The sequence below is a fragment of the Castanea sativa genome, chromosome 2, assembly GCF_040712315.1.
Source record: "Castanea sativa cultivar Marrone di Chiusa Pesio chromosome 2, ASM4071231v1".
Classification (NCBI taxonomy): domain Eukaryota; kingdom Viridiplantae; phylum Streptophyta; class Magnoliopsida; order Fagales; family Fagaceae; genus Castanea; species Castanea sativa.
Genome location: NC_134014.1, coordinates 51925000 through 51992004, shown reverse-complemented (window position 1 = coordinate 51992004; position 67005 = coordinate 51925000). Strand labels below are relative to the sequence as shown.

Genomic DNA, 67005 nt, shown 5'->3' with positions numbered 1-67005 from the left:
AGTCATGAAATTATAGACCCACAAAAACTAATTGCATTTTTTCACTACTCATTACTTGCCATATAAATGAACTATGGCAAAAATAGTAAAAATTGTTGTAGTAATAGATGTTTTGCATATATTAGAAAAGTTTTGTGTTATGTGTTAAATTACCGATTGTCCCACAAGCTTAAACTATTGGGATATAGTAAATTTAATTATTTAACTAATATTTCTAACACTCATCCTCATGTGTGGACCGAAACTACCTTTTAATAGGTGAGGCTTAACGCGTGAGAATTTAAATGGGAGGTAGAGTGGAGGAGACAATGATCGAACTCAGGATCTCATGCTTTGATACCATGTTAAATTACCGATTGTCCGAAAAGTTTAAGCTATTGGGATATGGTAAATTTAATCATTTAACCAATACTTCTAACATTATGCAACTCGAGAATATCTGTTGATGTGATATGTCCTACGGACATGGGGTCTTTGAGCAATTAGCGTCTAGCCTACACTATTGACAATCAACGCCCTAGCTTTCAAATATTCTAAAAGAATTTTTTATTAATTATTATTATTATTTTGTAATCTATTGTATTTGAACTTATTCTCTTGATTTATTTTAGACTTGTGGGGGAGGTGAGTCCAGGAGTACATATTTATATGCATATTAGGCCGGAGGCCCAATCCGAGGACATTAAGCAGTCCGAGGATGGATATACATCTTATAAAGGGTCCATGTTAGTTTATAGAGAAGCGAAGTCTGATCGTGATCATTTGAGAAGTTGGTCCAAGGAGGAATATATATTCGGATCAACTGAGTAGAGGTCGGAATGTGTTATCTGTAATCCAGAAGCAACGTCCCATGAGACTCTGTTGATAAGGATGTGCATCACACGGGTATAGAATAAAGGAAAGCCATGAAATATCTAAAGAAAAAGTTGTTGCCACTGTATTGAATACTCTGCAGCTAACTCTCTGGCCGCATTAATGAGGAAGTGATGCCTGAGTAACAGGGCTCAACTTTATAGCTATCTTCAAAAGCTTCAGGAATGGGCTGATGGGACAAGTATCTTGCCCGACAATCTGATCCATACATGGAGGGTAGAGAGATGAGAAAGGGAAGTTGTGGGGAGTAAAAGGACCCAAGTGGGCATATGGGCCTTTGGGCTGTAACATGGAGGGCCGACCTGCTCCAGGATTAAACTCTATGGGTTGGCCCATACGCCGAGAGTCCGAGGATACAGCCGAGGGAGAGTTTCACTTCGGACAGATCCAAGAGAACTCAAGATTTCATTATAAAGGTCAAGACACAACTCTGGAAAGACTAGTGGTTAAAAGGGGACATCCTGAATCTTCTAGATGCACCAGTATTAAAGAAAATATCAAGAGTAAAGGCTGCCACCTCCGCATTAAAGGCTCTGCACCTACCTCCCTGGCCGTATTAATGGGGAGGTGACCTCTGAACAGTGAGGTGGAAACTTCTAGTCGTTGTTCAAAAAGTATCAGGGAAGGAAGTATAAAAGGGGGGTAAAGGCCAAAGAAAAAGGAGGAGGGAGAACAAAAAAAGAAATTAAGAAATTGTAATCTTGAAGGAAGAAAGAGAAATAATAAAGAAGTAGTCCTCAGCTCGAGTCCGAGGAGATCCATTTGTCATTATCGTTCGTTATTTACTTGTGTTTGTTTATAAAAGCCTGTTATCAAGCTCCCAGTACTTCTAACCTAGGTTTCAAGCCCACACTCTACAAATTTTATTGTTTAAGGCTCATTGGGCCTGAGCCCGTGATTGTCTTTGGGTCCAGGTGCAATTGTGCGCTTACAATTGGCGTCGTCTGTGGGGAATCTAGTCTAGAAGGAGTAGGAATACTATGGCAGGCTTGGGTTCTCACCATGCAGAGTCACAGGGATCACAACCGGAAGATCATTTCGAACGTCTTGAACGTCGAAGGGATCGTGAGGGAAGTGTCCATACAGAATACCCAGGCGCTAGCCATACTCATGGTGGGGGTAGCACCACCCACGAGGAGGGTTCTAAGTCCATGCAGAAAGAGATCAATCGTTTGAAGAGAAAGTTACGCCGTGCTAAACGTAGGTTTTCACCGTCTTCATCTAATCCTTCCTCAGAGGAGGATAGGGGAGGTGGCTACAACTCAAGGTCGCGCTCCCCCACCAGTGCAACGTCCTCCGGTGAGGAGGACGACCAGCCAACTCGCAGACGTAAGAAGCTTCATTCTAGGGGCTTAGGCAACGACGCTATGAGCAGGGCGTTGCACCGACTCTCCAAATCTCCGTTTACACGGAGGATTGAGAAAGGAAGGTTTCCCAGGAGGTTTACCCAGCCCACTTTTACCATCTACAATGGCCGGACTGATCCGGTGGAACACGTGAGTCACTTTAACCAGAGGATGGCGGTGCACTCTCACAACGAGACCCTGATGTGTAAAGTTTTCCCCTCTAGCCTGGGGCCTGTTGCTATGAGGTGGTTCAACGGCCTTAAATCGGGGTCTATAGGTTCGTTTGAGGAGCTTACTAGAGCATTCGCTTCGCGGTTCATTACGTGTAGCAGAGTACCTCGGCCATTGGACTCGCTGTTATCCATGACCATGAGGGAAGGGGAGACGTTGAAAGCATACTCCAACCGTTACTGGGAGACATTTAATGAAATAGATGGTGACTTTGATGAGGTGGCGCTTAATACCTTTAAGGTAGGCCTTCCTACTGACCACGACCTGAGAAAGTCTTTGACTAAAAAGCCCGTCCGTAGTGTACGTCTCCTCATGGACCGTATTGACGAGTACAAGAGAGTGGAGGAAGACCAACAGCAAGGAAATGGTAAGGAGAAGGTTATCCCGCAGGAGAGAAGGGATTTCAAGTCGGACAGATATCACAATAACAGGCCGAGGAGAGATTACGTTGGGCAGTCCGGCTCGGCAGCACCTCAGGTCGTGAACACTGTGTTCCGAGAACCAGTACATCAGCTGCTGGAGAAAGTTCGTAAGGAACCCTTCTTCAAATGGCCTGGTAAGATGGCAGGAGACCCTGCGAAGAGGAATCAGAACCTTTTCTGCCAATACCATCAGGATGTGGGCCACACTACCGAGAATTGTCGGACCCTTTGGAGCCACTTGGAGCAGCTTGTCAGTGAAGGAAAACTGAAGCAACACTTGTGCCAGCCTAGCGGGCTGGGCAGTCAATCTGGCTCAAACAATCAGAGGAATAATTCATCTCGGCCGGCTTTAGGAACAATTAATGTTATATTTGCTGCACTTGGCAGGACCGGTTCGACTCCCACCAGGGTGATGGCAGTTTCCCATTCTCAGGCCGAGGAGGCAGGCTGCAGGCCAAAGAGGTTGAAGGCCATTTCGCCCATCTTGAGATTCTTCGAGGAGGATAAGGTTGGTACCATTCAACCTCATGATGATGCTCTTGTGGTCACTCTTAGGATAGGGAATTATGATGTGAAGAGGGTGATGATAGATCAGGGCAGCGGCGCAGATATCATGTACCCTGATCTATTTACAGGGTTAAGATTGAAGCTGGAGGATCTTACTCCCTATAACTCGCCATTTATAAGCTTCGAGGGGAGAGCTGTTGTGCCGAGGGGACAGATCCGTTTGCTTTCCCACCCTGAAGACGAGTTCTTTTGACCCCCAGAGCAACGACGGACTCCTGGAGAAAGATCTTGACTTACTTGAAGAACGACGAGAGGCAGCCATGGTTCAGATGGCTTATTATCAACAAAAACTTAAACGGGGATATGATGCCCACGTGAAGCTAAGGCCACTAGCGCCTGGGGATCTCATATTAAGAAAGGTTGTGGGCACTTCAAGGAACCCAGCTTGGGGTAAGCTCGGACCAAACTGGGAAGGCCCCTATCGAATTGTTTCAGTAGCAGGTATAGGGTCATACCGGCTAGCTGATCTAGATGAAAGAATTGTACCACGCCCATGGAATGTAAATAACCTGCGAAAGTATTATTATTAATAAAGTGTGTTTTTGTTTGTAATCAGTTCAAAGTTGTAAATACCGCAGGAGTTTCCAACTATTATCCATAAGAATCAAACAGAAACTTGGTTAAGTGTAGTCCTCGGACCACAAACCTTGTGGAAATTGATATCTTTTCATTTGTTAAACAGAACCTTAGTTATGCCAGGTCCTTGGACCTCCTACTTTGGGAAAATTAACATTTGAAGTTACTACTCTTAAGAATCAAACAGAAACTTGGTTAAGAGTAGTCCTCGGACCACAAACCTTGTGGAAATTGATATCTTTTCATTTGTTAAACAGAACCTTAGTTATGCCGGGTCCTCGGACCTCCTACTTTGGGAAAATTAACATTTGAAGTTACTACTCTTAAGAATCAAACAGAAACTTGGTTAAGTGTAGTCCTCGGACCACAAACCTTGTGAAAATTGATATCTTTTCATTTGTTAAACAGAACCTTAGTTATGCCGGGTCCTCGGACCTCCTACTTTGGGAAAATTAACATTTGAAGTTACTACTCTTAAGAATCAAACAGAAACTTGGTTAAGTGCAGTCCTCGGACCACAAACCTTGTGGAAATTGATGTCTTGTCATTTGTTAAACAGAACCTTAGTTATGCCGGGTCCTCGGACCTCCTACTTTGGGGAAATTAACATTTGAAGCTACTGTTCTTAAGAATCAAACAGAAACTTGGTTAAGTGCAGTCCTCGGACCACAAACCTTGTGGAAATTGATGTCTTGTCATTTGTTAAGCAGAACCTTAGTTATGCCGGGTCCTCAGACCTTCTACTTTGGGGAAATTAATACTTGAAGTTACTATTCTTAAAAATCAAATAGAAACTTGGTTAAGTATAGTCCTCGGACCAAACCTTGTCACTATTCTTAATATTTTCTCACTGTTCTTATTCTTATCACCCTTTTTATGGAGATCATTATCTCATCATTTATTAATTTGGATCTCAAGTTCTTCATTTTTAAGTGTTAAGCAAAATTTTTGCAAGGAATGGTCTTCGGACCTTACATCCTGCTGAAAGCAATATATCAGATTACAAAGGTTTAACTGTCATATGAGTTGTCTAACTTTGGTATTATTTGGTGTCTAAATTAAGTTATGCGGCAGTTTTGAAGTCATAGTTAATTGCATGGTGGAGTTGTACTTATTTATTCTGCTTCCCCTTTAACTGTTCGTTATTAAAAGCTCTCATGGCAAGCACAAAAAGAATAAAGTAAAACAAAGACAATGTGAACAAAAATTGAATAAAAATCTTCTTCATTAATTATATACAAAGAAGGGGAGTACAGAAAATTCCTATACTAGGCCCTAAACTAGGGAAGGGGGGTCTTGGTGGGAGCTGCTGCCAGCCTCAGTACTCTTCAAATCCAGCTCAAAGGTGGACAAGACTTGTTTCCCTTTGTCTGTTGAAGGAATGAGGGGCTCCACGCTCTGGATCTGCTCCTTCTCGGCACCACTGCACTCGTCCTTCTCTTTATGGGAACCTTCAGGTTCTGTAGCAGCAGGAACGAGCTCTTCCACCACAGGAGGAAGGGCAGGAGAGACAGCAACAGGAGGATCTTCAATTTCCTGTATGTCTAAGGGAAGCCAGATGTTCTCGGGCTTCCTCAGCTCGGAAGCTTGAGGAACCCCTACCGCATTCATGGCCTCTCCCCAGACCTGCTGACAGTACTCTTGGCACAAGGCCGCGAAAGCCTCTGTCAACTCTTCTTGCGTTCTGGTCACCCCCTCCTGATAACTGGCCTTCTTAGCAGCCTCCAGTGCGTGCTGATGGGCGCGAGCCTCCTCCTTAGCCCGCGTAAGCTCCTTTTCCAAGTCAGAGCGTGCCTGTTGGACTTGGGCGAGCTCGTCATCCTTCTGACGAAGGAGCTTACGTTGCCCCTCCACTTGGGTTGTCATCATCTTCAAGCTGGCCTTGTCACCATCTCTTTCTCTTTTCAAGTCGGCCAGCTGGGACGTGATTTTCCCATTCTCTGCTAGGGCCTGGCTTAGAGATCTTTCTGCCTCTTGCCTTAGCTCCTGCTCCATCCCAACACGCTTCCGAGAGTCGTCCACGAACTTCTCGGCAGCGAAAACCTCTTGGATGGACTGCAAAAAGGATAGGAGGTTAAACGCAGTGAAGTGTTTACAAACCAGTATAGAATGTTAGTGTAAGATGGAACTTACCAGAGCTAAACCCCTCTTCAACGAGAGGAACAGCTGCGGCTGGCCCATCTTCTCCAAGGTTTCCATGTCCTTGGGAAGCAGAAGAGGGCGCTCCAGCACCTCGGCTAGGTGGTGAGCATGGCCTTGCTGGACCGCCCTGATATTGGAATGGCAGGGAACGGGAGCGCCGTCTAGTCTCAAGTCAGGAGACCAGGTAGCAGGCGCTTGGCGCACCTCGGCCACGTCTCTGATCTCCCCGCTTTCAACTGAGCGAGTGCGCCCTTTGCCCTTGTCCAACTTCTGCTGCTGGGTTGGCGCAGGCTGTTTCATCTTTTTTTGCTTTTCACCTCCACCCCCCTCAGCCTCCGCTTTCCTTTTCTTCTTGGGATCCTCGGCTGGAGGCTTCGGGTCAGTTGGAGGAGGAGGAGGTAGTGGTAAAGCCGGGGGAGCCTGGGACCCCCTTGCTCCCTTCTTTGCCACTCGGGCGCCTCTATCGGTCATCAGGTCCTTTAACTTGTCCATCTCTTCTTCAACAGAACTGTCGTCTGGACGTGCTATCACTAGACCCGCGATCCCAGAGGCCTCGGCTTCTTCTTCTTCCTCGTCGGAAAGGATGACAAACGAGTTTTCGCGAGGTCGTGGGGAGTTCTCGGGCCGAAACTAGTCTATCTCCTCGTCCAAAGCGTTTGAAGAAGACACTTGCTCCTCTGGGACAACAGCTGCCTGGGAGTGTGTAGCTAGAGGGACCGCAGCAATCGGTTGTAAATACAGTATGGTGTTAGGGCTGTCAGGGAGGTCGTGATCGTCCAGGAAGTGAGGTCTGGCTACGTTGATCTTCCTACGCCGCCGGTCACCTGCAATAATGGCGTTCTCTATTGCCTGGAAGTCCGAGGATACGGGATCGTACCCTAGAATCAAGTGAGCAGCCCTGAGTTGTAGGTCCTCGCTGGCAAACACCTCAGAGCGCAGTACTCGGTTTAGATCTGCAACGTTGCAGTGGCTCAAGCGTGGGCGCACGTGTTGCTTATCTGCAAAGAAGGACATCAAAGCAAACGAACATGGTCAGATTCACACAACATATAATAAACTTAAATAAACATGAATACATGTGAATACGCATTTTTGTGAGTGTTAGAGGAAGTTGTGCGGTGGGGGGGTTAATCCTAAGGTGTCGCACCTGGATCTCCCCACTCAACTGGGCAATAGAGGCCGTCGTGCCAGTTCCCAGAGACGATCAGGTAGTCATCCTTCATGCCTTTGTTGGATTTGGGCAAACAGGAGATTAGCCTAACGACGCTGGAGCGGGATTTAATGTAGTAACCTACATTGGTGAGTTTATGGCACTCGTACAGAAAGACGACATCGTGCCAGGTGAGGTTTAGACCCATTTGCTCGTTTAGAGCATCGACGCTACCCAAAACTCTAAAAACGTTTGAGGTGCACTGATCGGGACACAACCGGTGGTTGCGGAGGTACTCCCTAGTTACAGGCTTCATTAGGAGGGTCATCCCACCCTCTACAAAGGCTACCATTGGGATGATAACCTCTCCAATCTTTCTAGAGCCGGCCACGGCTTCCGCCGGGCAATATTTTAAACCTACATTGCCGGGAATGTGATATTTGGCTCTGAAGCCTTCCCATCCAGCGGCGGTATCAACTAGACACTTGAACTTTCCCATCAAATATGAACGAAAGGATAAATTCTAAAAGGGGGAACGATTATAAGGAGAGTCGAGGACAGGGTTCGAGGAGAAAGGGTTAAGAGAAAAAAGGAATAAGAACTTACAGACTTGAAGTTGTGCGAGTTTCCACGGATTTGTGTAGTCAAAAGGTGATTGCTGATGTTTTGATGGGATTAGTCTCTGGAGAAATAAATGAAGGCGCAGGTTCCCGAAGCGTCACGACGTGCGGGAAGCGGCCTCGAAATTGTATTTGTCCCGCCCAAATTTTCATGGAATAACAAGGACCGTTGGATGCTCATCTCACTGTTGAACGTGGGGGACAAGGTATAACTTACAGTAATAAATACGCGCGTTTTTGAAAATAAAACCGCCAAGTGTCACCCTCCGGAACGTGAAACGGTTTTCACACGTGTGGTTATTTACAGAAAGTGTGGAGGAAGGGTTCGTTGGATCAAAACCCTATTTTTCTCCTCGGATGATGAAAAATAGAGTTTTGAGGGGCTATTGTGGGGAGTAAAAGGACCTAAGTGGGCATATGGGCCTTTGGGCTGTAACATGGAGGGCCGACCTGCTCCAGGATTAAACTCTATGGGTTGGCCCATACGCCGAGAGTCCGAGGATACAGCCGAGGGAGAGTTTCACCTTGGACAGATCCAAGAGAACTCAAGATTTCATTATAAAGGTCAAGGCACAACTCTGGAAAGACTAGTGGTTAAAAGGGGACATCCTGAATCTTCTAGATGCACCAGTATTAAAGAAAATATCAAGAGTAAAGGCTGCCACTTCCGCATTAAAGGCTCTGCACCTACCTCCCTGGCCGCATTAATGGGGAGGTGACCCCTGAACAGTGAGGTGGAAACTTCTAGTCGTTGTTCAAAAAGTATCAGGGAAGGAAGTATAAAAGGGGGGTAAAGGCCAAAGAAAAAGGAGGAGGGAGAACAAAAAAAGAAATTAAGAAATTGTAATCTTGATGGAAGAAAGAGAAATAATAAAGAAGTAGTCCTCGGCTCGAGTCCGAGGAGATCCATTTGTCATTATCGTTCGTTATTTACTTGTGTTTGTTTATAAAAACCTGTTATCAAGCTCCCAGTACTTCTAACCTAGGTTTCAAGCCCACACTCTACAAATTTTATTGTTTAAGGCTCATTGGGCCTGAGCCCGTGATTGTCTTTGGGTTCAGGTGCAATTGTGCGCTTACAGAAGTATAAAAGGAAGAGGAAAACCCTAGGATAAGGAGATCGAGGGAGGAAAAAAGGAAACACTGTAGACATAAGAACAATATCTGTAATATGTCTTTGAGAAAGAGAAATATAAAATCCAGTCTCCTCGGCTTGAGTCCGAGGACAATTTTCGTTACATAAACTATCCCATCTGTGTCATATTGTGATCTAGCCCATTGACTTTGTTATCTAAACTCACTAAAATCGGAATTTCTAACCCACTCTCTACAAATTCATTGTATTGAGCTTTTTGGGTCTATTCATTTCCTGATTTTAGGCTTAGGTGCAAATTGTGTCCTTACAAGACTAAAATCTAAAATTTATTTTCTAAGTTTCAACTTTTGTCATTTTAGTCCCTTAAGTTTTAATTTTGTCATTTCAATCCTCTAATTTTCAGATTTTGTTAATTTAGTCATCTGTCGGGCTTTTGTTAACTATTGCCGTTTACTCTAACTAAAACGACGTGGTTTTGGATTTTTTTCCTAATTAAAAAAAACCGTTATTACAAATATATATATATATATATAGTTCGGATAATGAGCATCCAAAAATAGTTCGGATACAATGCCACTAATGATAAATCAAGCAATATTCACTAGAACACTCCAAAAAAAAAAAAAAAAAATTATCATTTTATGAGTGAAAATTATGAATTTAAGCAAACTATTAGACACAGTAATGAAAACAAAAGCGATACTACTGCATTCAGTCACTGCAACTAAACCACAAGTCATTTATCATTTCTGCTTTGTCATTCCAAAAAGATAGATAGTCAAAAAAGCCAATAATATATAATCCAAATGTAAAATGTTAAACTAAGAAACCGAAAGCAAAAAGTACAAACGATAAAGAAGAATCTGGGATCGATTTTAATTGACGCTCGATGTGGATGACCCATTTGCGATGATAAACCTGGACAACCCTTGCCCTTGCGACCCTTGAAGGTGCCACAGACGACCTAGACCTCATCGTCTTTTCGCACGGGCATGGATTAAACGTTGTATTTGGATCTGAGCTTAGTAGATGCAGGTGCGCTCATGACAGTGGCGGCTCTGGAAAGTTTTTTCAGGATGGTTATTAAAAACACTTAATTTCAAAAAATTTATTAATAATAAAACTTAAATATATTAACATCACGAAATAAAATCATATTTAAATACATAAAATTTTAAAATTTTCTTTCTTAAGTTTTTATATTTTAAAATTGTTGTGTGATAGTAGTACAAATTTGTTTTTCCCTCCCACAAAAAATTGTTGTGTGATATGATAAAGACTATTAATATTATCAACTACATCTTTTTCAATATGCACAACGAAGCAATTATTAAGCTACTAATCTCCTTTTCAATTACTAACATATTGCCTAAATAAGTACTAATATAAATAAAATACATTATCTTTTTGAAAATATATATCACATAAATCCAACAAATTCGGCTAAAGACTAAAGCAAATACTAATAGACTAGCTATTTGAAAAGAATGCATTTTTTATATATAAAAAAATAGCAAATTAAAATATTCCAGTTGAAACACAATTTAAAAAATCACAATTAAACCTTTGATTTGAGATTTTAGGCTAACATGTTTGTTTGAGCAATTTTTAAAAAATATTATTTCCACACCATTTGTGCTACACTTTTACAACAAAACTTAGGTTGTAAGTTTTTATTGGTTCTAATTTCAACTTATCACTGAAATTATTTTTTATTCATCGGTAACAACTTGTTATTTAGGATTTGTTACAAAAATATTGTAAAAATGTTGTGAACATATCATTTTTTGCAATTTTTTTTTCAACATTCAACGGACAAATTTTTTGGAGATGTTGAATTTTATTTTTAATGGGCTCAATTGTTATTAAGGGTGTTCAAGTGATTTTTTTAGGGTGGTCCTTTTTTTTTTCTAGATCAAAAGACCCATATTAATTTAAAACTAAATTTCTTTTAAGTTATATTAAAAAAATTGAGGGTAGTCTTGTGACCACCTTGATTAACACTTGGCGCCACCAATGTCTCATGAGGGCTCGCCTCACGCTTGATGGGGGCAGTGAAGTGAGCCTCACTTTCTTTCTTTTTTCCCTTCTTTCTTTCTCCCTCAGTCGATTGCTCAGTCCCTTAATGTTTTTCTCAGAAATTGGTAGGGGTGGGGTTTTTTGTTTTGTTTTTTATTCGTAGGGTTTTTTTTTTTTTTTGGTTGTAATAATAGTTTTTCATTTTTTTTAATTATGAAAATAAGAGCTCAAAACGGTGTAGCTTTGGTCAGAGTAAACGACGACAGTTAACGAAAGCTTAACGGAGGATTGAATTGACAAAATATGAAACTTAGAGGACTGAAATGACAAAACTAAAATTTAGAGGGTTGAAATGACGAAAATTGAAACTTAGAGGGTTAATTTTTGAATTTTAGCCTATATTTTATTAATAGAAACAGAAACCTAATATGTTTAGGTAAAAGTCATAAAATAGGACTATAATTAAAATGTGTTTTTTTTTAATAATAATTAAACTGTGTTGACTACCTTTTTTGTCAAGGCGCTAATTTTTTGATTGAGGTGAAACATGGTGGATGGAAAACTTTGGAGAGAACATAGGAAGAAAAATTTTTTTGGAGTATGTTTGGTTGGGTGGGGAGGAAGGAAAATAGATGGTGGGGCCTAGGTGTTTTTTCTCCTGACCCACCAAAAATTTTTCTTCCCAAAATGGAGAGAAACTGAATGGGGATGAATTTTTTTCTTGATTGACAAAAATGTCCATAAGCATATGCACATGAGCTTTTCAAGTTGCCCTTGTTATTATTTTTTTCTTCTCTAACATTGCCTTGTTACCCTTTTTTTTTTGGGGCAACATTGCCTCTCTTTTTTTTTTTTTTTTTTTTTTTTTTTTTTTTTTTTTTTTTTTTTTTCTGGGAAATTTTTCTTCTTTTGATTTTCTAGGCTTGGGCATCTTCTTTATATTTTTTCCTCTTCTAGGGAGTAACGTTGCTTTTTTTTTTTTTTTTTCTTTTTGATTTTCTAGGGTTTAGATGTGATTTTTTTTTGGGACATGATTTTTATTTTTTTAATATATTTGGGTGATTGGTTTTTTTTTTTTGTGGTTATTTGTCACTTTTTTTTTTTAATTGGACATTATTTTTTAACAAGGGTATATGAGTAAATTTATTCAAACTCATTTTTTCCATCCCTCTACTTTTCCACTCTCAACCGAACAAATAGGAGAGAAAATAAAATATTTTCTATCCTCCCACTTTTCCATCCTTTTACTATTTTTTATCCTCCAACTTTTCCACTCTTCTAACCAAACGGACCCTAAGAAACAAATGGCAATCGTTGTAATAAATTCTCCAACCAATCTGTGTGCTCTTTATAATATATATCTTCTTAGTCTTGATGAATATATGGTAAAAGGAACAAAATTTAATGTGAATTAATTTTAGACTTAATAAATAGTAAGTGTAGGGTCACAACTTAAGCCCAAACCTAATAGTGAGAAGGGAATAGGCCCAAAAGTCCAATACAATAAAATTTGTAGAGAATTGGCTTGAAATCTAGGTTCTAGGGATATTGGATAGCAAAAATGGCGGGCTTGACCCCAACACTATACACATGAAAAAGTTTATATGACAGAATTCGTCCTCGGACATAAGCCAAGGATGAATTTGGTCATCTCCCTCGATCTCTTCCAAAGATAGATTAAAATTATAGATTTTGAATGTATACAGTGTCTATTTTTCTCTGCCCCTTCTCCTGAAGGTCATTTCTTCCTTTTATATCATCTCTCTTCTCCTCCTTATCCTCCACGTAAGGGTTCAATTGTTTTTTTAGATATTTGTCTCATCCACCTCCCCTGAAGTCTTTGGAGGCAGATATCAGGCTAAACTCTGATGCTTATGTATCATTTCTCCATTAATGCGGCCAGAGAAGCAGTTACAAAGCATTCAATGTGGGGGCGGTGGTAACAGCTTTATCTTAGATATTTCACTGTCCTTCTTCTTATCTTCCACATTTACCTTGATTACCCTTACCTATAGAGTCTTCTTGAATATTGCATGTGGATGTTAATCAGTCCTTCTCCTACCTCGGCTTTACATAGTCGATGACATAATCTTCCTCGGACTATTCTCTTGAATACACTTGTTCAAGTATCACCTTTTTGCCTATTAGTATTGCTTTGTGAGTTGACATTTTTACATCCTCAGACCATTCAGTATCCTCGGATTGGGCCTTTAGCCCTACAAATACTCTTGGGCCAACCCCACACATATTCCTGGGCCTATTGACCCTATAGTAAGTGTATGGAACTTCTGATTTAGATATTCTGTGAATTTTGAGTCTAAATTTGATAAGGATTTGATGTAAAATCTATATTTTACACCATCCAATAAGAGATTACCACATCAATATTTTACTTAAAATTTAATACATCCTACCACACCTAATATAATCTCAATAAAATTTCAATTTGGTTAGATTTATATATGGGTATTAGAATTGATTTGGTGCGACTGTACTTGTTTTTAAATATGTGATAAGATGATGTGACATGTTGAGATTGAAGAGGTAAAACATAAGTTTTACATCACATCCTTACAGAATTTAATCTCGTGAATTTTATTTCGATACTTAAATCACATATAATGTATCTCATTGACTATTGTCTAATGTTCATACAATTTTCAGAAAGTAAAATTCTTTTACAAATTAAATGATGTCACACAAATTAAAATTTAGGGCTTAAATTCCAGCAACACAAACATTTTCTTTTGATTATTTAGGTCTGCCAACTATGCAACCAAAACTTAGCTAATAGGGTTAGAGCTTATAATTCTGTTGGGCAGTTTTGATTCTCCTTGGCCTCAATGTCCCTATTTTTGTCTCTTATATATTGTATAGGTAAAAGGAAAATTGAGAATACATAACTGTAATTTTTTTGATAGCATAGTATTTGAAATTTATGGTGTTTGTTACATCACAATTAATAATAATAATAATAATAATACTAATAATAATAATAATAATGATGATGATGATGATGATGATGACGACGATGATGATGATTTTGCATAGAATTTGATGTTACGGTAAGACACTTTATCAACCAAGTTAATTGGAATTTATATTATACATAATTGCAAATGATTATTATTACCATGTCTTTATTAATTGTTATTGTTATTGGGTGGGTCTTGTTCTTTTATTTATTTATAAAGTTTCACATTTTATGGTGTTTGCTCCTGATGATAGTTCCTTATCATCAAACTAAGATACTAATTGGTTTTGAGTGTAGGCGAGGATTGAACTCTAGATATTTTATTTAATAGATGAATTTATTAATTACAAAAGGCACACAAAAGGCTTGGACCATCTTTGGCCTGTGACAAAAGGATCCAATTAGAAAGAAAAAAGATGAAATAGGCCCAAAGGAGATGGGAATAGGCTCATGTCTGATGGGATAAAGATTTTAGTTCTTTCAAATTGGTGAAAGGTTTTATCTTCAATGGTCACTTCACAAGTGTAAGTACTGGTGGGTGGAGGGAGCAAGGGGTTGGGGTTCTTCATAAGGGAGCTTCACACACATATACACTTAAATTAGAGTAGAGTAGAATTTCTATCTTGTATATATATAAAAAATTATTATTAATTTTATTACAAAATACTTTCTGCAATATTGGATGTGGTCGATATATCTCTTAATAAATATCATAAATAAATGTCAATATTATTGTTTGGCATGGAAAATGCAAAAAATACTAAATACAAACTTTAAAAAAATGCTTACAAACTGAAGTGATAATGAATTTGATTTGATAAGTTCAATAACATTATAAATGAAGGATATGGATTGGCCCCTAACATGTTTGGAGCCTTGGGCTCCAACCACCACTAGGAAGATAACATTAGTCATTATCATGTGCAATACAAATGCGTAATATTATTCACTTGGACACGTTGGGTTAAGTGAGTCTTCCTATTAGTTGTTAGAGCCTAGGTCTCCAAAAATGTTGAATTAGCTTTTCGTGATTGTTGACACATTATATTACTTTTAACATTTAATTAATTGAGGGGCATATGTGCATGTGCACACACTCACAATATATATATAAAGAGAGAGAGAGAGAGAGAGAGAGAGAGAGAGAGAGAGAGAGAGAGAGAGAGAGAGAGAGAGAGAGAGAGAGAGAGGAAATTTTCTTTATACAATTGTGAATCCCAAACAATAACAAAAGCAGGAGTATGGCCTATATTGAAAAATGATCTAGGAAGAATGCAATAGCTATATGTGGGAGTTAAAAACAACCCAATGAAAAAGATCTAAAAGATAACCTCCTGTCTTCAGATAATTGGGTGATTGACAAACACAATTTATTTAGTAAAAATACAAGGTGAAGACTCTACAATAGGAAGCTCAAACAATTGATTTATAAAACAAGATTGCATTAACATTGAAATAAACACATTCTAGAGGAAAAACAACATTTTCCCATGGTGCTGGGTTTCAAAAGATATTATTCACTCACTTCTTACTTTTCTTTTTCTCGTTCTCCCTTTTTCTCTCAACATTTTTCGATCCTCTTACATTTGCCAATCCTCCTCTTTTTATAGGTATGTTCTCTTCCCTTATCTTCCAAGTTTTCCTATTCCCAGCTGGATTCTCTAAGATATTTCTCACATTCTTTATTGGTTTCCCCTATTTCTTATTTGGAAACAGGACTTTTAGGGAGTGTTTGTATTGTTCCGGTTGTCTCACATGCATTTAATGTGGCAGAGGGTTGGTAGAGGACCCCTCATTAATGCAGAGGTAAATATCTTTGTTATCCTTATCTGTTTGGGAGATTTCCCGAGGTTATATTTGGGCACTTGGTGGATTGTCCACGCTCATGATCTCGGATAAGGCTTTTGGAGATGGAGCATATTTTGAATCTTGCGGGAATGATCCGTAGAGATTCCCTTTGCTTCTTAAGTAGATGGGTCCGGCCCATTCCACTTAACGGGATCCTTTAGGCATTTGGGCCTTATCTTAAGAGATGGGTCTGGCCCATTTCACTCCACGGGATCCTTCAAGCACTTGGGCCTTAGTCCTGGGTGTAAATTCTTCCACCCCCATACTGTATATAAATAAATTAAATAAAAAATAAAAACACCCGCATTTTGAGTTACACATGTTAAGAATCAATACCTACCCCTAAAAAAGTGTTTCTAAACTTTATTTTCATTAGTTAAGGCCTGCCAACTCCTCTGGTCTCACCACAACCCATAATAGATGAAGGCAATTTCCCCACCTTGTCTATTCCTTCTTCAAACACCACTCCCATGCCCATGTAGAAATGAGCCTCGATATGGCAATGAAAAAGCCAAGCACCTGGGTTATCAGCCTTGAATCTAAGAGCAGTCCAACCATAGGGATGAAGAGGCACTGTATTCTTCCTGATTGGATTCACCAAATTGTATTTCTTTGGATCTTTGTTCATGTCAAACTTGCCATCTCCATAGCCCAGTACCCAAAAATCATGCCCGTGGAGATGCCATGGATGTGTCTCACTATTGTTAACAGTCATAGTGTTTGCATTTTGAAGTATAATATCAACCGTGGTATTGAAGCCTAGCCGATAAATGGCATTGCTTGTAGTAGCATTTGGGTTCTTGGACACGTTGTAAATGTCATAATTTACAGAGTCATATCCTTCGGGTGGTGAGGTTTGATTGAACACATGGTGTAACTTATTCTTTAGAGCAATAAGGTAAGGAGTGTTAGGAAGGGTGAAAGAGACATTATTTACGGACCAGTGCACATAACCATTGATGCGATTTTGTGTGTTTAAGAACACAATGGCTCTATCTGAGGTTGTAGGCGGGGTCACAATGAAATCATGGTGAGCCTTAATGGCTAGACTTTGAGCCAATCGGGGTGCTGTGTGATTCCAAATAGGACCAGTTGGTGGAACTGTTGGAGGGGATCGCCTTGGATGGTTTGGATAGTAATTGAGAAAGCCTAAGCCTTGTGTGGTATTAGGAGGCCGACCAACCACATTTGTTGTCATCCAGTAATTTCTTGAAGGGTCTTGATCTGCTTTTATAAGCACAGAGTATGTCTCTCCAGAGTATATGAACAGGTTTTTCACCACAAATGGCTCTACATAGTGTCCATCTGCTTCTACCACAGTCATATTATGACCCTGCTCAAAAAGAAAATTGGATGCACATCATCAGTAGGTTGCAAAACCATATGTATGCATGTCACACTAAAACATCACGGTGTGTAGAAAATTCTGTAGTAATTGTAAGTGATTTGAAGGTGAAGGTGTTCATAGAGGCTACCTCTATTTGAAAACTAAGAGCTGATAGAGCAGTCAAGCTAGCAACCCTTAGTCTATATGTTTTTCCGGGGATTATGGTTATTGCATAAGGAGAGCATTCTGGATTTGATGTATTACAAGTATCGGCTGTGAGGGATGCACTAGAGCAGTTGAATTTTCCCTTTCCTTGAATCAAAAGTGACTGAAAATTGATAGAAGCAATAAATATTAGACAAAGAATAATAGCAAAATATAATACTAATTCGATTTGTTACATATATTGCATGGAGTTCCTTTTATGATTTACCTGAGGCTCCCCAACCCAGACAAAAGGAATGGAGGACAATCCTGTGGCTTGTTCATAAGTGCTTTTGTGGAACCAATCAGTAAGGATGATGCTCCGATCATAATCATAGGCAAATGGTTCTGTAAAATTATCAGGAACTGATACACGGATTGATCCATATAGCCCTGATTCTCTTTGCATTCCATAGTGTGCGTGGTACAGATAAGTTCCAGCCTGCACATAAGCAAAACATACGTTATAAATTATGATACAGCTGACCAAAGTACAAACATGCAACTTATAATCTAATCTTCAATAATTTTGCAACTAAGACTTGGTTATTATTGTTGTTATAATAAGGCGGACTATTAAAAAAAAAAACACACACACACACACAAACTGGAAATAGAGACCATTGCAGAGATTTTAGCCTTTAGGCTACTAAGAAGTAACACATACCCTATCAACCTTGAACTCATATTTGAAAGTGTCCCCAGGTACTACTGGACATTGAGTAACCCCTTCTGTTCCATCACTCCATGGTGTTCCAATCTACAACAAATTAAACAGATGAATACACGTACCCAGTAATAAATAAAAACATCAAATTAGATATAAAGTTGGTTCAAGTAGGAAAATGGAAAACTATAATTCTCTACCTGTCTGATTCCATGCCAATGGATTGCAAGGTTTTCTAATAATAGTTTGTTAGTAACCTCAACAATGACTGTATCACCTTCCTGGGCCAAGATTGTGGGTCCTGGTGATTTCCCATTGATTGTAGTGACCAGCTTCTTATAACAGTCAGGGGACTTGTACTCATACTTTACCTCCCATTTGTAATGACGAATTCTGGCCTCTGCAATTGGAATATATATGAGAAATGTGAACAAACACAAAGCCAGCAGCTTCAACAACATTCTTCTTTATTGTGAAATGCTCTGCCCCCTGGGCTTAGCAAATGTCTACCAGTTAGAAGCTCAAATGGATACTGTTAAGTGTTCCAATTAGCAATTGTTTTGATGAATTTGATTGGAATGATTTATGTCTGTTAACCTGTATATAAAAATACTCCAAGTCTTGGCCAAGTTCCATTTTAACCAAAAAAAAAAATTATTGAAGAATCAGTCTTCTTCAAGTTTTGTTGGCAAAAAAGTAAAAAAAGTGCCTGGCAAGGAAATTACAGTGCACGTTAAGTCCCATTTAAAAAGTTTTGTATTTTGCAACTATCTATTTATGTAATATTGCCACATTCCTGTGTCTTTAGAATCAACTGCATTGCCACAGAAAGCTACATTACTGTGGGACATTGTTGACAATCAACTCCTACTTTTCAAATCTTCTAAAAAGATGGTTTTTTTTTTTTTTTTTTTTTTTTTTTTTATAGTTTATTTGAACTTTTTATTTTCGCTAAACAACAAACATGATTAGGTGTAATTATATTATAGTCTACGATCAAACCGCGTTGATTGCCTTTTCTGTCAGGTCGCAAGAAGGAAATAGCTTGGAAAGTTCATTTATTCAATCACATGTTTTTAAGATAATTTATAGACTAATAAACAAAATGGCAATCGCTCTCCATCCAGCCTGTGTGCTATTTATAAATTATAATATCTTAGTCTTGATGATTATATGATAAGGAACAAAATTTAATGTGAATTAATTTTAAAGTCAGTAAGTGCATAAATACAATATTTTTCACAACTCACCTATTTTTCATGATTAGCGCATAATAAAAATGATATTACTAATAAATTCATATAAAAATAATACACAACAACTCATTTCAATAACTGAAAAATATAATGCAAATTAGTATTTGGTGTGTTTAGAAGACTGAATTTTAGAGAAGATGGAAAAAAATATAGAAAAGAAAATGAGAAGAGAAAACTTTTTAGAGGATATTTGGTTGGAAGGAAGAGAGGAAAAAAAGATAGTAGGACCTATGTATTTTCTTTACGGGCTCATCAAAAAGTTTTCTTCTTAAAATAGTGAAAACTGAGAAGTAAACTGGACTAGTTATTTGAAAAAAATGTCCCCCAACGTTCTTCTCTTGTTCTTCTTACTTTTTTTTTTTTTCTATTACTGTGCAAAGTTTTTTTTTTTTTTTTTAGGAACTGTGCAACGTTCTATTCCCAACCAACTTGACTTCTGACTTTTCATTTTTTTTTCCTGTTTCCCTCAATTTTTTTAATGGTTTCTTTTTTTTTACTTCATCTGTTTTGGGTTCTTTTATATATATATATATATATATATATATATATATATACATATATATATATATATATGTATATTAATGGAATGTCCATTCATAATTCCATACACAATTTTTAATAAAAATATAGTTTATTACTTCCTTTATCTTATATGACTTATGAGTAAATTTATGTAAACTATATTTACTTTTTCATCTTTTGATCAAACACAAATAAGAGAAACTAAAATTGTTTCTCTTTTTCATCTCTTCTATCCTCCTTATTTTACATTGGCTCTCTATTCCTATCTTCCCATTTTTTCATTTCTCTTACTAAACAAACCTTAAGATGGAGAAATGAAAAAATAAGAAAAAAAAAAAAAAAAACAAATAACCATTGAACAAGGTAGTGTGCAAATCAAAGTAGTATTTAATTATTTTATTGAGCCAAATGACGTGGGGCATGTGAGCTAGCATCGTGTTCGTAAGTCCTTGACCATTTACCTTGTCCGCAAAGCTACACATGCAGTCATTGTTAATTTGTTATACAATTTCTGAAAGTCATGTTACATTACATTATTACACACAAACAAGGACTAAGAGGTTTCTTAATTATTTTGGTCAGCAAAAGATTGTCTTTTTGCATAAATCTGAGTCTTAAAACTTTTTGTCAAACAGCAGTAGGGCCTACATACGAAATGATGATAAGATTATACTAGTTTCTTTTGAAGTTTGTGGTGCACCACCACTATTCACCATTGAAGTTATTTGGAAGAGACATTGAAATTTCGAATATTCTTAATGCCAAGTTTATGTTGATTTCGAAGTTGATGCCGAAAATTTTGTTTGCATTTTTATTTGTATTGCAAAGAAACATTGCATGACAATGACATCAGGTGCGGAACTACTCATTGAGTTGTGAGAGGCCATGGCCCCTTACAAATTTTTTAAATTTAGTTAAAAGCTTAAAAATTATATGAATGGCCACTCCAAATTTTCACATAATTTCCATGTAGCACTTCAATTTTAAATTTTATATTGTTATTATTTTGTCCCTCTTGTTCTTAAAATTTTAGTTTCGCCCCTGGATGACGTAGCATCTTCGACAATCAAATAGCTGAAATTACAACCAGAAGGCACATTTACATTTTAATAGAGAAGAAAGGATGAAAATGCCATATTCTACTAATCAGCATGCAGTTTCATAGGCATATGAACACATTACTCACTAATTGCAACATCAGGAAAGCTACAAAATGCATAAAAAGAAGTTCATTCTGAAAGCTTTTGGAATTACCCCCACTAGATACAATCAAACTCAATGTAGATGCTGGTATGTTTGTGAATGCTTTAGGGGTGTTTGGGAGAGTAGTTTAAGTTATGTTGTTTAAGTGTTTTTGATATATGTGTGGGTGAAAAAGTGTATAATATTGTTTAAAATGTGTAGAAATGTGTTCAAACTATTGTGTCAAAAACCCCTTTAATTATGGAGGGGTTTATCTTGATTCTTGATAGCTTTTTCAAAGAAAGTTAATTCCAATGATCTTTTAGTGGAGAAACAGAATAGGCAGTTCGGTTAGCTAAAGCAACCACACCAGCTCGTGGATAATCTTCTAAAATACAAAAAGTACTCAATTTCGCACATTTTAATCCAAAAACCTCTCACATCGGTCTTTGTAAAAATGTCTAAATATACACAATAGTCTTGTAAATGAACAGTAACCGTGCATATATATACAATTACGGTTTACTGTTTAAATAAATTTTTTATTCTTTTTTTTTTTCTCTCTCCTCACCCTCTTTTTCTCATTTCCTTTCTCTTCTCACTCTCACAGTTACTGTTTACAGTGTTAAAAAAATAAATATTTTATTTGAATAAATGTATATAATAGATAAACGGATGTGAACATTTTATAAAAATAAGTATGTAAAATAGAAAAAATAAATTTTCTAAATGTACAAAATGAAATTTTTTTTTGCACATATTGATGTGAATGCTCGTTAAGAAATTCAAGAACACCGCAGTGAAAGGGGATGGCGAACCATGTTTTGATGTACTTAATTAATGGAGTCTTAGATGAGATGTTAAATGGTTTTAAAAACCGAACCGAGAATAAAACCGTTTTTTTCAAAATTTTCGGTTTTTGACCGGTTTTTCTCGATTTTTGACCGATTTTCCGGTTTTTGACCGGTTATTAACCGGTTTTAAGATATTTAACCAGATCGGACTGCACCGGTTTTCCCGGTTGAACTGGTCGAACCGGCCGATCCGGTCCGGTTTTTAAAACTATGGATGTTATGCTCTAGTTGACTTCTTATGTGGTGTTGTTGTTGTTGGGGGCACTGCACCATGAGTCCAGCTCACGTGTCTTTTCAAGAGCTCGTTTAACGAGCATGTCACTCTTGTCTTCCATGACTCGTGGGAAGTCTGACTTCTCGTAATGGGCTTGGGAATCGCCATGAGTGGGTAGCTTTTTTAGCATAGAAAATTGTGAACTGTTGGATTATTACGTCATTGATCTCGGTGAGATTTTTGGGTAGATTTTTGGCGACGTAATTGAGTGGGGTGAGGTTTTTGGAAAAAAGATAGATTTTTGGGAAATAGAGTTTTATTTTGGATTGATCCCGGTTTTTATTTTTTAAGAAATATATTTTATTTATTTACATTGCTACTAATTTGATGGCAAATATCTCTAATTACTTTTTTTTTAATATACAAAATAGAAATTCTATTTTAGTATAATCTAAATGTATATGTGTGTGAACTTTCCTTATGGAAACTTGAACTCCAGCCCTTACCTCTCACACTCACACACACTTCACACTCTACAAGCACTTATACTTCTAAAATGACCATTACTTATTCATTTAGGTTACTTTTTAGTATTTATTAAAGTTAATGTTGTTAGTATAACTAGTAAATTTATTTTAGATGAGTGCTTGGTCTTGTTCATTAATATTACGACTTTGACATGTATCTCTATCTATATATAAAAGGGGATTCCCCTTTTTCTTTTTTTAATTTATTTAAGATAGAATTTTTACTCTAACCTAATCTAAGTGTATACGTGTGTGAAACTCCCTCCTGTAAACTTGAACCCTGACCCTTATCCCTCACACCCTACAAGCATTTATACTTATGGAGTGACTACTGCACCAAGAGTGCGCGGTGGTAGGATTCCTTTCTTTCAATTGGACATTTATGTAGTTCAAAAATACTCTCATTAATGAAGGGTAATTTCATTTAAAATAAGGTCATAAATGTCAAATAATAAATTTATTTTGAATTAAAAAAGAAAACTCCTAAAATTTAGGATTTTTTTTCCTTCGCGTTCAAAAAAGAAATTACAGTTACTACTTATTTCTAAAGTTTATCCTTTTTATTTGTTTAAAAAAAAATTCTATATTATAATAGATGCAAATTATTAAAAATGTATATATCGTTAAAAAAAATTTCTATCCAAAAAAATATAACCTGTATTTTTTTCTAATATAATTTTTTTTATCTATAATTTTAAATTTTAAATAAAATACTAATTGTTACATGATCCTAATCTAAGTAAATTAGTTATCTTATCCATGTTTCCAAGACATGTCTTGTTAGTTTATCCAAAAAAAAAAACATAAATTGTTATCTATATTATTATTTAAAGGACTTTTCCTGTTTGGATTCCTCATTTTTTAGTTCAACAATACTCTTACACCCTATGTTTAAGTAGAAACAAAACTAAAGGACATTACGGTAAAAATGCAACTCTAACTCTCACTAAAATATTGCCTAAAAAATAAGACCACTCTCCTGTTAATTTTCAAATTATTTTATTCACTTATAAATTAGATTTTCAAAATAAAATTATATATATAAAATAAAATAAATACATTTTTTTTTTGTAAAATATAACCACTAAAAAAAAGGCTCGTTGAGGCTAGTTTCTATCAAAAAAATTTCTTCAATTTAGAGAAGCCACATGATACCATATATAGAATATAGATAAGGATAAGGGATGTGACTTGTGAGGAAGGGTGAAAGAGACATCATCTACGGACCAGTGCACATAACCATTAATGCGATTTTGTTTGTTTAGGAACACAATGACTCTATCTGAGGTTTGCGCGTATGATAAGACTAGTTTCTATCTAAAATTTCTCATGAATTTAGAGAAGCCACATGATACCATATATAGAATATAGATAAGGTAAGGGATGTGACTTGTGAGGAAGGGTGAAAGAGACATCATTTACGGACAAATGCACATAACCATTAATGCGATTTTGTGTGTTTAGGAACACAATGACTCTATCTAAGGCTTGCGCGTGTGATAAAACTAGTTTCTATCTAAAATTTTTCATGAATTTAGAGAAGCCACATGATACCATGTATAGAATATAGATAAGGTAAGGGATGTAACTTGTGAGGAAATGATTTATAGAATATAGATAAGGTAAGGGAAAGAGACATCATCTACGGACCAGTGCACATAACCATTAATGCGATTTTGTGTGTTTAGGAACACAATGACTATCTGAGGTCTGGGGTGGGGTGACAATGAAATCATGTTGAGCATTAATGGCTAGACTTTGAGCCAATCGGGGTGCTATACTGCTAGTCATTCCAAATTGGTGGAACTGTTGGAGGGGGATCGCTTGGATAGTTTGGATAGTAATTGAGAAAGGCTAAGCCTTGTGGAATAGTTGAGTTCCGGCTAACCAGATTTGTTGTCATCCAATAATTTCTTGAAGGGTTTTGATCGGATTTTACAAGCACATAGTACGTCTCTCCTAAGTAGATGAAAGATGAATAGGTTTTTCACTACAATTGGCTCTAGATAGCATCCATCTGCTCAACCACAGTCATATTATGACCCTGCTTAAAAAGAAAATTGAATGCACGATTTTATCATAAACTTATATAATATATATTTTATTTGATAAACAATAACGAAATACATAATTATGATAATAATAAATTGAATAAATTGTATTGGCATAATAACTACTATTAAATATAGATAACACCTAAATAAAAATTATTATTATTTTATTGTGTAATGTAATAATGATAATATTATAACTTCATCAATAAAGTATAGGTGAAGCATTGTTACCTGTAATTGTAATTGTCTGTTTCCTTCAATTTCAATAATATTGTCACCGTCTTCATCCTATTATTTTTTTTTAAAAAAAAAGATTTCAATTAGTGTAGCATAATACAATTAATATAACCAGCATGTAACCCATGTATCTTCTCAAAAAAAAAAAAAATGTAACTTATGTAAACGTATGGATGCATTTAAAATTAAACACAAATTTTAAAAAAAGTAAACGTAATTAGTCATATATTAAAATTCTTACCCAAATTTAATACTACTTATGATCATTTTTTTTTTCTAATTTTTAGTAAGATAGAAAGTGTGGTGATCTTTGTTGTGTGATGATTTGTATTGGCGCAAAGTTGGATTCTAATTTCAAATTCTAATTAAACTTTCTTTGAGCTTTACCTGTTAATATATATATATATATATATATGTATATATATATATATATATATATATATATATATATATATATATATAAAGAGGGGTAAGTTATAGATAAAGGCCGACTGAGGCCATGGGGTTACAAATGTGAAAACTGACTAAGGTGTTACAAATGTAAAGGGGTGCCATCTGATTATAAGTATTGGGTTGTAAAGAGGAGCCAAAGCTGAGGTATTTTGGAACTCTTCCTAAAATTATACCTTTGAGGTATTCTGGAGTAATTCCTAAAATGAAGCATGCTTCAGAATGGAGTTTTGGCTGCCTTATATAGACTGAAGGGAGCCCTGGAGTCTTTTGAAGATTGTTGGAATCACGGAAGGTGAATTGCTTTTACTGAGGTGAAAACCTTTTCCACTGAAAGCAAACAGTGGTTCTGGATGATCATGTCTGTGAACAGTAACTGTTACTGTTCATGAATAATGACTTGTCCCCTTGCTTTTCCGGAGTACTGTTCATCTGTAGTGACTGGTACTGTTGGATGAATAGTAGTCTGTCAGGGATTCTGCTTTAGTGCGGGTACTATTCATATCAGTGACTGGTGCTAATTTTGAATAGTAATCGGATTGGAATCCTTGGGAGGTAAGCACCCTTCAGAAAGCTTCTGTCTCCAAAACTCTCAGTACTATCACCACCCAAACCCTTCCATCTTATAGTACCAATCAAGCCTGAAACCTTGATTTTCTCACCATCCTAAATGATCAAGTTGAGAATCTTGATTCATTCATTCCAGCTGATGATTCTTTTAACCCCAATCGGTCCCAGTTATCATCATGCATCCATCATAGAAGCAATTGCATCTCTGCATCCATTGTTTTCAAAGATAAAAGGTTTTTAAATAATTATTTGAAAATCTCAAATGATCTAAGTCTTTCTTGGCAGGATAAAGAGAATGCAATATTTAATACCACTAATAAGTGGATCATGACTTCTTCGGCAGAGAAGAGGAACAAGGGGAAAGCACTAGCAAGGGGCTATCCTCAAAACAAAAGACTACCAGCGGGACAGTCTTTTGTAATGCATGAAGGTGTATCCTCTAAGGGAAACCAAAGAGGATCAACATCCCTTTAGGAATTTGTCCCAGCAGAAGTGGCATATTCCAGTGGTGATATGGCTATTATTTTACAGGAAGTTTTATCCAGGAAATGCACTATTCACCTAGCCACTCTCTTCCACAATGGGGACCACCTTACAACGCCTGACACACGGCTCACACGGGCTGACCAAACCAAACTAGGAAGATATCGAGACTTACAGTCATAAGGCCATATAGTGCTCAATAAACAAGTCTCAATAGTATACTTCTGCAGCAAACTTTAGGGCTAAACACAAAAATAAGAAGAAGCAAATAACTGGGATGCAAAGGTTAACCTGAACAAATAGTCACAGAATAACAAATAGATAGATTAGAAAGGAGGCTCAGCCTACCAACGGTATAGATAAAAGAAGATGACGAAATAGTAACAGATGAAGAAATAATTGAATGGGAATGGAAGAGTTATCATGAAATAAATGTAAAACAAAATATGGGGAATGAGAGATATATCCATGAAAATAATTCAAAATAATTATGATGCTCAAAATTATTGGATAACTATGGCGGTAGTGCCGACCGATTTGATTGAGTTATAAAATGTAACTTACAACTTCGACCGGGCTAACTTGGCTGTGATACCAAAAGGGGGGTAAGTTACAAATAAAGGCCGACTGAGGCCATGTGCGGAAAATAAAGATAAAGGCCGATTGAGGCCATGGGGTTACAGAGTGAAAACTGACTAAGGTGTTACAAATGTAAAGGGGTGCCATTTGATTACAAGTATTGGGTTGTAAAGAGGAGGCAAAGCTGAGGTATTTTGGAACTCTTCCTAAAATTAATCCTCTGAGGTATTCTGGAGTAATTCCTAGAATGAAGCCTGCTTCAGAATGGAGTCTTGGCTGCCTTATATAGACTAGAGGGAGCCTTGGAGTCTTCTGAAGATTACTAGAATCATGGAAGGTGAATTGCTTTTACTGAGGTGAAAACCTTTTCCACTGAAAGCAAACAGTGGTTCTGGATGATTATGTCTGTGAACAGTAACTGTCACTGTTCATGAATAATGACTTGTCCCCTTACTTTTCTGAAGTACTGTACATCTATAGTGACTGGTACTGTTGGATGAATAGTAGTCTGTCAGGGAATCTGCTTGAGTGCAGGTACTGCTCATATCAATGACTGGTGTTGATTTTGAATAGTAACCAGATTGGAATCTTATCCTGAGTAGTTATTGGTGCTAGTTAGGATGACTCAATTTCTGTCTAGTTGGTTTAATCCGTGGAGGCCGCATCAGATGGATATCCATCATAAGGAGTCCAAGGAGGACCATCACTTTGATCATGCTCATGGTGGATGGCATATTGGTTGCATAGTCCACAATATATCAATGGCTCATAGTCTGGTGCCATTGTGATGAACTGACTAGGGTTGATATAACCATTCCTTCTATGGAGATCTAGGATTGCTGTGGAGTAGGGCTTAGTAGTAAACACAGAAATTCTTCCTTTGGAAAAAGGTTTTCAAGACAGATTACCATGTTAAGACTATAGAACAAGTTTATGGTATAAGCAAGGAGTACGAGACGTGTTACTTGTTATCCTCATCCGCCATTTTACCAAAAGGGGGGTAAGTTACAGATAAAGATCGACTGAGGCCATGTGCGGAAAATAAAGATAAAAGCCGACTGAGGCCATGGGGTTACAGGTTTGAAAACCGACTAAGGTGTTACAAATGTAAAGGGGTGCCATCTAATTACAAGTATTGGGTTGTAAAGAGGAGGCAAAGCTGAGGTATTTTGGAACTCTTCCTAAAATTAAACCTCTAAGGTATTCTGGAGTAATTCCTTGAATGAAGCCTGCTTCAGAATGGAGTCTTGGCTGCCTTATATAGACTGGAGGGAGCCTTGGAGTCTTCTAAAGATTGCTGGAATCACGGAAGGTGAATTTCTTTTACTGAGGTGAAAACCTTTTCCACTGAAAGCAAACAGTGGTTCTGGATGATTATGTCTGTGAACAATAACTGTTACTGTTCATGAATAATGACTTGTCCCCTTACTTTTTCGGAGTACTGTTCATCTGTAGTGACTGGTACTGTTGGATGAATAGTAGTCTGTCAGGTAATCTGCTTGAGTGCGGGTACTGTTTATATCAATGACTGGTGCTGATTTTGAATAGTAACTGGATTGGAATCTTATCTTGAGTAGTTACTGGAGCTAGTCAGGATGACTTAATTTTTGTCTAGATGGTTTAATCTGTGGAGGCTGCATCAGATGGTTATCCATCATAAGGAGTCCTAGGAGGACCATCACTTTGATCATGCTTATGGTGGATGGCATATTGGTTGCATAATCCAAAATATTTCAATGGCTCATAGTCTGGTTCCATTATGATGAACTAACTAGGATTGATATAACCATTCCTTCTGTGGAGATCTGGGATTGTTGCGGTTTTGGGTAAAGGCTATTTGGAGGTTATCAAGGATAATTTTAATGGAGGGAGGAAAATCTATATAGTCTCCATTTTTGAATTGGTATTTCATGGATAAAACTTCTTGTAAAATAATAGCCATATCACCACTGGAATATACCACCTCTGCTGGGACAAATTCCTAAAGGGATGTTGATCCTCTTTGGTTTCCCTTAGAGGATGCACCTTTATGCATTACAAAAGACTGTCCTGCTGGTAGTCTTTTGTCTTGAGGATAGCCCCTTGCTGGTTCTTTCCCCTTGTTCCTCTTCTCTGCCGAAGAAGTATATAATCCATTTATTAGTGGTATTAAATATTGCTTTCTCTTTATCTTGCCAAGAAAGACTTAGATCATTTGAGATTTTCAAATAATTATTTAAAACCCTTTTATCTTTGAAAACAATGGATGCAAAGATGCAATTGCTTCTATGATGGATGCATGATGATAACTGGGACCAATTGGGGTCAAAAGAATCATCAGCTGGAATGAATGAATCAAGATTCTCAGCTTGATCATTTAGGATGGTGAGAAAATCAAGGTTCTGGGCTTGATTAGTACCATGAGATGGAAGGGTTTGGGTGGTGATAGTACTAAGAGTTTTGGAGACAGAAGCTTTCTGAAGGGTGCTTACCTCCCAAGGTTCAGGGCTCCTAATGAACTCAAACTTGACTGGTTGACCAAAGGGATAAGTAGTGATTCCTTCACTGTTTGTGGTGAAAGGGTATAACAAACACAAGAAAGGGTTTCTTAGGATGACCTTATATGTCATGTTTCTAATAAGGACAAATTTTGTTTTGAAAAATATGCCATCTTGGCAAACATGGGCTTGTGGGAGATTGAATTCAATTTGCATTCTTTCACCACTTGCGGATGTCAATCACTCCGCAGACTTCTTAAAGTACTTGGAGGGAATGATTCCTTCTTGAATGCAGTTAAGATTAGAATCTGAATCAATTAAGGCTATAACCTCAAATTCAAATTCTTTGCTAATGACAATCTTGACTTTGGAATGCCATTTCTGGAAGTTAATCCTACTGATGGTATCTAAGAACTTCTCACTGGATGGTTCATGGATTAGATCAGCTGTAGGGTTAACTGTTTCATCTTTATCATCATCAGAAAGGTTCTGAAATGAGGGACCTTCCTCATTGTCTAAATGATGAGCATTTTCCAATTGTTGGACTCTTCGATTAAGGAGATCATGATCAACCCTGAGAATGGTTAGTTCTTGCTTTAGGGTTCTAATTTCTGACTTGGTCTCCTTAGTATCTTTTTGAAGGTCGTTGATCGTAACTTCCTTCTTAGGCTGGGTGAACCTATCGTAGATTTTCTCCAAATCTACTTTGGGCTGTTGGAACTTTAGTTCAGGTTTACTGGTTTCCTTAACTAAGGTCCTATAGAACTCGCTAAGCCTTTGAGCTTTAATGACAGGATCCTCGATCTGTTCTATGAGATCTAAGATAAGTTCTTCTTGCTTACTGAGGACATTGATAGTTTTGTTCCTACAACAACTATCTTTGCATGGTGTGGGCTTATCTGGGCTACTAGAGGTACTCGAATGATCTCTAGAGGTTTCAAAGGATGTTTAGTATATCTAGTGAATCTCTTGGTTACTAGAATCTCTGGATGACTCATTATCTTAGTGGTCAAGTTCTAATAACTTAAAGATCTCACGTTTGCTGGTTTGGTCATTGACAAGGGTGTTGATAAGGGATTTTGCCTTGGCTCTACACTCTTTTCTGAAATGACATTTCTTTCCACAATTGAAGCATTTTCCTGATGCTTGTGGAATGGATTCCTTGGATTTTCCTTTCTTATAAAAATCATCAGTCTTATACTTCTGTTTTCTATAATACTTGGCTGTTGTCTTCTTCCTATAGGATTTCTCAGAGGGTTCTTTGCCTCTGTACTTGGATTTCCTTTTGGAAGGGTTAACTGAGGGCAAGCCATACTGTGTACAAAAATGTCCCATTTCGTACTTGGCTTTGTTCTTGTTAACTTGGCTTTGGGTATCTAAATCTCTGCACATCTTCATTCCTTCACTTCGAATGGTGCTAGAGATGTCTTCATAGGTTAGGTTATCATAATCTATGACACCTAAGAGACTGCAAAGGGTTTCTTTGACTTTCTGGCCAAAGAGTGTGGGTAATCCATCAATAAACTTCTCCTTCCAAAACGGAGAATTACAATCACTTCTATGCATGAATCAGGTAGTAAAGACATCTTCATACCACCGGTAGTCAACTAGGGTTTTACATCTAAAGTTACTTAACTGCTCGTAAATCCTAGATGTGATGTTGCTAGGTTTTCCTATGAAGTGTTTCATATATATATATATATATATATATATAGACACACTGTAAGAGAGAGTGATTTGAGGACATTTTAAGGTCCATGGATCCTGCCCGAGGATAATCAAAGGCCCATTCATGTGTCAACCCAAGTCTGACACGTGGGCGAAGATCGAGGAAGGAAGACATCAATACCACCCAAAACTGGCCTAAACTTATAAAAAGAAGTCTAAGGAAAAGAGGCTAACAGGCCCATTTTCAGAGGAGTCCAATGACCAAATGCACCTTGGGAGAACCCTACTTAGCTCCTTGCACCAGAGAGTGAAGCACTATGGAAGACACCAGAGTCGTGCAAGTAACGAAAAAGGGAAATATTTGGGAAGGTGACCATCACCTCCACATTCAATGCTCTATACCAATTGAACTAGCCACATTTATGAGGAAAAGACACATGAACAGTAACTCAATAGCTCACAACTCTCTCTACCACTTCCAAAAGGGTCCTAATGGGACATGCATTTGAATTATTCCCCTGAGATGTACAGATGAAGGGATGAGATACAATGGGAAAGGCTATATAAGGAAAGCATCACCTCTAGAAAAGGGGATGAACATTCTACTAACAGATAGAGAGAGAAAACAAAAGATCCTATTGTAAAAAAATCAGCTTTGACTATTAATAAACAACCCCTTCTCGAACCTGCTTGAGGAAGAATTTACACTAAATTTGTGTCTCTTTCGTTCATGTTAATTGCGTTAGTCCTATTATCCTCAAGCCTGTAATTCACTTAGCATTGCCTTGAACTCGGGAAACCCACTCTCTTACAAATTTATTGTATTGGGCTTAAAGTACTAGGTTCCACTATTCTAAGTGGGCTTGGGCCATCTTTCTAGCCCTTACATGTGTGTGTATGTGTGTGTGTGTGTGTGTGTGTGTGTGTGTGTTATTCGGAGTAGACCAAAATGAACTGAAGTGATTTGAATGGACTGAATTAGACAAAACGAAATAAAGTGGACCAAATAGATAGAATAGGACCGAATAGGAACAAGGTGGACTGAATAAGAATGAATGAACCAAATAAGACTGAAATGGACCAAAACGAGACCAAATTGGACCGAAGTGGATATACTAGACCGAAGCAGACCAAATAAGACTGAAGTAGACTGAATAGAACCGAAGTGGAAAAACTAGACTGAAGTGGACCGACTAGGAGAAATGTAGACTAAATAAGACCGAAGTAGATAGAATCGACCGAATAGAACCAATGTTGACAAAATAGACGAAATAAGACTAATGAGGACTGAATGGCTCAAACAGAACTGAAGTGGATCAAAGTGGACATAATTGACCGAATGGGACCAATATAGACAGAATAGGACCAAATAAAACCAAAGTAGATATAATGGACTGAATAGGACCAAAGTAGATAGCAAGGTCCAAAAAGGACTGAATAGAGCCAATGTGGAATGAATAAGACTGAATAGACCGAATTAAACTTAAGTGCATAAAATGGACTAAATAGGACCGAATTGGACCAAAGAAGACACAGTGGACCAAATAGAACCAATGTGGACCAAATAATACTTTTGAATATTTATCATTTTTATCACATTTTTAGGGCTTATATTTTTAATTTTTAATATCTATTTTAGTATTTTCTTTGTATTTTCTAAATTCAAAACTAAAGATTTTAGCACAAATATAATAAAATTTCATACTTTTTAGCCCAAAAATTAAGGAAAAAAATGAATTTTTGAGCTAAACTTGAAAAGAAAACCTACAAAAAGAATCAATTTAAGACCCAATTAATCTAAAATGGACTGAAGGGGGGCCAAAATTGACTGAGTGGACTGAATTGGACTGAGTTAGACCTAATTGGACCGAAGCTAGACATATGAAACCGAAATAAGATCTCAGGTTGACATCTTGATACACTGATTTACCATAATTGTTTAATTTTTAGAGAGAACAAATTATTTTAAAAAAAAAATTAGAGAAAAAATTAGACATTATATTACACTAAAAAATAACTATTTATTCCCACACATCGCTTGGGGTATGACTAGTTCTTAAAATAATATAAACTAACAACATAAAATGATTTGAAGGTGAAGGTATTCATAAAGGTTACCGCTATTTGAAAACTAAAGGGTGATAGAGCAGTCAAGCTAGCAACCCTAAGTTTGTATGTTTTTCTGGGGATTACGGTTATTGCATAAGGAGAGCATTCTGAATTTGATGTTACAAGTGTCGGCTGTGAGGGATGCACAAGAGCAGTGGAATTTCCCTTTTCCTTGAATCAGAAGTGACTGGAACTTGATAAAAGCAATAACTTTTAGGCAAAGAATAATAGAAAAATATAATACTAATTCGATTTGTTACATATGGTACAAGTAATGCCATTTATGATTTACCTGAGGCTCCCAAACCCAAACAAAGGGAATGTATCCAGTGTCTTGTCCATAAGTTACATTACAGATGGTGCAAGTAGTGCCATTTATGATTTACCTGAGGCTCCCCAACCCAAACAAAGGGAATGGAGGACAATCCAGTGGCTTGTTCATAAGTGCTTTTGTGGTACCAATCAGTAAGGATGATGCTCCGATCATAATCATAGGCAAATGGTTCTGTTAAATTATCAGGAACTGATACACGGATCGATCCATATAGCCTTGATTCTCTTTGCATTCCATAACGTGCATGGTACAGATAAGTTCCAGCCTGAAAATAAGCAAACAGTAAGAAAAACATACATTATTAATTTTGGGACTAATATTTGGGTTATTATTGTAGTTATAGCAAGGGGGAGACAATTGCAGAGACTTTAGCCTTAGGTTACTAAGAAGAAACACTTACCCTATCAACCTTGAACTCATATTTGAAGGTGTCCCCAAGTACTACTGGACATTGAGTCACTCCTTCTGTTCCATCACTCCAAGGTGTTCCAATCTACAACAAATTAAACAGATGAATACACGCACACAATAATAAACATTAAAAACATCAATTTAGATATAAAGTTGGTTTAAGTAGGAAAATATGGAAACTATAATTCTACCTGTCTGATTCAATGCCAATGGATTGAAAGGTTTTTTAATAATAGTCCGTTTGTAACCTCAAAAATGACTGTATCACCTTCCTGGGCCAAGATTGTGGGTCCTGGAGATTTCCCATTGATCTACACCATGCACACTATGGAATGCAAAGAGAAGCAATCAGGGGACTTGTACTCATACTTTACCTTCCATTTGTAATGCCGAATTCTGGCCTCAGCAATTGGAACATATATGAGAAATGTGAACAAACAAAGCCAGCGGCTTCAACAACATACTCCTGTATTGTCAAATGCTCCAATGGGAGCTTAGCAAAACTCTACTAGGTTGAACTTAGAAGCTCAAAAATGGGTACTGTTAAATGTTCCAATTTGCAATTGCTTTGATGAAAGGTTGGAATGATTAATTTCTATCGACCTTTATATACATATAAAATATACTCCAGGCCATCGTCAGTTTCCCTTTTTATTTATTATTATTTATTTAAGAATCTGTCTTCGTCAAATTTAGTAGGCAAAAAGACAAAAAAGTGCACTTACAATGAAATTACATCATTGAACTTTCAGTTGAATGGGTAAGACTTGGTTCAAGTGCTTAAGTCCGATTTGAAAAGTTGTGTACTATGCAACTGTTTATGTAATATGCCCTTGAGCTCTTTGAACAATGTATTGAAAAGTTTAAGGACCGTTTGTTTTTTCATCTCAAACTCATATTTTTATATTTTAAATAACATTATATATGTTTTTACATTTTTTCACTCACACGTATTTAAAAAAATTACAAAAATCTCATCTTAAATTACTCTATCAAATACCCCCTAAGAATCGCCAACTAATTCAGCTATGTCTTGAGTCTTAGTTTTTAAATCTTCTAAAAAGATGTTTTGTTTTTAGTTAACTACTTAACTTATCCACTTGATGTATTCTATTAAAAGAAACAGAAATCTTTTTTTTTTTTTTTTATATAAGATAGAATTCTACTATAATCTAATCTAGGTGTATATATGTGTGAAACTCCTTCCTGGAAACTTGAACTCCGTCCCTTGTCCCTCACACTCCACAAGCACTTGTACCTGTGGAGTGATCATCACACTAAGGGTGTCCAGTGATAAAGAAACAGAAACCTAACATGGTAATTAGGTGTTATTTTATTAATTAAACCGCATTGATTACCTTTTTTTTTTGTTAAGTTGCAAAAAGGAAATAGCTTGGAAAGTTTATTTATTTATTTAATCACACTTTTTTTTATAAAAAAAAAAAAAAAAAAAAATTCTTGACTAAGAAACAAATGGCAGTCGTTCTCCATCCAGGCTGTGTGCTCTTTATAACATATCTGAGTCTTGATGAATATATGATTAGGAACAAAATTTAATGTGAATTCATTTTAGAGCCAGTAAGTGCAAATAATATACAACAACTCATTTCAATAATTATGAAAAATACAATGCAGATTAGTCTACTGAGCCAAATCACTTGGGGCATGTGAATGTGAACTAGCACCGTGTTCGTAACGCGTAAGTCATTGGGCATGGACCTTGTCCGCAAAGCTGGCTACACGGTGAGTTGGTGTAAATTTCTGAAAAGTCTTATTACATTAACATAATTACATTACACACAGACAAGGACAAGATTCCCTCAAGAAAAAAAGAACAAAGGACAAGAGGTTTCTTAGTTATTTTGGTCGGAGCCCAGAAGTCGCAAAAGACTGTCTTTTTGGATAAATCTCAGTTTTATCATTTTTTGTCAAACACCTACGTAGAAAATTATGCTAAAATTTGTGTTGCACCATGGACCATTTAAGTTATTTGGAAGAAACCGTGGAAATTTCGATATTCTTAATTCCAAATTCATGTCGATTTCGACACTAATGCCAAATTAAAAGCCGAAATTTCAATTGCATTTTTATTTGTATTGCAAAGATACATTGCATGATGATGACATCACCGGCGGAACTATTCATTGACTTGTGGGGACCATGACCCCCTAAAACCATTCAATAACTAATAAATCATGAAAAATATATGAGCCTATTTGGTAAGGTTGTTTTAGTATCGTTGTTTGTATTTTTTAAAAACACGTGTGAGTGAAAAAGTGTATGAAAATACGTGTAATGTTATTTAAATACTGAATATTGTTGCTCAAAATATCCCACCAAACGGGCCCTATGTTTCCCCCCCCCCCCCCCCCCCCTTCTCCCAAATATTTTCACATGATTCCCATGTAGCTTTATTACGTTGGATAAATTTTATATTTGTTATTACTTTGGTCCCCCTCATTCTTAAAATTCTAGTTCCGTTCTTGGATGACATTGCATCTTTGAGAATCTTGGGGCATATTTGTTACCGTTATTTAAATAACAGTTTTTAGTGTTTAAACAACATTACATGTATTTTCATACACTTTATCACTCACAAGTATTTTCAAAAAATACAAATAATGTTACTAGAAATCTCTTATGCCTCAAATAGCTGAAATTACTACCAGAAGGCAGAAGGCACATTTAGGCACTTTGACTTACATTTTACTAGAGAAGAAAAGATGAAAATGTCATATTCTATTAATCAGCATGTAGTTTCATGGGCATATGAACACATTATTCATTAATTGCAACATCAGGAAAGCGACAAAATAATGCATACAAAGAAGTTTATTTTGAAAGCTTGGAAAATGCCCCCACTAGATACAAACAAACTAAATGTAGATGCTAATATGTAAGTGAATGCTTTAACTCTGGTAGGGTTTATCTTGACAGCTTTTTCAAAGAAGTTTAATTCCAATGATCCTTTAGTGGAGAGGAAGAATAGGCAGTGCAGTTAGCCAAGGTAGAGAAATTCAAGAACATCACAGTCGAAGGGGATGTTGAATCATGTTTTGATGTACTCAATGGAGTCCTAGATGAGATGTTATGGTCTAGCTGACTTGTTATGTGGCGTTGTTAGTCCATATGATTGTGAATACTTTTAAAAAAACAATTGCATGTCATGAATTGAAATTTTCAAATTTGACAAATGGTAGAGTGCTTAGACGCGCACGCTCATGTTGAAAAACATCACCCATAACATGTATGAAATACACATCGAAAATAAATAAAGGTTCTACTTCATATGATATACAAACACATGTTTTTCATTGATTTGAAATTAGGGGTTTTGAAAGAAAACATACATTGATGCATCTACCTTGAAAAATAAAATGATTTTTACCAGAGCTCTTGAATTTTTAGCCAAATCTATGATCCAACTGTTTTTATTTTTTATATTTTTTCTCCTATCAAGATTATGAATTCTTTCTTGAGGAATAGTGCTCCCAATACGTTATATGCAATTACCTAACATACTAAGGTATTGACCATACAATATCTCACTATGGTATACAACAAAGTAACCTACATTTGACATTTCGGTTCATATTCCTTTCAAGATTGAAAGTTAATGTGTTTAGCATTCATGAGATTGGTTGTTAAATTAACAATAGTACATAGAATAATGACTCATAGCAGCCTAGTTCAATGTATTCCAAATACACCAACATATCAATCAGAAATATCCACTTCCATGATTAAGATAAATTATCATGATTGTTACGTTGTAGTCTTATCAGATGAAATACCCAACTTCATCACCAACTACAAACTAACATTTATTAGTTTACATGGAACTTATGATTTATATATATTCTATATGTGAATTTTATTTCGATACTTAAATCACATGCAATGTATCTCAAAGAATATTATCTAATGTTCATACAATTTTCAGAAAATGGATACTTTTACAAATTATATAATGTCACACAAATTAAAATTTAGGGCTCAAATCCCAGCAATACAAACATTTTTCTTTTGATTATTTAGGTCTGCCAACTGTGCAGCCCAAAACTTGACCAATAGGGTTAGAGCTTATAATTCTGTTGGGCAGTTTTGAATCTCCTTGGCCTCAAAGGTCCCTATTTTTGTCTCTTATATATTGTCTAAGTAAAAGAAAAAGTTTCCTTCTCAAAAAAAAAAAAAAAGTAAAAGGAAAATTTAGAATACATAATTGTAATTTTTTTGATAACATAGTATTTGAAAATTATGGTCTTTGTTATATATGACAATTACTTTTTAACATCACGTTAGGACAATAATTTTTTTTGCGTAGAAATTGATGTTACTGTAAGATACTTTATCAACCAAGTAAATTGAATTGCAAATAATTTTTATCATGCCTTTATTAATTACAAAAGGCTTGCTCCATCTCTCCCTCTGACAATAGGATCCAATTAGAAAGCAAAAGGATGAGATAGGCCCAAAGGAGGTGGGAATAGGCTCATGTCTTTTTTCTTTTTTTTCTTTTTTTTTTAGAAACAAACACACACACAAACATATGTATACAGGAAAAAGGGAATGAGATAAAGGAATACACTCACACGCTAACACCAAAATTGCGTGCCGACAGTTAGTGTCGCGGAATAAGTGATAAACCCCTTCTCAATATCACACCTTACCGATATGAGACGACTCAACAACATTGAGTATCTTTTTTTGAGAAACAAACACACACATATATGTATATAGGGGAAGGGGGATGGGATAAATAAATGTATTTTTTTTTTGTTGGTATGAAAAATGCTAAAAACTTTAATATAAAAAAATGGTTACAAACTGAAATAATAATGAATTTGATTCGATAAGTTAAACAATATAATAAATGGAAGATAGGATTTGACTCTTAACATGTTTGGAGCATTGGGCTCCAATCATAAGGTGATGCATTAATCATTGTGATGTGTAATACACATGCAACGCACTCACTTGGTGGGTTGGTTAAGTGAGTCTTCTTATTGATTGTTGGATAATGCACATTCCTTCTTATTGGTTGTTGGTTAAGTGAGTCTCCAAAAATGTTGAATTAGTTTTTCATGATTGCTGACACATATGAGAGAGAGAGAGCGAAATAGAGAGAGCTGAATTTTCTTTATTGAACAAAACAATACATTTGAGAGAGAGAGAGAGAGAGAAAGCGCTGAGTTTTCTTTATTGAACAAAACAATACATTTGAGAGAGAGAGCTGAATTTTCTTTATTGAACAAAACAATACATTAGTGAATCCCAAAAAAATTAGAAAAGCAAGAGTATGGCCTATATTGACATATGAACTATAAAGAATGCAAGAGTCGTAAATAAATAAATAAAAAATTAAACATTTGCATTTTGAGTTGCACATGTTAATAATCTATACCTACCCCTTAATTTTTTTTTTTTTTTAGAGAACAAATAAAAAGTATGATGATTCAGTATTTATAATCTTTATTTTGATTAATTATGGCTTGCCAAATCCTTTGGTCTCACCACAGCCCATAATAGATGAAGGCAGTTCCCCCACCTTGTCTATTCCTTCTTCAAACACCACTCCCATGCCCATGTAGAAATGAGCCTCGATATGGCAATGGAAAAGCCAAGCACCTGGGTTATCAGCCTTGAATCTAAGAGCAGTCCAACCATAGGGATGAAGAGGCACTGTATTCTTCATGATTGGATTCACCAAATTGTATTTCTCTGGATCTTTGTTCATGTCAAACTTGCCATCTCCGTAGCCCAGTACCCAAAAATCATGCCCGTGGAGATGCCATGGATGTGTCTCACTATTGCTAACAATCATAGTGTTTGCATTTTGAAGTATAATATCAACCGTGGTTTTGAAGCCTAACCGGTAAATGGCATTGCTTGTAGTAGCATTTGGGTTCTTGGACACGTTGTAAATGTCATAATTTACAGAGTCATATCCTTCGGGTGGTGGGGTTTGATTGAACACATGGTGTAACTTATTCTTTAGAGCAATAAGGTAAGGAGTGTTAGGAAGGGTGAAAGAGACATTATTAACTGACCAGTGGCGATAACCATTAATCTCATTTTGTGTGTTTAGGAACACAATGACTCTATCTGAGGTTGTGGGCGGGGTCACAATGAAATCACGGTGAGCCTTAATGCGTAGACTTTGATTCAATCGGGGTGCTGTGTCATTCCAAATTGGACCAGTTGGTGGATCTGTGGGAGGAGATCGCCTTGGATGGTTTGGATAGTAATTGAGAAAGCCTAAGCCTTCAGAGGTATTGACCGGAGTCCGACTAACCACGTTTGTTGTCATCCAATAATTTCTTGAAGGGTCTTGATCGGCTTTTATAAGCACAGAGTATGTCTCTCCAGAGTATATGAATAGGTTTTTCACAACAAATGGCTCTACATAGTGTCCATCTGCTTCTACCACAGTCATATTATGACCCTGCTCAAAAATAAAATTGAATGCACATCATCAGTGCGTTGCAAAACCATATGTATGCATGTCACACTAAAACATCACATGGTCTGTAAGGAAAATGCAAAAATTATGGTAAATTTTACTGCAAAAGTCTTACAAATTGAAATAACAATTAATATAATTGGTGCTGCGTCAGCAGCATATTAAATAAATTTCTGAAAAATGTTAAAACTACAACCAATTTTTCTATAAAAACTTACAAAGTGACTGGACAATGAATGTGATTATTTCCATTTTCATATTATATAAAGTGAATGTTGAATTACATTTTATCGAATGATAAAAAATCAATGCGTAACATTTATGTAGTAAAATTTTTAGTATCTTAGTATCATTCAAATTTCTATATTAAAACTTTTCTGCTTTGCATTTAAAAGTTGACACATCATTTTATAAGATTTATGTGGAAAAATATGAAGTAGTTGTAAGTTGTGACATCATTTTTTTGTTTATAATTGAGGAACCTTCGTAGTATTATTATCCATATAAACTAAGAATAGCATAAAATGATTCGAAGGTGAAAGGCGTTCATAAAGGTTACCTCTATTTGAAAACTAAGGGCTGATAGAGCAGTCAAGCTAGCAACCCTTAGTCTATATGTTTTTCCTGGGATTACGGTTATTGCATAAGGAGAGCATTCTGGATTTGATGTATTACATGTGTCGGCTGTGAGGGATGAACTAGAGCAGTTGAATTTTCCTTTTCCTTGAATCAGAAGTGACTGAAAAAAGATAGAAGCAATAACTATTAGATAAAGAATAACAGCAAGATATAACACTAATTCGATTTTTTACACATGGTACAGTTAGTGCCATTTACCTGAGGCTCCCCAACCCAGACAAAGGGTTTATTGGACAATCCAGTGGCTTGTTCATAAGTGCTTTTGTGGTACCAATCAGTAAGGATGATACTCCGATCATAATCATATGCAAATGGTTCTGTAAAATTATCAGGAACTGATACACGGATTGATCCATATAGCCCTGATTCTCTTTGCATTCCATAGTGTGCATGGTACAGATAAGTTCCAGCCTACACATAAGCAATACATTATAAATTATGACCTTTCATTAATCTGTTGATGAATGACACAACTACTTTGTTATTATTGTTGTTACAACAGGGTGAACATTAAAAAAAGAACAAAATTGCAGAGATTTTAGCCTTTAGGCAACTAAGAAGTAACACATACCCTATCAACCTTGAACTGATATTTGAAGGTGTCCCCAGGTACTACTGGACATTGAGTCACCCCTTCTGTTCCATCATTCCAAGGTGTTCCAATCTACAACAAATTAATCAGATGAATACACGTACACAATAATAAATGAATACATCAGTTTAGATATGAAGTTGGTTCAAGTAGGAAAATATGGAAACTTAAAATTCTACCTGTCTGATTCCATGCCAATGGATTGCAAGGTTTTCTAATAATAGTTTGTTAGTAACCTCAACAATGACTGTATCACCTTCCTGGGCCAAGATTGTGGGTCCTGGAGATTTGCCATTGATTGTAATGACCAGCTTCTTATAACAGTCAGGGGACTTGTACTCATACTTCACCTCCCATTTGTAATGACGAATTCTGGCCTCAGCAATGGGAGCGTATATGAGAAATGCGAACAAAGACAAAGCCAGCAGCTTCAAAAACATACTTCTGTATTGTTAAATGCTCCAATTGGAGCTTAGCCAAAGTGTACGAGTTAGAAGCTCAAATTGGTAGTGTTGAATGCGCCAATTAGCAATTGCTTTGATGAATGATTTTGTTTGATTGGAATTATTAATTTCTGTCAATATATATAGACATACTATAATATTATTATATATAATACATTTTCCAAGCCGTGGGGCTACAAGTATACTTCTGCCAATTGAGACCGTAGAAATTTCAAAACAGTGAAATTACCTCGTACATTCATATGAAAATCATTGTATTAATAACTCCATTAGTAAGCAACTCCGGAACATCTGTTGATGTGATATTTTCTCGGAGATGTTGAGCAATCAGAGCCAATCTTTCAAAACTTTCCAAAGATTATTTTTTATTTTTTTATTTTGAAAAGAAATTTAAATTTTTTTTATTAGATGTGAATTTTAAAAATCTATTGGTTAGATAACACGTTTTTAGTATATCTTCTATGTTTGTAAAATTTCATGAGAACCAAAGATTAATAGCTATATCATCAATCAAATGTTTAAATTTCAAGTTTTGTGATATAAATTTATGCATAAAAAATAAATTTATTAATTGAATAAAAATTAATATCTAATTACAAAATTTAACATATGTATTAAGAACATAAAGAAAGTGTAATATAATAATTAGATTTAAAAAATTCACACCTACTTAAAAGATATAAAAGGAGTTTGTTTGAAAAGAAACTTTGTCATATATATATATATATATATATATATATATATATATATATATATATATATATATATAGTAAAGAAGTGGCGTCAATCTTTAATTAGACTATTCTAATTAAAAAAATAAAAAACAATGGACTGAGAGTGATAGTGTTGTGGGTGAACTAATTGAAAACTTTCAAGTGTAGATCACATTCCAAGTATCCCCTTTTTAAAAAAAAAAAAAATAACGAATTAAAAAACTTTTAAATCTACCTTACAAACACCTGTTATTTTTTTATTTTTTAGTTTATTTAAAGTTTTGAATTTATCCTCTTGATTTATTTAAGAGAAAAGTTAACGGATGCATTAAGAGTATTTGTTAATAGATTATTTTTAGAAACTTTTTATGTGAAAATAAAAAATAACTAACTTTATAAAAACTTTTTATATTTTTCATGAAAATAATATTAAAATTTTTCCAAAATTGTGTATTTATATTTTCTATGAAAGTGATACTAAAATTTAGCTAAAATATTTTATTAACAAATGTTCAAAACTGTCATTAAGAGGAAGATGAGACAACACGGTTTCTTAGAATTTGAAATTCTGACCAAGAAAAGCTAACTTCGTTTAATAATAGGACTATAATGATAATCAAACCGCGTTGATTACCTTTGTTTTTTGGTCAAGGCGCTAGAATGAAATAGCTTGGAAAGTTCTTTTACGTACTTTTTTATATATATATATATTTTATTAAGAAACAAATTGCAGATGTTGAAAAAGTTCTCCAACCAGGCTTTGTGTTCTTTATAATTTTTCAGTCTTGATGAATATATGATATGGAACAAAGTTTAATGTCAATTCTTTTTAGAATCAGTAAGTGTAGAGAGAGAATATAATTTTCAAAATTCACCTATGACAGTATTACTATTAGAACATAATAATAATAATAATAATAATAATAATAATAATAATAATACACAACAAATTATTTCAATAAATATGAAAAATGTAATGTAGATTACTCTTTAGAGTTATTGTAACTTGTAAGTGAAGAATGCCAAGAAAAGCTTAAGGTTCCAGAATGAAGAAAAGTATAAGCCCCTAAAATTTCTTCTTTCTTTTTCTTGACCGTTGAGCTGGTCCGCAATGCTAATGGTCAATTGGTATAAATTTCTGAAAATTACACACAAACAAGGACAAGAGGTTTCTTAATTATATTGGTCAGAAGTCGTAAAAGACTGTCTTTTTGGAGAAATCTCAGTCTTATAATTTTTTGTTAAGCACCAGTAGGGCCTATATATATATACAAATTATGCTAAAATTATAGTAGTATCTTTTAAAGTTTGTGGTGCACCATCACCATGTATCATTATTTGGAAGAAACAATGGCAATTTCGACTTCATGTTGATTTTGACAGTATTAATGCCGAAAAATTTGTTTTCATTTTTATTTGCAGAGATGCATTGCATGACGATGACATAGCATCCTCGACAATCAAATAGCTGAATTTAATACCAGAATGATGTGCATTATTCAAAGTTTGTGGTGCACCATGCACCATTTAAGTTATTTGGAACAAATAGTGGAAATTTAGACATTCTTAATCTCAAATTCATGTTGATTTTGACACTAATGTCAAATTAATGCCGAAAAATTGGTTTGCATTTTTGTTTGTTTAGCAGAGATGCATTGCTTGATGATAACATCGCATCTTCGACAATCAAATAGCTGATCACTTACTACCGAAAGGCACATTTAGGCACTTTAACTTACATTTTACTAGAGAAGAAATCATGAAAATGCCATATTCTAATGTTACAAAGAAATATAATTCCTCTTTATCTATTAATCAGCATGAAGTTTCATAGGCATATGAACACATTATTGTTATTATTATTATTATTATTATTATTATTATTGGAACATCATAAAAGCGACAAAAAGCAAACAAAGAAGTTTTTTATTTATTTATTATTCCATTAAAAAATATTTATTTTGTAAGCTTGGGAAGTACCTGTGGGGGGTAAAAGGACCCAAGTGGGCATATGGGCCTTTAGACTGTAGCATGGAGAGCCGACCTACTCCAGAATTAAACTCTACGAATTGGCCCATACGCTGAGGATCCGAGGGTACAGCCGTGAACGAGCTTTTCCATGGACAAATCCAAGAGAACTCAAAACTTCATTATGAAGGTCAAGGTATAACTCTGGAAAGACTAATGGTTAAAAGGGGATACCCTGAACCTTCTAGATGCACCAGTGTTAAAGAAAATATCAAGTGCAAAGGCTGCCACCTCCGCATTAAAGGCTCTGCACCTTCCTCCCTGGCCGCATTAATGGGGAAGTGACCCCTGAACAGTAGGGCTGAAACTTCTAGTCACCGTCCAAAAAGTATCAGGGAAGGAAGTATTTAAGGGGGGTGGAGGCCAGAGAAAAAGGGGGGGGGATCGGCAATAAAGAAAGAAACTAAGAATTGTAACTTTTAAGGAAGAAATAGCAATAATACAGAAGTGGTCCTCGGCTAACGTCCGAGGAGGCCTATTTTCAGTTATCTTTTGTTATCTACATGTGTTTGTAACTCTTAGCCAGTTATTAAGTTCTCAGCACTTCTAATCTAGGTTTCAAACCCACGCTTTACAAATTTTATTGTCTAAGGCTCATTGGGCCTGAGCCCGTAGTTGTCTTTGGGTCCAGGTGCAATTGTGCACTTACAATTGGCGCCGTCTGTGGAAAATCCAGTCTGGAAGGAGTTGGGATACTATGGCAGGCTTAGGTTCTCACCATGCAGAATCACAGGGATCACAACCGGAGGATCTTTTCGAGCGTCTTGAGCGTCGAAGGGATCGTGAGGGAAGTGTCCATACAAAATACCCCGGGGCTAGCCATACTCATGGTGGGGTAGCACCACCCATGAGGATGGTGCTAAAGCCATGCAGAAGGAGATTAATCGTTTGAAGAGAAAGTTACGCCGCGCCAGACGCAGGTCTTCACCGTCCTCATCTGATCCTTCCTCAGAGGAGGTACGGGGAGGTAGCTACAGCTCAAGGTCATGCTCACCCCCCAGTGCAATGTCCTCTGGTAAGGAGGACAACCAGCCAGCTCGCAGACGCAAGAAACTTCCTTCTAGGGGCTTAGGGAACGAGGCTATGAGTCGGGCGTTGCACCAACTCTCCAAATCTCCGTTTTCACGGAGGATTGAGAAGGGGAGGCTTCCCAAGAGGTTTACTCAACCCACCTTTACCATCTACAATGGCCGGACTGATTCGGTGGAGCACGTGAGTCACTTTAACCAGAGGATGGCGGTGCACTCTCACAACGAGACCCTGATGTGTAAAGTTTTCCCCTCTAGCTTGGGACCTGTTGCTATGAGGTGGTTCAACGGCCTTAAATCGGGGTCTATAGGTTCGTTTGGAGAGCTTACTAGAGCATTCGCTTCGCGGTTCATTACGTGTAGCAGAGTACCTCGGCCATTGGACTCGCTGTTATCCATGACCATGAGGGAAGGGGAGACGTTGAAAGCATACTCCGACCGTTACTGGGAGATGTTTAATGAAATAGATGGCGACTTTGATGAGGTGGCGCTCAATACCTTTAAGGTAGGTCTTCCTACTGATCACGACCTGAGAAAGTCTTTGACTAAAAAGCCCGTCCGCAGCGTACGTCGCCTCATGGACCGTATTGACGAGTACAAGAGGGTGGAGGAAGACCAACAGTAAGGAAAGGGTAAGGAGAAGGTTATCCCGCAGGAGAGAAGGGATTTCAGGTCGGACAGGTACTACAATAACAAGCCGAGGAGAGATTACGTTGGGCAGCCCGGCTCGGCAGCACCTCAGGCCGTGAACACTGTGTTCCGAGAACCAGTACATCAGTTGCTGGAAAAAGTTCGTAAGGAGCCCTTCTTCAAGTGGCCTAGCAAGATGGCAGGAGATCCCACAAAGAGGAATCAGAACCTTTTCTGCCAATACCATCAGGATGTGGGCCACACTACCGAGAATTGTCGGACCCTTTGGAACCACTTGGAGCAGCTTGTCAGTGAAGGAAAACTAAAGCAGCACTTGTGCCAACCTAGCGGGCAGGGCAGTCAATCTGGCTCAAACAATCAGAGGAATAATTCATCTCGGCCGGCGTTAAGAACAATTAATGTTATTTTTGCTACACCTGGCAGGACCGGCTCGGGTCCCACCAGGGTGATGGCAGTTTCACATTCTCAGGCTGAGGAGTCGGGCTGCAGGCCGAAGAGGTTGAAGCTAAATTTGCCCGTTTTGGGATTTTCCGAGGAGGATAAGGTAGGGACTATCCAACCCCATGACGATGCTCTTGTAGTTACGCTTAGGATAGGGAACTATGATGTGAGGAGGGTGATGATAGATCAGGGCAGCGGTGCAGATATCATGTACCCTGATCTATTTAAGGGGTTAAGATTGAAGCTGGAAGATCTTACTCCTTATGACTCGCCACTTATAAGCTTCGAAGGGAGAGCCGTTGTGCCGAAGGGACAGATCCGTTTGCCCGTTCAATCCGGCTCAGAAACGGTTGAGGTGGATTTCATTGTGGTTGACGCATACTCTCCATATACAGCCATCCTCGCCAGGCCATGGCTGCACGCTCTTGGAGCTGTCTCCTCTACCTTGCATGTTAAGGTTAAGTTCCCCTCGGGGGAATGTGTTGAAGAGGTCCTCGGCAGCCAATCGGTGGCCAGGCAATGCATATCGGCTGCAGTGTTGCACCAGACGGAAGCCGAGTCTTTGGCTCTGATCACCAAAGACTTATAGCAGTTAACAGCTCCTGATGCACCTGGAATGGTGACAGGAGAAGAGGCTCATTGTGAGGAGTTAGAGAAGTTTCTGATAGCCGATGATCCAAAGAGGTTCTTCCAAGTAGGCATACGTTTGCCACACCAGGCGAAGATGGAGTTGTTGGAATTTCTGAAGGACAATATTGATGTTTTTGCATGGGACCCTTATGAGGCTCCAGGCGTAGATCCGAACTTCATTTGTCATCGTTTGAATGTCAACCCTGTCATTGTGCCGAGAAGGCAGCCACCTCGACGTTCTTCCAAAGAGCATGCCGAGGCCGTAAAGGAAGAGGTGCTCAAACTCAAGAGGGCCGGGGCTATTAAAGAAATTTTCTACCCCGAATGGTTGGCGCATACGGTTGTGGTTAAAAAGAAGAATGGAACGTGGAGAGTATGTGTGGACTTCACAGATTTGAACAAGGCCTGCCCCAAGGATTCGTTCCCAATGTCGCATATTGATCAACTGGTGGATGCCACTGTCGGACATCCTCGAATGAGTTTTTTGGACGCCTTCCAGGGTTACCATCAGATTCCACTAGCATTGGAGGATCAGGAGAAAACTGCTTTCATTACTCCAACAGGGAACTACCACTATAAGGTCATGCCATTCGGGTTGAAGAATGCTGGGGCTACCTACCAGAGAATGATGACTAGAATGTTTGAACAGCAACTAGGGAAGACCATTGAGGTGTATGTAGATGATATGGTGGTGAAGAGTAAAACAATATCTTCACACGTCAAAGATCTAGCCGACAACTTCCAGGTGCTAAGAAAGTACAAACTGCGCCTTAACGCCTCAAAGTGCTCTTTTGGCGTGGGGTCCGGAAAGTTTTTGGGATACATGATTACTCACAGAGGCATAGGGGTGAACCCAGCGCAGGTCAAGGCTATTCAGGATTTGCAGCCGCCTCGGAACCCAAAAGAGATCCAGAAATTGATCGGAATGATTGCCGCATTGAATAGGTTTATCTCTCGGTCAGCTGACCGATGCCGTCCTTTCTTCCAATTGTTGAATAAATGGAAAGGGTTTCAATGGACCGAGGATTGCGTGTTAGCTTTTCAGCAGCTTAAGCAATATCTTTCTCGGCCACCCATCTTGTCTCGCCCCGAGGCGGACGAGGTCTTGTTTGCTTATCTGGCAGTGGTCGTCCACGCGGTCAACCTGGTCCTTATAAGGAATGAAAGCGGGGTGCAAAGACCAGTCTACTACGTTAGTAAGTCTTTAAATGAGGCCGAGGTGCACTATCTGTTCTTGGAGAAAGCGCTTCTGGCCATAGTTCACGCCACGCGCAAGCTTCCTCATTATTTCCAGTCTCACACCGTAGTGGTTCTGACCCAATTGCCTCTCAAGGCGGTGTTACGCAGCGCTGATTACTCTGGTAGGGTGGCAAAGTGGGGAACCATTTTAGGGGCTTTTGACGTTAAATACAAGCCTCGCACCTCGGTGAAGGGCCAGGTCCTCGCTGACTTGGTGGCAAAGTTTACTGAACCATTGCTAGAAGAAACTCTAAAAGAAGCACACATGGATGGAAAATCAGTTGGTGTGATCACGGCCGCAGTACCTTCGACTTGGAAAGTGTATGTGGATGGGGCTGCTAATCAGAGAGGGTCTGGTGTTGGACTTGTTCTAATGTCCCCTGAGGGAATTGTCTTCAAAAAATCTTTGAGATTGGCATTCTCGGCTACTAACAATGAGGCCGAGTATGAAGCAGTCTTGGTGGGCATGCAGATGGTACGTAGGATGGGTGGAAAGGAAATCCATGTGTTCTCGAACTCTCAGTTAGTAGTCGGCCAAGTCATGGGGACCATGGAGGCTAGAGACCCCAGAATGCAGGAATATTTGGCCCAGGTCAAGCGTCAGCAAGCTGAATTTGACTCCTTCGTCTTAGCTCACATCTCTAGAAGTGGAAACACCCATGCCGATTCTTTGGCTACGTTAGCAACGTCCTCGGCTCAGGGTTTGCCCAGGATTATCCTTGTGGAGGATTTGCTAGAGCCAACTCTTACCCCCGCCAAGGCGGCCCGCATCCATCTAATAAGGCCTGGACCTAGTTGGATTGACCCCGTCATATCTTTTCTTAGGAATGATATCCTTCCAGAAGACAAGTCTTAAGCAGATAAGATACGTCGAAAGGCGCCACGTTTTTGGTTGTCCGAGGACCAAAAACTGTACAAACGATCCTTCTCAAGACCGTACTTGTTGTGTGTGCACCCTGAATCAATGGAAGCACTTTTGGAGGAACTGCATGAAGGGATTTGTGGAAGCCACACTTGGGGAAGGTCCTTAGCCCATAGGGCCTTGACTTGGGGTTATTGGTGGCCCAATATGCAGAGAGAGGCTCAGGACTATGCCAGAAAATGTGATCAATGCCAGAGGTTCGCCCCTAATATTCATCAACCTGGAGGGGTTCTCAACCCTCTCTCCAGTCCTTGGCCTTTTGTGCAGTGGGGATTGGACATAGTAGGGCCATTTCCGAGAGCTGCAGGAAACAAAAGATGGCTTCTTGTGGGAACAGACTATTTCACTAAATGGGTTGAGGCCGAGCCCTTAGCAAATATCAGAGATGTTGATTCCAAGAAGTTTGTCTGGAAAAATATTGTCACTAGATTCGGTATACCACACACACTTATCTCAGACAATGGCGTTCAATTTGACAGCAAGGCCTTTAGGCAATATTGTGGTGACATGGGTATCATAAATAGATACTCCACCCCAGCTTATCCTCAGGAAAATGGGCAAGCTGAGGCCGTTAACAAGGTCATAATCAGTGGGCTCAAGAAAAGGTTGGACGATGCGAAAGGCAGATGGGTAGAAGAGCTCCCTCATGTTCTGTGGACATATCGGACCACACCGCGCAGGTCCACGGGAGAAACGCCATTCTCTATGACTTATGGAGCCGAGGCGGTGATACCTCTGGAATCTGGTTTTCCCACCCTAAAGACGAGCTCTTTTAGCCCGGAGAATAACAATGGACTCGTGGAGAAAGGTCTTGATTTACTCGAGGAACGACGCGAGGCAGTTATGGTCCAAATGGCTTATTATCAACAGAAGCTAAAACGGGAATATGATGCCCACGTGAAGCTAAGGCCACTTGCACCTGGTGATCTTGTACTAAGAAAAGTTGTAGGCACTTCTAAGAACTCAGCTTGGGGCAAGCTAGGACCCAACTGGGAAGGCCCCTATCGCATTGTTTCAGTAGCAGGCATAGGGTCATATCGGCTAGCTGACTTAGATGAAAGAATTGTACCACGCCCATGGAATGTAAATAACCTTAGAAGGTATTATTATTAATAAAATGTGCTTTTGTTAGTTAACATTTCAAAGTTATAAGTACCTCATACATTTGAAGTTACTATTCTTAAGAATCAAACAGAAACTTGGTTAAGTGTAGTCCTCGGACCGCAAACCTTGTGGAAATTGATATCTTGCCATTTGTTAAACAGAACTTTAGTTATGCCAGGTCCTCGGACCTCCTACTTTGGAGAAATTAACATTTGAAGTTACTATTCTTAAGAATCAAACAGAAACTTGGTTAAGTGTAGTCCTCGGACCACAAACCTTGTGGAAATTGATATCTTGTCATTTGTTAAACAGAACCTTAGTCATGCCGGGTCCTCGGACCTCCTACTTTGGGGAAATTAACATTTGAAGTTACTATTCTTAAGAATCAAATAGAAACTTGGTTAAGTGTAGTCCTCGGACCGCAAACCTTGTGGAAATTGATGTCTTGCCATTTGTTAAACGGAACCTTAGTTATGCCAGGTCCTCGGACCTCCTACTTTGGGGAAATTAACATTTGAAGTTACTATTCTTAAGAATCAAACAGAAACTTGGTTAAGTGTAGTCCTAGGACCACAAATCTTGTGGAAATTGATGTCTTGTCATTTGTTAAACAGAACCTTAGTCATGCCGGGTCCTCGGACCTCCTACTTTGGAGAAATTAACATTTGAAGTTACTATTCTTAAAAATCAAACAGAAACTTGGTTAAGTATAGTCCTCGGACCACAAACCTTGTCACTGTTCTTAATATCTTGTCACTGTTCTTATTCTTATCACCCGTTTAATGGAAATCATTATCTCACCATTCATTGATTTGGATCTCAAGTTCTTCATTTTTAAGTGTTAAACAAATTTTTGTAAGGAATGGTCTTCGGACCTTACATCCTACTGAAAGCAATATGTCAGGTTACAAAGGTTTAACCGTCATGTGAGTTGTCTAACTGTGACATTATTTGATGTCTAAATTAAGTTATGTGGCTGTTTTGAAGTCATAGTTGTTTGCATGGTGGAGCTATACTTATTTATTCTGTTTTCCCTTTAACTATTTGTTATTGAAAACTTTCATAGCAAGCACAAAAAGAATAAAGTAAAACAAAGACAACATGAACGAAACTTGAATAAAAATTTTCTTCATTAATTATATACAAAGAAGGGGAGTACAGAAAGTTCCTATACTAGGCCCCTAAACTAGGGAAAGGGGGTCTTGAAGGGAGCTGTTGCCAGCCTCAGTACTCTTCAATTCCAGCTCAAAGGTGGACAAGGCTTGTTTCCCTTTGTCTGTTGAAGGAATGTGGGGCTCCACGCTTTGGATCTGCTCCTTCTCGGCACCACCGCACTCGTCCTTCTCTTTATGGGAACCTTCAGGTTCTGTAGGAGCAAGAACAAGCTCTTGCACCACAGGAGGAAGGGCAGGAGAGGCAGCAACAGGAGGGTCTTCAATCTCCTGTATGTCTAGGGGAAGCCAGATGTTCTCGGGCTTCCTCAGCTCGGAAGCTTGAGGAACCCCTGCTGCATTCATGGCCTCTCCTCAGACCTGCTGACAGTACTCTCGGCACAAGGCCGCAAAAGCCTCTGTCAGCTCTTCTTGCGTTCTAGTCACCCCTTCCTGATAACTGGCTTTCTTCGCGGCCTCCAGGGTGTGCTTGTGGGCGCGGGCTTCCTCCTTCGCCCGCGTAAGCTCCTTTTCCAAGTTAGAGCGTGCCTGTTGGACTTGGGCAAGCTCGTCATCCTTTTGGCGGAGAAGCTTACGCTGCCCCTCCACTTGGCTCTCCATCGTCTTCAAGCTAGCCTTATCACCATCTCTTTCTCTTTCCAAGTCGGCCAGCTGTGACGTGAGCTTCCCGTTTTCTGCTAGGGCTTGGTCTAGGGACATTTTTGCCTCTTGTCTTAGCTCTTGCTCCATCCCAGCGCGCTTCCAAGAATCCTCCACGAACTTCTCGGCCGCGAAAACCTCTTGGATGAACTGCAAAAATGTTAGGAGGTTAAATGCAGCGAAGTGTTTACAAATAAATATAGAATATAAGTGTAAGATGGAACTTACTAGAGCTAAGCCCCTTTTTAACGAGAGGAACAGCTGCGGCTGGCCCATCTTCTCCAAGGATTCCATATCCTTGGGCAGCAGAAGAGGACGCTCCAACACCTCGGCTAAGTGGTGGGCGTGGCCTTGTTGGACTGCCCTAATGCTGGAGTGGCAGGGAATTGGGGTGCTGTACAGCCTCAAGTCAGGAGACCAGGTGGCTGGTGCTCGGCGCACCTCAGCCACGTCCCTGATCTCCCCACTTTCAACTGAGCGGGCGCGCCCTTTGCCCTTGTCCAGCTTCTGCTGCTGGGCCGGCGGTGGCTGCTGTTTCAGCTTCTTTGGCTTCTCGCCACCAGCCCCCTCTGCATCCACTTTTCTTTTCTTCTTAGAATCGTCAGTGGGAGGTTTTGGCTCGGCTGGAGAAGGGGGTGGTGGCAAGGCAGGGGGAGCTTGGGACCCTCTTACTCCCTTCTTTGCCACTCAGGCGCCTCTATCGGTCATAAGGTCCTTTAGCTTGTCCATCTCTTCTTCAATGGAACTGTCGTCTGGACGCGCTATCACTAGACTCGCGATCCCAGAGGCCTCAGCTTCTTCTTCTTCCTCGTCGGAAAGGATAACAAACGGGTTTCCGCGAGGTCGTGGGGAGTCCTCGAGCCGAAACCGGTCTATCTCCTCGTCCAATGTGTTCGAAGAAGACACTCGCTCCTCTGGGACAGCAATTGCCTGAGAGTGCACGGCGAGTGGGATGGCCACGATGGGCTGTGTGTACAATACGGTGTGAGGGGCGTCAGGAATGTCATGATCGGCCAAAAAGTGAGGTCTAGCTACGTTGATTCTCCTACGCCTTCGGTCACCCGCGATTATTGCGTTCTCGATCTCCTGGAAGTCTGAGGAGACGGGATCGTACCCCAGAATCAAGTGGGCCGCCCTAAGTTGTAAGTCTCTGCTGACGAACACCTCAGAACGTAGCACTCTATTCAAATCTGCAACGTTGCAGTGGCTCAAGCGAGGGCGTACGTTTTGCTTATCTGCAAAGAAAAACATCCAAATAAACAAACATGGTCAGAGGCGCAGAACATATAATAAAGTAAAGGTAGACGCTCAAGTAAATGCAAATGCACATTCCTAGATGATTTAGGGAGTTATAGGATGGGAAGTTAAATCCTAAGGTGTCGCACCTGGAACTCCCCACTCAACTGGGCAGTGGGGGCCGTCGTGCCAGTTGCCAGAGACGATGAGGTAGTCATCCTTCATGCCTTTATTGGACTTGGGCAAACAGGAGATCAACCTAACTACGCTGGAGCGGGATTTGATGTAGTAACCTACTCCAGTGAGTTTGTGGCATTCGTACATAAAGACGACATCATGCCAGGTGAGGTTCAGACCCATTTGCTCGTTTAGAGCGTCGACGCTACCCAAAACTTTAAAAACGTTTGGGGCGCACTGATCGGGACACAACCGGTGGTTGCGGAGGTACTCCCTGGTTACAGGCTTCATTGGGAGGGTCATCCCACCTTCTACGAAGGCTACCATTGGGATGATAACCTCTCCAGCCTTCCTAGAACCGGCCACGGCTTCCGCCGGGCAATATTCTAAACCTACGTCGCTGGGAATACGATACTTGGCTCTAAAGCCTTCCATCCCAGCGGCGGTATCAACTAGACATTTAAACTTTCCCATCAGAAAGGAACGAAAAACTAAGTTCTAAGAGGGAGAACTGTTATAAGGGGAGCCGAGGACAGGGTCCGAGGAGAAAGGGTTAAGAGAAAAGAAATGAGAACTTACAAATTTCAAGTTGTGCAAATTTCCACGAATTTCTGCAGACAAAAGGTGATTGCTGATGTTTTGATGGGATTAGCCTGTGGAGAAATAAATGAAGGCGCAGGTTCCCGAAGCGTCACGACGTGCGGGAAGCGGCCCCGAAATTGTATTTGTCCCGCCCAAATTTTCATGGAGTAACAAGAACCGTTGGATGCTCATCTCACCGTTGAACGTGGGGGACAAGGTATAACTTACGATAATAAATGCGCACGTTTTTTAAAATAAAACCGCCAAGTGGCATCCTCTGGAACGTGAAACGGTCTTCACATGCGTAGTTATTTACAGAACGTGTGGGGAAAGTTTTCGTTGGATCAAAACCCTATTTTTCTCCTCGGATGATGAAAAATAGAGTTTTGAGGGGCTATTGTGGGGGGTAAAAGGACCCAAGTAGGCATATGGGCCTTTGGACTGTAGCATGGAGGGCCGACCTACTCCAGAATTAAACTCTACGAATTGGCCCATACGCCGAGGATCCGAGGGTACAGCCGAGAACGAGCTTCTCCGCAGACAAATCCAAGAGAACTCAAAACTTCATTATGAAGGTCAAGGTATAACTCTGGAAAGACTAATGGTTAAAAGGGGATACCCTGAACCTTCTAGATGCACCAGTGTTAAAGAAAATATCAAGTGCAAAGGCTGCCACCTCCGCATTAAATGCTCTGCACCTTCCTCCCTGGCCGCATTAATGGGGAAGTGACCCCTGAACAGTAGGGCTGAAACTTCTAGTCACCGTCCAAAAAGTATCAGGGAAGGAAGTATTTAAGGGGGGTGGAGGCCAGAGAAAAAGGGGGGGATCGGCAATAAAGAAAGAAATTAAGAATTGTAACTTTTAAGGAAGAAATAGCAATAATACAGAAGTGGTCCTCGGCTAACGTCCGAGGAGGCCTATTTTCAGTTATCTTTTGTTATCTACATGTGTTTGTAACTCTTAGCCAGTTATTAAGTTCTCAGCACTTCTAATCTAGGTTTCAAACCCACGCTCTACAAATTTTATTGTCTAAGGCTCATTGGGCCTGAGCCCGTAGTTGTCTTTGGGTCCAGGTGCAATTGTGCACTTACAGTACCCACTAGATATAATCAAAATAATTGTAGTTGCTGGTATTTCAGTGAATGCTTTAATTTTAATAGTAGATGTCCGAGATGAAATAGCTAGGGTTTATTTTGACAACTTAATTTGACAAAGAAATTTAATTCCAATGATCCTTTAGTAGAGAAGCAGAATGGAATATTAGGCAATGCCATTAGTCAAGGTAGGGGAATTCAAGAACATCACAATGTTGTATTAATTTCTCTCTTGCCCCTTCTGTTTGGGAGGCTTGGTTAAGAGACTCTAGCAAAGAAATTATTAGGTTATGCTAACGAGTACCCTTAGAGTAATGGTTAATTTATTTTAGAAAAATTTTGACACCACTTTTATGAGGAAAAAAAAAAAGCAGTAAAAACATTAATTACTTTTTTTTCTTTTTTTATAATTTTTTTAAAAATAAATTGTTAACCATTACTCTAAAGGTATCCATTAACATTTCTCATAAACAAAAAGCATTCTAGTTTTCTATTTTCTAAATAAGATCAAAAAAGCATTTATGTACACATTGGAGACTAAGGCTGCAAGTTATTCCCATCATGATTAGAAATTAGAATATTAAAATAATGTGTTCTATTAATATTGATAACCAACGTTTTGACGTTTGAGTTCATATTCCTCTACAGATTGGGAGTTAATTTGTTTAGCATTCATGAGATCGATTGTTTAAGTGACAATAGTTTTTAGAACAATAAATCACAGCGGTCCAATTTAATTACCAATTAAAACCTTATATTTATGAATTTACAAGAAACTTATGATTTAGATATTATTTTATATGTGAATTTTATTTTCATACTTAAATTACATACAATACATCTTATGGACTACAAACAATGTCCAATGTTCATATAATTTTTAGAAAATAAAACACTTTTTTTAATAAAATAATGTCACACATTGAATTTTAGGGTTCAAATATCAGTCACACACAAACAATTCTCTAAAACGATAATTTTGAACAGAAATCGTGAGTTGAAGATACAATTTTAGTCTTGAAATTGTTTTTTCAACTCACAATTTCAGTTTTAAAAAAATGTGGGTAGTAGAGTATGTGTCACAAACACTACCATTTGATTAGCTAAAAAAAAAAAAAAAAAACAAACAAACACTACCACTTTGATTAACTATGGGCGCCTACCAAATCCTCTAGTCCGACCACAGCCCATAATAGATGAAGGCAAATCTCCCACCTTGTCTATTCCTTCTTCAAACACCACCCCCATTCCCGTAAACAAATGAGGCTCTATATGGCAATGAAAAGCCCAAACACCTGGGTTATCTGCCTTAAACCTTAGAGCAGTCCAACCATAGGGATGAAGAGGCACTGTATTCTTCATGATTGGATTCACCAAATTGTAATTCTTTGGGTCTTTGTACATGTCAAACTTGCCAGTTCCATAGCCTAGGACCCAAAAATCGTGCCCATGGAGATGCCATGCATGTGTCTCACTATTGTTAGGAGTCATAGTGTTTGCATTTTGTAGTATAATATCAACTGTGGTATTGAAGTCTAGCCGGTAAATGCCGTTGCTAGTAGTACCATTTTTGTTCTTAGCCACGTTGTAAATGTCATAGTTTACAAAGTCATATCCATTAGGTGGTGGGGTTTGATCAAACACATGGCCTAACTTCAGCTTTAGTGCAATAAGGAAAGGGGTATCAGGAACGGTATAAGATACATTATTCACGGACCAGTGGAAATAACCATTAATGAGATTTTGTGTGTTGAGGAACACAATGACTCTATCTGAGGTTGAAGGAGGGGCGAGGATGAAACCTTGGCGAGCCTTAATGGCTACACTTTGAGCGAATCGGGGTGCTGTGTCATTCCAAATAGGGCCATGGGGTGGAACTGTTGTAGGGGATTGCAGTGGATGGTTTGGATAGTAATTGAGAATGGCAAGACCATTTGTGGTATTTGGAGGCTGACTAACCACATTTGTTGTCATCCAATAATTTCTTGAAGGCTCTTGATCGGCTTTTATAAGCACAGAGTATGTTTCTCCAGAATATATGAATAGGTTTTTCACGACAAATGGCTCAACGTAGTGTCCATCTGCTTCAACCACAGTCATATCATGACCCTGATTATAATGAAAAGGAAAAACAATATTTATTATCAATGGGTTACAAAACTATATGCATGCATCTCATGTTAGGACATATGGTTTTGAAATCTTGACGATTCAAAGAACTAGAAAATGAAATTTTTTTAGTTTTTTAAGGTTGGACTAAGGTTCAACTGATGTCAAATTGCAATGATATTATAATTAATTAAAAAAAATAGATTAGAATTGTAAAATTAGAAGAATTGAATACAAAATGTTAAGAAATTTAAATAACATTTAAATGTATGTCACAACTTTTGTATGTAAGACAAATAAAAAATAATAAACTATAAAAAAAAGTATTTATTATTCTAATACAAAAGTATCTCACTACTTTGATATAAAAAATAAAGACATTTACAAAATATATATATATATATATATATATATATATATATAATGTATTTTTCCTTATTTGGATGGTCAAGTGTGGGACTATTTTAGATTTCGAGAATTAATTATTGAATATTCCAAGACTATTATAAATACGTACTTCCGACTTTCACACAAATTTACAGATCTCATTGTATATTTATTAGTAAGACTCACTATTATAGAGATGAGGGAATATATATTTATGGTACTCCAGAAATATTATATAATTGTTCCTTCAAAAGTTGTGAGAGAAGAGTTAAATTTAAATAAATATGATATTTTTTGGAAACTTCCACCAATCACAGTTCGCCACATAGGTGAATTGCGAGTAAAGTTGTGTAATTGAGTGTGCACCAAAATTTCTCTATTTTTTTTTAGCTTACACAAACTCCTTTGATACTCTAGTGGCTGGCATGTTAGTCTTACAAAATATTAAAGCCAGTCTTATTGGTGAACTGTGCGAACAGTTTCGAGGTTCACTAGTTGAACTTATGGTTTAAACACTCTAAGTTACATTTATATTTGATTTCTTGTGATTAAAAAACCGGCCAAAGGGTCAATTTGCCGTTTTCGTAGTTTGTCCGTCCAGTCTAATCCATGCTTAACAACCCTAGTTAGGATCATAGTTTCTGAAATAAAAAATTAATATTGTATATAATATGTACATATATTTTTTATAATAAAAGATTCTCATTTACCAGACGAAACAAAAATATTTTTATATTGAACACAAATTTTCTGTCAATATTAATAATTTGATAGTTACAATAAGGAGAGAGAGAAGATTCAAATTCTGATCCTTCTAATAAAATAAAGCAATTAGTTATGCCATTGAGATGCAAGACTCTTTGCACGTTTATTATAATTAAATGTATAAAACATGTATTGAACAATAATTCGCGTATTATACTTGGACAAATATATATATCTTGGCAACAATAATGATGAGTTTGTAAATTTCTTATATAAAATTTTTTATATATATATGACATAAGCTGGATCTTTGGGAGAAGCATCGTTTGAGTCTAGATTTAATGTAGGGGAAGAGCACCAGATCATGGATATTACACCAGTGAAAATCTTATTCCCATGAGAGAGAGAGAGAGGTTTTTTTTCACATGACTTTTTTAAAATTAAGAGCATACTTATAAATAAATAAAAATTAATCTCGCAGCCTTTTTTTAAAAGGAGGAAAAAAAAATATTTCATTAAATTTGCGAATTTAACAAATTTAGTAATAGTATGGGTACTTTTTATATTACCAATAAATTAGGAGAGATATTGTTTGGTTTTAAAGTTTTAGAGGGGGGTTTGAAATGAACCCAATAGTTAACAGAGAAAAGTGCAATTAACCATTTAAATCTTGAGCTAAATTAAATGAGTATGTATTCAGTACCTTATATATATATATATATATATATATATATATATATATATATATATATATATATATATATATATATTACTAACTATGGTTAGGATAATAGTTAAGTACTTATATTTAGCCCTTTTTTTTTTTAGAATACTAAGTATTTTTAATACACACAGGGGGAGAGGGGAGAAAGTTTTTTAAAAAAACTTATAGTGGTGTATATCCAAAAAAACCTAACTCTTGAATACACAACACAAACTTTAAACCTCTTTAACTTACACTTATTTTTCAATGTGAGATTAACCCACTATTTTTTCTTTTGAGAATCCTAAGGGGGTGTTTAGTTGGTATTTTCAAACAATCATTTTTCAATTTTTAAACAATATTTTACGCATTTTCACACACTTTTTCACCCACACGTATTTCCACAAATATTTTCAAACAACAATTTTCAATTTTTAAACACATATACCAAACAGGCCCTAAGTGTTTTTTCGCAGTATCAATATAAATGAACTTAGCATCTAAAAAAAGTATAGGTGATCTTGAATTCAAATTTTGTCTCTATTATACTTTTAGTAAGCGCTTAAACTTAAAGGATAATCGCAAAGTATTATACCCTAACGAATGCCCTTAATGCATTGATTAACAATTCATTTTAGGAAATTTTTAATACCACTTTTATGGAAAATGAAAAAAAACTATCAAAATATTAATTGTTTTATTTAATTTTTCTATAAAAAATTTCTTTAAATGAATTATTAAGGGCATTCATTAGCATTTCCCTACTATAAATAACATAAAATTATTAGAGATGATACTGTTCACCAAGGTTACCTCTATTTGAAAACTAAGGGATGACAAAGAAGTCAAGCTAGAGACCCTTAGTCGATATATTTTTCCAGGGATCACTGTTATTGAATAAGGAGAGCATTCTGGATTCGATACATTGCAAACTCCAGCTGGAGAGGGTACACTGGAGCAGTCGAATTTTCCTTTTCCTTGAATCAAAAGTGACTGAGAATTGAAAAAGAGAGAGAGAGAGAGAGGAGAAGCAAGAACTAGATTAGACAAATAACAAGTAATATAATACTAATTTGATTTGTCAAATATGGTATAAGGAGTACCTGAGGCTCCCCAACCCAAACAAAGGGAATGGAGGACAATCCAACAGCTTGTTCAGAAATGCTTTTGTGGTACCAATCATCAAGGATGATGCTCCGATCATAATCATAGGCAAATGGTTCTGAAACTCCATCAGGAAGTGATACTTGGATTGATCCATATAGCCCTGCATCTCTTTGCATTCCATAGTGCGCATGATACAGATAAGTTCCAGCCTAGTACATAAGCAAAACATGGATTATGATCAAATTGAAGAACAAATTAACTACCAAACTTGAAAATAAATCACTATTACTCCTTTGTGTGTGTGTGTGTGTGTCTTAATTAGAGTCAATTGCAGAGAGGTTTCAGACTGCTACTAACAAGTAACACATACCCTCTCCACCTTAAACTCGTATTTGAAGGTGTCCCCAGGCACTATTGGACATTGAGTCACCCCTCCTCTTCCATCACTCCAAGGTGTACCAAACTGCAACAAATTAAACAGCCGAATACACATTAAAACAAATCATAATAAACAAACAAATAGATAAATAAATACATCAATATATATATATATATATATATATATATATATATATATATATATATATATATATATATATATATATATATATATATATATAATTCAACCTGTTGGATTCCATGCCAATGGATTGTAACGCCATCTGTAAATAGTTTGTTTGTAACCTCAACAATGATTGTATCACCTTGTTGGGCAAAGATGGTGGGTCCTGGAGATCCCCCATTGATTGTAATGACCAGCTTCTTATAACAGTCAGGTGACTTCAACTCATACTTCACATCCCATTTGTGATATCGAATTCTGGCCACAGCAAGTGGGACATATACGAGACAGATGAAGAGACACGAAGCCAGCAACTTCAACACCATTAATTCTTCTGTATTGCATTACAACAACTAGGTCTTCGAATATTTAATGCAATATTATTGGAAGCTTAGCAAAAGATTTACGACTTTTAAACTCACGTGTGACGTGTATCGTTATTAAGTGCTCAATCCGGCAGTTGCTTTCATGAGCTTTGATTGGCATCAGGGCAGCTCTACTATATAGGCAACTACAGTGATTGTCTAAGGCAAATAAATAAGGTCTCCTTTATTAAATAATGTATCATATACTATATTTATGGCCTGCATTATTTTAGAAAATATTTTTAAAAATTTTATATATAAAAAAAAAGTAATTAATTTTTCTTTCAATTTTTTATATTTCTAATAAAAATGATATTACCTTTTAAATAATCTATTAACAAATTTTATAAGAACACTCATTAAGAGGACCTTATATTTATTTATCTTAACATTTTAATAGGAAAAATTAACAAATGCGGTTGGTTTGGGAAATATTTTAAAAAAAAATTATGAGAAAATGAAAAAGTAATTGATTTTATTTTTGTAGTATAGCTCTTTATATTTCTCTTAAAAGTAGTATCAAAACTTTCTTAAAATGATTGATTAACAAATACCCTAAGCACATTTGTTAAATAAACCCCATTTTAATTAAGACTACTTCACCTAAATAAATAAACAAGGTCCCTTTATTGGCCAATTAAATTGATTGTCTATTAAAAGGCTCTCATTATATCCAAAACATGTGATTATTTTTTATAAATCTAGATACACAAAAAACTAGTAATAGTGGGTAAAAAAGTGATATCGATGATAGATCTAGAAGAGAATTTATAAAAGTTTATCAACTCATTTGTTGCGAAAATTTTATCCCACTTTTTATCTCTTTATTTCCACAATTTGTCTTCTCCTTTTTTTTTTTTTCTTTTTTTTTTTTAACACTACAAAAAAAAGGTTCTATAGCCGCGTTTTTAAAACGTGGCTATAGCTAAAAAAAATGGCTATAGGACGATTTGGTCTATAGCCACGTTTTTTTAGGCCGCGTTTTTAGCCGTGGCCTAAAATGCGTAACTATAGGCTTGAGGTGTCTGTGGCCACATTTTTTTAAACGCGGCCATAGTTGTGGGCTAAAAACGCGGCTTCAGTTCATCACTATGGCCGCGTTTTAAAAACGCGGCTTTAGCCCACAACTATGGCCGCGTTTTGAACGCAGCTATAACTCCTGAATACTTCACAACAGCCTGCTCTACACCCTCATCCCCCTTCTGCTTTTTGGCAACTTGCTTCTCTAGCTGTTGTTCAGCTTCTCTCTTACCTTCAAGAAGATCAAAAGGAACACAATTACACTAGGAACATTTTTTTCCTTTGACTTTCCTACACTTTCTCAGCAATGAAACACAAAATTGATGCCCACAGTTCAAACAGCAGGATATAACAATCATAATAACAATCAAAAAATAGAGAAACTTTCTAGTTTCCACAAAGTATCTATACACTGAAATTCCAAAAATTTATTTGCCTACATCACAACAATAATGCTATTTTTGTGAAGGCAAAAAGCCTCCCAATGAACCAAACCTAGCATAACTCATCAACTCTAATAAGACAAGTGATATTAACCAATTTCTTATAGATAGCAAGAAGAATAGCAAGAAAAATATCCTAGGAAAGCATTTCTAAACTTATGTAGAAAATCATGCTGGATAAGCCACAAAATCTTTGCAGGCTCAAAGGCAACCACACACATACAAAATCCAGGAAATGACTATCCTACTATTCTCATCCTCAACCTCAGATTTGGTCCTTACGTAAACTAAGAAAGTAGTTCAGTTCCAAGCAAGAGAAGTTAACAAAATGATGAAGAAGTAAAAAATAAATCTCGTAATTCTCTTTTCTTTCAAGTCAAAATTTCCTATCAACAAAACAAAGAAAAAAAAATAAAGAGATTGATCCAGAGAAAAGAAACAAAGAACAAGGGATTCTTACAAAATTCTCTTTTCTTGCACATTCACGCAATCTTGTGTTCAAACTCCTAGCTAACATCTTAAGGCCATCCCCAAGGGATTCTTACCTGTAATTATTAGCAAATAGTTGGGTACTTGAAGAGCTTTTGAACATTCACATAGCCAAAAAAAGAAATAAATAAATAGAAAAGAGATTCAATGACTTATGCATAGGATTTTTGCATTTGCCCATTGTCCACGTAAGCTGTACAAGCAGAATCAACTGAATTATAAATGAGTAATGGTACAAAGACAATATTTTTGACAAACAAATTTCACTAAGTTTTCAAGTTATTATTAATTCCCATTTGGGTCCACCACTAACACTACTTTATTATTAACCATTTGCAACTCTATTACACCTCAACTATTGTGAAACAATTTGTGTCTTTTAGACTTATTGATTATAAATTGAGTTCTTTGGTTCATACGCACCTCTATACACACACACACACACACACACAACAATTTGTCCACAGAGGCTATGAAATTTGATAACTTTTGATTAAATTATAAGTTGATGATAGAACAAACACTCATGCAAACAAAGATATTCCAAAATTCCACCACTAAAATCAAATGTTCAGTCAGCAGAGTGTAACAATACCCACCTTTTTAGTTGCTGCTGCTTCAGAAGAGTAACATTTTGATGAATTTAGTAGATGTCCAAGTCCAATCCTTTGTAATGACTGATCCACACACACATGCAGAGCAACCCAAAAAAATAATTAATTAATTAAAAACAAAAAACGAAATGAACAAATACTTAAAAAATAGTAAGTAAATATATGCTAATAACAAAAATGTTGATTCTAATAGTAACATACATACATAATAAGCAGAGTAGCCTCCAAGTCTTTGTGACTTCTCTTCAATTTCTCTTTATTTTTTATAATTTTTTTTGAGAAGATTCTTTTTTCATAGGATTTTTTTTGTTTAATTGTACATATTATATATATAAAATATATAGCATATAATTAAATTGCCTATCAAACCATCCAGCATTGGAACTGACACATAATGACTGACATGCGTAGGTGCTTTCCTGTAACCAATTTTTCCTTATTCAAAAAATATGTAAATAAAGCCCTTTCTAAATATTGTGGCACACCTTTCCACTTCTGATGCCTACATTTACTAAAGAGGTTGGTCTCCTAAATATAATGAAGGTAACAAAGTAACAAAAAAAATCTACACATGCCCACACAAATGAATGATAGGCAAAGGAACCAGAAATCCAACTCATATAAACACAGAAAAACTCCCAAACTGTCCTTATAGCGTAGCTTCAAAGGTTTTTATTTTTATTTTTAATATAGTTGGGAGATGTAAGGTGCATAGAACTTAGTAGCTGAAAAGAAGACTAGTTGAAATGCGCAATCTAGATGAGTATATAGAGAGCAGCCAACACAATACAAAAGAATTAAGTAATATAAATTTAAGTTAAAATATAAGAAATATCACTTGTAAGGCATAAATGTGCAAAACGCTAAAACCATAGTTTGACGTACACATCAAGTGGCATAGAACAAAAGCCAATGTGTTTGGCTGCACTTGAACAAGCACAAATCATGAAACTAACGGGTCATTCAACCCGCCAGGAAAGGCCCTCTCATAATTCAGATCAAAACCTCAAAACAAATTATGCTTACCTAAGTTGCTAACCTTAAAAAACAAATTATTTCCCAATTTTCATAAACAAAATCCAAAACACAGATAAAAGCATTCACAAAACAAAAAACAAAGGACCACAATCTTAGCTCATAATTTCTCTACAGCCATAAATTCAGCATGTAAATCAAAATAATAATTAAAAAAAAAAAAAGTGGGTCTACCAAACAATCATCCAATTAACAAAATTCAATTAATATGAGAACTCAATAAAGAAAGAAAAAAAAAAGTCTGAAACTTTGAAGGTAATTCGCCCATCCCATACACTCTTGGTAATTACATTGAAGAATCTTTTAGGACTGGCCCTAAGGTATTGATTAAGAGACTTGAATTGGGACCCCATGGATGGCATGAGGCCATGAACTATTAGACTAACCCCTTGGATGTAAGTTTAAAATTAATCTCCTCTACATTAAACTTTGAAATTTTCTGTCCATTTCCCCCTCATATATTAAAGCTGTACATAGTAGCATAAAACAATCCAATGTTGCAACGTTGCTTTTGGGAGCTAAATTTAAAACATCAAGAACTAAACTTTTCGATGTGAAATAAACTAATGAAGAATAAGATAACTATATATTTCAAGTCTATGGTTCTTAGAAAGTAGAAGAATATGAAACCAAATAGAAAAAAAGGGAAAGATAATAGAAGAGAGACCCATTTACCAAGAAGCCACGAAAAGCAGTTTGGATTCGGATAGCAGCCCATTCTTGTCTTACGGCCTTGAAATCCTTAGGATGAGCACGAACCACTGTGGCCATTGCAGCTGTAAAAGCATCAGCCACTGGAGAATCAGACCCTTCAGAAGCTGCTCTGTGGTTTCCTTTGAAACCTTTCCATCAGGACCCCAAATCCCTTGAAGAACTCCTCCATAGCCTCCATTTCTTGCTCTTGCCACTCACCTTCTCCTAAACACAACACAAAGTTTCAGACTTTATGCATAAACAAATAATGAAAGTGTTAGAAAGTAGGATGTCCAAAGGTGGGGAAGGTCTAAAGGTGGGGGAGGTCTGAAGGTAGGGGATCCGAAGCAATAAGATCGGAAGACTAACGCAGAGGACAGCACGAAGATCTTGTGGGCGAGATCAGCGAAGGCTGGGCTAGCATGGGCTCGGGGCGAGATCGACGATGGCTGATAAGATCAGCGGAGGCTGGGCAACAATGGCCTTGGACAAGAATGGCGATGGCTGGAGAGATTGGTGGCTGCTGGAGAGGGTGAGACCATTAGAATGAGAGAATAAAAGAGGAAAGAAAGAAAGTGGAGGGTGAGGGCTTGAGAGATGGAGGCTTGGAGGGTGAGGGTTGAGATCGGATGGAGGGTGAGGACTTGAGAGATGGAGGCTGATGATATGCGATGGGAGAAGGGTGTAAATTTTTTACTATACTATTTATACAAAGCCTATTTAACATGCGGCTATAGGTAAAATCTGAAGCCGGCCCCATCCCAAACTAAAGCCGCGTTTTAAACACGCGGCTTCAGACTAAATTTAAGGCCGCATCTATAAAACGCGGCTTTAGACAAGCTAGAGCTGGGGTTTTTTAAACAAGGTTATGGTTAAGATTTTTTATAAAAAAAGGTCCTATAGCCGCGTTTTTTAAACGCGGCAATAGCTCCGCTTAGAAAAACGCAGCTATACACACTAAAAACGTGG

General features: G+C 37.3%; 3 protein-coding genes, 1 long non-coding RNA gene and 1 pseudogene across 5 annotated transcripts; all 5 read right to left on the bottom strand.

Moving 5' to 3' along the window:
- Positions 1-16105: 16105 nt before the first annotated feature.
- LOC142623848 (L-ascorbate oxidase-like) lies at positions 16106-18648 on the bottom strand. Its single transcript, XM_075797320.1, has 5 exons — positions 18263-18648; positions 18063-18155; positions 17625-17837; positions 17340-17519; positions 16106-17197 (listed from the first exon to the last, which is right to left on the bottom strand). Exons 1-5 carry the CDS (start codon positions 18521-18523, stop codon positions 16241-16243), a joined length of 1704 nt encoding a protein of 567 aa, XP_075653435.1. The 5' UTR covers positions 18524-18648; the 3' UTR covers positions 16106-16240.
- A 5099-nt stretch (positions 18649-23747) lies between these two features.
- On the bottom strand, positions 23748-36025 carry LOC142625499 (L-ascorbate oxidase-like; annotated as a pseudogene).
- Positions 36026-39164: 3139 nt separating this feature from the next.
- Positions 39165-42233, bottom strand: LOC142623753 (L-ascorbate oxidase-like). Its single transcript, XM_075797207.1, has 5 exons — positions 41863-42233; positions 41663-41755; positions 41290-41502; positions 41012-41191; positions 39165-40434 (listed from the first exon to the last, which is right to left on the bottom strand). Exons 1-5 carry the CDS (start codon positions 42121-42123, stop codon positions 39475-39477), a joined length of 1707 nt encoding a protein of 568 aa, XP_075653322.1. The 5' UTR covers positions 42124-42233; the 3' UTR covers positions 39165-39474.
- A 14470-nt stretch (positions 42234-56703) lies between these two features.
- Positions 56704-62159, bottom strand: LOC142623635 (L-ascorbate oxidase-like). Its single transcript, XM_075797079.1, has 5 exons — positions 61443-62159; positions 61186-61278; positions 60812-61024; positions 60522-60701; positions 56704-57913 (listed from the first exon to the last, which is right to left on the bottom strand). Exons 1-5 carry the CDS (start codon positions 61701-61703, stop codon positions 56954-56956), a joined length of 1707 nt encoding a protein of 568 aa, XP_075653194.1. The 5' UTR covers positions 61704-62159; the 3' UTR covers positions 56704-56953.
- A 7-nt stretch (positions 62160-62166) lies between these two features.
- LOC142623636 (uncharacterized) lies at positions 62167-66701 on the bottom strand. 2 transcript variants are annotated; one of them, XR_012842173.1, is made up of 5 exons: positions 66019-66701; positions 64294-64371; positions 63847-63887; positions 63666-63750; positions 62167-62994 (listed from the first exon to the last, which is right to left on the bottom strand). It is a non-coding gene; the product is annotated as an uncharacterized LOC142623636 (long non-coding RNA). The 2 variants fall into 2 exon arrangements; XR_012842172.1 differs by lacking the exon at positions 63847-63887.
- Between the last annotated feature and the right edge of the window lie 304 nt (positions 66702-67005).

Bases quoted from the DNA above. Each gene is read 5' to 3' on its own strand.
- LOC142623635 (XM_075797079.1), bottom strand. From the start codon at position 61,703: ATGGTGTTGAAGTTGCTGGCTTCGTGTCTCTTCATCTGTCTCGTATAT. The intron at 61,279-61,442 runs GTTGAATTATAT...AATTTGTTGCAG, and splicing joins ATTGGCATGGAATCCAACAG to TTTGGTACACCTTGGAGTGA. The intron at 57,914-60,521 runs GTAACCTTGGTG...CATTATAATCAG, and splicing joins CCCTTAGTTTTCAAATAGAG to GGTCATGATATGACTGTGGT.
- LOC142623848 (XM_075797320.1), bottom strand. From the start codon at position 18,523: ATGTTGTTGAAGCTGCTGGCTTTGTGTTTGTTCACATTTCTCATATAT. The intron at 18,156-18,262 runs GTAGAGAATTAT...AATTTGTTGTAG, and splicing joins ATTGGCATGGAATCAGACAG to ATTGGAACACCATGGAGTGA. The intron at 17,838-18,062 runs GTATGTGTTACT...GCTTATGTGCAG, and splicing joins ATGAGTTCAAGGTTGATAGG to GCTGGAACTTATCTGTACCA.
- LOC142623753 (XM_075797207.1), bottom strand. From the start codon at position 42,123: ATGTTTTTGAAGCTGCTGGCTTTGTCTTTGTTCGCATTTCTCATATAC. The intron at 41,756-41,862 runs GTAGAATTTTAA...AATTTGTTGTAG, and splicing joins ATTGGCATGGAATCAGACAG to ATTGGAACACCTTGGAATGA. The intron at 40,435-41,011 runs GTAACCTTTATG...ATTTTTGAGCAG, and splicing joins CCCTTAGTTTTCAAATAGAG to GGTCATAATATGACTGTGGT.